We start from the raw sequence: 71,844 nt of genomic DNA, 5'->3' as shown, positions 1-71,844 counted from the left end.
GTGTGTGTGTGTGTGTGTGTTTCTGCATGATCCCTGCACACTCAGTTAAGGTGGCTTTTTACAGGGAAGCAGTTCTGCTTCAAGAAAAATGAATAAGACACCAGAAATGCACTTCTAGGAAACTCAATTGTTTTAAGTCCCCTGTTCAGACTGATACACTCTGTGTGGAACCGTCAGTTTTCTGTCCGGATATTGTGACATAAGAGAACTTTTAGGACATGACTTACCATTTTAAAATAAAAGCAAATCTTACACACTCTGTTTCTGTAGTGCTTTTGTACCTAGTCAAGCTTAGGAGGCATTAAACCATTTTACAATTCCACTCATGATTCAAGTTTGAGTTTTTACTTATTTAGCTTACTTGCATACATACATTACATCTGCTGAGTCAGTGTTTTTCCTCCAATTGATTCTAAATTGCTGTTTTTTTTTAGCAATAATGAGCAGAACAATGTGAAAAGGCTCTCTTCTAATGGTTTATGGCAGCATAGCTAGCCAGCACTCATGATTATGTGATGTAAATAAAGATTGTTTTCACACTTGGAGATCTGGATGGTGTTCGAATATGTTTAAGCCAAAAGTCCAGCAAATTTGGTAAGTGTGAACACTGCGTACTGCCAGCCAATTGTCAGCGTCTGCTTTTGATCCAGTGTTCTTCTATCCTTCTCATAAGTGTTCTCGCTGTGCTTGCCATCACCGTCCTCAGCCATGGTTCCAGAAATCTGGGCACTTGTACAACAGAAAGATGAATAATTAAACTATGCTTTGGTGGATGAGGACAATATATTAATGGAGGGCTAATTTATATTTCCTGTAGTAATTGGACTTCTATCTTGCTATAACTACAAAACAATGTTTAAAAGAAAGCCTCAGAGAGTTACTGGGTTTCAAGTCACAACATATTCATACTTTTATGAATATGTTTTATGAATATGTTTACAAGAGCAGATTATAAATTAATGAAAAGTATTGATATTTATATTTATATAAGAATGCATCAATCCATGCATTTTCTCAACTAATTATCCAATTCAGGTCCACAGCAGGGCTGGAGCCAATCATAGCTTACTTTGGGGTAGATGCAAGGTGCACCCCGGTCCAGTTACACGTCTATCACAGGGCCAGTACAATGCAATTATTTATAAAATAATTTTTTGTGCTTTTATTGACATTTCACATGTTTTCGCAGCTTTTTCGGACAAGGTTTGAGTAATCAAATGAAAGTTAATGTTCTTCCACAGGGTAGTTAAAATGAGAAAACTGAGAGGGCCAATTTCCTCGGTAAATACTGTAAAAGATTATCTACTAGGCGCTCTTTAAAACTTCACTGCTTCTGTATTTACTTCACTCTCCCTTTGAAGGGCAGAGCTTCTAAAAAAGATCACTGGGGTCAGATTGGTTACGAGCACACAACAGCAGCACTACAATTTCTTCGTATTATTATTCGGACTACATTATTAAATAGATTCATGGTTCTGTAGGAAATTACAGCCCACAAAAAAAAAGACTGAAGCTGAAAATAAATAAATAAACACACAAAATATAATGTGACTTTTGTAAAAAGCTGCCTTCCCTGTATAACACCAAAATACTTTAATCATTCATCCCATTTTATTCGAAGTGGCTTGTTTTGTTTTTGAGGTTTTGCCTACAAAACTGCTTCAGCATCTGCTTTTTTCCTCTCCTTCCTGCATCTCACAATTTTTCCTGATTTCGGGCCTTTGACCTAAGTCGAGGCAGATAACGTCAGCTGTTTTCACTGGCAGTAAACCTCTGCAGGGATTTAAGAGCATGGATACCTCAGTAACCGGCTATGCTATGTGGTTTCCTATTGATCCAAAGCGTTCATTAGTTGCTGTCCCAAAATTATTAGTTGAGTCACAGAGGATGCACACATTCATCTCTGCCAGGGAAGCTTGAAGGCTCAATTAAAGTACAGAGGGCATATTGCAAATTATGTAAAAACAAAAACAACTGAAATATGATTAAAGATGTGGAGGAAATTTCCTGTTTACATGCACCCTGTGTTAAGTAATCCCAGAGGATGGTCTCCCACATCGCATGAAATAGCAGTAAAAAAAGAGCAACTGTTATTTCTCGCTGCTGTATAACGTTATCCCCACAGATTAAACCTGTACTGGTGAGAAGCAAGCGAGTTTAATTATCTGGATTTTATCTGTGGAATAGTGAGTCAAGTCTTGGGTTGTGAGATGTATATATATATATATATATATATATATATATATATATATATATATATATATATATATATAGACTGAGTGTGAGGTTTCTCGCGTGTGTTTGCACTCATAGCCATGGGGCCAAAATACCATTTATCAGACATATTGGGGCTCTCTCTAACTAGTAGTGGTGGGAAGGATATCAGTCAGCTGCTTCTTTGGCTGCACCACATAAGTAGTAAATCAGCGGGTTTGTCAGATGCTCGGTTGTGTTTTAAAACCTTCTTTTTTTCTCTCCCCATATTAACTTTAGTCCTCGTAGCATAATTCCAAATCTTTACAAATCCAGTGGATTAATTACCCTGCCAACTGTGTGTTTATAATCAGGTTTGGTTCAGTCCTTCTTCTCTCGGGAAATAATGTTGCAGTTAGTATATCAATATGTAAAAAAAAAAAAAAAAAAAGTAAATCTAATTGACAGACCAGCAGATGATTGATTAAATAATAAAATACACTCTGCATCTCGTGCTCATTACCTTTGAATTCAACCATCCTGCAATGTAATGTTCTGCTTTGTGCCCCTCTGTGCAGCAAACCTCAGGTGTGGCTAAACACAGCAGTGATTTAGCACTTCTCTGGCAGCCAGGTGTTCATTTCACTAACAATGGCGCTGCAACGTCATTGTACTATGGGCCAGCTCCATCCTCTCATCACGAATGAAAGAGCAGGGCCCAGTCACTGCCTCGCTTCCCAGTCTGACTTGTAAATGGTCTTTTTATTTAAGGCATCCCCTTTGTTTTGCTAATCAAAGATGCCACTTGTTTAAAAAGCGGGTGAATGAAATGAAGAATGGGATGATGGATAGGAGCGATGGATGGGAGAGAGGAAAGGTTAAGGTACACGGTGAAAGGCCTTCTGTTTAATTCATGGATTCAGGTCTGTTTAGAAGTTTTAAACAGCTGGGGTTTTTGATATGTTTTCTCTTTTTTCCCCCCTACCCAGTATCAGCCCGCTGTGACAATCGTGTAATGACTAACAAAGACAATGGAAAGGCTTGAGCTCAGTGATTTATTTGGGAACATGCACTAAAGATAAAGAAAACAACCAATATCGGCTACTCCATAAGATTAATGCCACTGAGAAAGTAAACACAGCACCTGCTTCCTCTAATACACACAACAGATGAGATGGAGAGGGTGACAATGTGTCTCTCAAGAATAATTTTCCATGTGGTTTATTGCTGATTTTGCATCTGCTTTTTTCCCTGTGTGTTGGATTTAAGGAAACAAATAATCCACAAGCTCTTTGTGGTTATATAATATACTTTATTTATACCAAAGCTGAAAAAGTTCCTTAACTCCTATATTAAAAAAGGCATGCAGGGCTGAGGAATATTGCCATAGAAATATCATGCATCTGTGTGAAATTGCAAGGAGATCAAAGTGATATATGCATGACAGAAATCTGCTACTAAAGCCAGATTTCAGGAAAATAACATACCCAGTGGGGGACTTCTGCTAAAAAGCAGCTTTGATGAATTGCATGACAGTAAATGAATATTCCTGAGAAGACCGGCTGCTCATTGAGTAGTCCAGAGCAGCCTTCTGTTTGTTAAAAACCTCCACCTCCATGCTCCCCTTTATGCCAATGACACCTCAAGGTGATGATAAGAACCCTGTAACTGCAAGAAAGATATAATTATACGGGCACTCAGGTTTCATTCATGGGCACTGTGTACATTGTCCAAAGTTAGATTATGCTAAACTTAAGTGAAAAGATTCTCCAAAGGTGCTTCAAAGTTGTTCAGGTAATATAATTGCTGTCAAAGAGGCGATAAACTGTTGAATGATGTGTTGTGCCAGCAGCTTTCTGTTTCCATAATGGGCATTAACTTTGAAGAATATATGAGTCAGGGGACAAAGTTAAACCTCTAATCACATGTTGACCAAATAATAGTGTGCCTATATAGCCCATTAACACAGCCAGGTAGTGTGACTGATGACAAAGCATCACATTTAGAAGCAAAAATTGAGTTTTGTTTGTTTATTTTTGTAATATTCCTCTGGCTTACAACAAAATGTGTATCAGCAAAATCAGCGAAAATAACTAAGTGAGCAGCTGTTGAGCTTTTCCTCTCAAGAACAGAAGTCTATAATCAATTACTCTTATAAGAGTAATTGATTTTTTTTTTTCATTTTATTTAAATGTTTAATATTTTCAGATTGATTTTTAATTTCAGTCATTAATAATTGGGGATTTGCTAATTTTTATTATTCTGAGCATGGGTTCGATTAGAAGTTTGCAAGCTGAGAGCACTAATCTCTCTCAGGATCACGGAGAGCCATATGTTCCCGTATGTGTCGCTTTGCATTCGTTTTGCTGTAATGCACATTTTGTACACTAGGGTGCAGTCACAGGTAGTGTGAATGTGTGCAAGGGTTAATACATGAGATAAATAATTTTATTGACCAAGATGCGAACAGTTATGATAGCAACAGTGGTTAAGTCTGTGTAATGAATTAATTTATAAGAACCAGCAAAGTGATGTCTAATGGTAGGGAAAGGAATGAAAACAGCGACACGCAACAAGGACTAAAACATTGTGCAGAGTTGCCCATCTGATCACCTTTGAAATGCTCGCTTTGAAGACAGAGACCAGGCCTGCAGCAACTCGCAGTCTGTTGCAATTTTGAAGTGACTTTGGTGCCTCAAGAAGATGGAGTTAGTCCTGCTATCAGTTTGTCACTGAATGGCAATAACGTGCAAGCCATTTGTGAATAACTGTAATAAATCAGTGAACATCGCAAATCTATTTCTGTCTTTTGCAAATCTGTTGTAATCTACATTTGCAGAAATTCCACTTAACAAATTGTGTTCGGAGTCCAGCCAGAACACAGTAAAAAAGAGAAATTCCTCAAAAAATAGTAATTTTTTTGCTGCAGCACAGTAGTTTAAGAAATAGCATGGCACATGGCAGCCTTGCTTTTATATAGGAATGCAACCAGAAATTTGATTCCCCTATTGCAAAGACAGACGTCAAAGACGACTCCCCATTTCCACCTTAGACTCCCCAGCCAGAGCTCTATTCAAGCCTTAGTCTTCATCTTCACCACCACCATCATCATCATCACCATCTAGACATGTTCAACTCTTAAAAGTGATCTCTCCTTATATAACTACAGTAAGCTATGGTACCAGCAGCTGCCAATATTTTATTTCAAGCCAAGAGGAAAACAAAGGTTTAAATAGATACTACTACATGCAACTTAAGCAAATCAAAGCGTGAGAATCACACAGTGGACCAGTGTGTCTATTGCATGCTTTGCCATGAAACCAGGGTGGACTACAATATGTCTGCAAGTGGCTGCACTCAGTCCAAGCTGGACTGCAATTGTTGGGAGAAGGATTGCACCCCTGCACCAGGCAATTTGTGCAATTACCTTGTCACTGAAAGTCATCATCCAAAAGTTGAAGGAACACTCAGTTCCAGGCAACAAAAAACTTTAAAACAATCACTGGGTAACCCCTTATTTTTCAAAGTTGCAGAGTAGTTGCCTCCTATTTTCACTCTTGTGACTAAGCCTTACAACATACATCATACGTTAGTCAAAATGACCAAGTGACATACTGGTAAGCCATTACAACCACTAAATCACAAATGAACATGTTAGAGCTTGATTTTTGATTGGTTGGTTGAATATTACTTTTACAAAGAGCTAAGTTTCTTCTTCTTTTTATATTAGGCTCATCAAAATGACTGTGGCCTCTCCATGTTCTCACAATAAATATGGGCATTTTTTGAAAATGTCTGGCTTTTACTCCATATTTGGTTTAAAGCTGTACATTCCAGTTTTTTACTTTATGTCTGCTAAAATAGACCAACAAATTATGTTCTTTGGCTAGAAGTCAATCAAGCTGTACACTCTAGAAATGGCTTAATAACTGTGCACTTTTTATGTGTGGAAAAGTCAACACTAGTGCCTTGTCTGACTATACAGCATGAAATGTGTGAAGATTTAATTATAAGTGGATTGCTGGTGATAATCTTTGGAAAGCTTCTTTGGGAAAAATTCAATTTCTTTCCCTCCATTTGAAATGTTTGCGTTCCTCTTCGACAGCTACAAGAAATCAGTAGGCTGTGGAATTAGTGGTAACACCTTTCTTACTTTAGCCTGTGACACAATGGTTTGAAATCCTTTTAGATGATTCTGCAGTGTGGACTTTTCAGGAGAGGAGGAGAACTTGACCTTTAACTGTTATGGAGCAGCACACATTACCATATAATTCAGAACAATCTCTCTTAGCATTTAAAACTGTGGTCCTTCAACAGACGGGTAGAGAGGTGTGGTCTTGAATGTGTCCAAACCAGTCAGCTCCAGCATAAACAGATGTTTTTCACAGCCTAGATTGTGACTTTATGCATGAACACAGAAGCTGTTTCAGTCAAGATCTGCATTTATTAACAAAACAAATGCTCATCAGAAAATATAGGTTCAGGTGTTTTTGCTCTCCAACTTCAGATGCTGGGCAGGGCAATGAGCCAGCTATTATTCACAAACACCCCCTCCAATAGGAAAAAGGTCCATCTGGCCCAGTGCACCATTTCGAAAGCTCGTGGCCAACATGCTGTATTTTCTAATGAATCAAAGACACCATTCCAGTTAAAGTTTGTGCACAAGTGAATTAGCTTGTGTTTTCCTTTTTTTCCTCAACAAAAATCATATTCATTCATTTTAATTTCACTCCATGTTTTCCCTCGGTCATCCACACCTCACTCTCAGCTGATATATGAGCACTGAGTTTACCAACTGTCGCATTCCCAGTTTTTCCCAGTTAATCGTCCCTATAAAAAGACAGTCAATGATAATAAAATGGCTCACAAAATACAACTCCTGTGCATGGCCTGCTTAATTTGTGTGCACATTCTGATTAATTTGTGTCCACGTAATGATTTTTTTCTGGGTATTAGATAAACGTATATACATGGATGCATCATGGGGGACCAGCTGCATCCATGTATTTTGCACCAAATGCCATGGTGCAAAATACCAGTGAAAACCTCACAAATTTATTTAAAACCTGTGACAATATTAATCCAAACACAAACACCATTAATTTATTCATTTATGTATGCTTAATTTAGTAAAGATGTGCTTCAAAATGTTTCTTTTTTATAGTTTTTTTTTTCTTACTGATATCGTTCACTAGAAACACTCATCCCTCTCTGCTCCATTGCAGCACAGCTGGAACTTTTGCCTGCTGTTTTATTTTTACAGCCTACTAACAGTATGTCCTTACACTTTATCCAACACTTGCAGAGGATACATGCTTTCATATTTTTCCATTTATTGCTCGGGTCTGTTAATATCAGTTTTGGCTGGTAACAAACGCTGTAACATTAGCAGCATAAGCAGACGAGCTGGTATCTGCTGCAAAGTTCACCTCATGAGATCCTTTCTAGGTATCTTTAGTTTATAATTAGAAGTATCTTTCTCTTATAGCCTGCTGGGTGAAAGCTCGAAAATTGGTGCTCTTGTAGTAGGTGCGTGCTCAGACTTTTGCAGACAGCCTTTCTTGCTCCTCCTGATGAGGACATTTGCGCAACTTAGACTGTCTCCCTCGCTTACTTACAAATGCATAAAGTGGAGTTAACTACACCTTCCTCATGTCGTCAAAGCGATTCCGGTGTTTTTAGCAAAACAAATTAACCCATGAACTGACCTTATTTTACATAGTCAAATGCTTCAAGTCTCCTAAACAAAAACACACGATCAACCCGACTGAAATCTTTCATTTGAGCTACTGACAAGTGTCACATCCAGACAGCTCTTTTGACAAAGCCACTGATGTCACAAAATCACAATATGCAATACATAAGTTTTCCATACTTGTGTGTACAGGAATTCGATGTGAAAATGAGCTGAAATGTACTCAAATTTTAAATAGTTCTTTTCCTTTTTTTCTTTTTTTTTGAAACAGCATGAGAAGAGCAGCTTTCTTTACAGCACAATGTCATCGTCCCAGAGTCTAAAAAGTCTTTGAAAACTCTGTACAGGTTGTCTCCCAGCTCAATCTTCTTTAGAGATCTGCAGGAAGTCCTTAGGTTTTTGAAACACAGTCACAGATGAGCTGCAGAAAGAAGACAGGGGGGCGAGAGAACCCCATAAGAGAGCTGCCACACTCAACTTAGACAGACCCTTCAGTATCGTATCTACTGTATAGTTAGCAGTTTCTTTTAGAACTGCTCAGGCAGCATAATTATTTCCACTACATTAGCTCTTGATGATCCTGTTCTTTAGCAGATAATCTGTCATTTTAGCTCCATAAAACAGTTTCGCTCTGTCGCTGACATTCATTTGTAATGTATTGGAAGCCTCCAAGCAGAGGCCAAGTCACACACTCACACATTCCTCCAGTTAAAAGAGACTGAGTGTGCTACAATCCGGACTTAATCGCCAAGAAAACCAATTTCTGAAACAGGATTGTTTTCAGTGAACTCATTTAGAATAAATGTCAGTGATACAAACACATGGAGGACAAACAGGCCTTATCTTCTCTCACGAAAGCTACTTTGGGCTTGTTTATTCGAGAGCCCCGAGTAATATTTTTACCTTTTCTTTTATCTGTTCCCAAAGTAATATTTTTATCTTTTCTTCGATAGCCAAAATGCATCAAACCATGTCTAAAAGAGAGGGTAACTGAGGACCCAAAAGAAGCTCTATAATGAGTTTATAAACAGCAGTTAAAGGGGGAAAGGTTAAATCTCTCCCAGAAACAAGCAGCAGAGAAGAAATGAGAAATTGGGGGGGAATTGTATCCTGTTTAAAAACCAGAATATCAAAGCATAATAATTGCTCACTTTACTCACTCAGCATGTTCCCATCTATCATGACAATGTAATGCTAAAACAGATAGGAGCTCACATCCACCAAAGTGACTATTGATCGGCAATCAATAGGCTTTGTTTCTGGGTGACTGTAATGTCTGGTAGCCTACAGCCTGCTGCTGTATCAATAGAGAGTCCACAGCCAAGCCTTTCTGATCAGCCTTCCAAATTAGAAAGTGTGAATAAATTAATTAAATGTCTGAATTCATTGTGAAATATTACAATATTCTTGAGGTGTCCAACAAATGTTGCTTTAGGTGTTGTAATCTTTCTTGACAGAGGAACAGAAAGCTCTAAATTCATTACGCTGATTTTTTTTACTACATAATATGCTTCACACTAGAGGGAGACAAAGACCCTTCACAAATGACAGGCACTCAGCTACTTGCATGATTAATGATTTATGGTCACATTGTATGATGGTTGTTTAGATGAAAAAAAGTCTTTGAATCCACTGACATCCACTTTATATGTTTAAAATGCCATGTGTTTCATCCGTGGACTTTTAAGTTTCAAGATCCCTCTCCACTATTAGCGATGCTTTATGTGATTTTAAAGGAAATTACCTCCAAATTAAGAGTGTTTGTTGCCACAGCTTGTCCTGCCTTCTTAAACCTATGCAACTTGAAATGCTTACTGGAGCACTGAGGCAGTCGGGGCATGGCAGTTTAATTGAAACATATTTTAGTAGAATGTGGGCCGTATTACTGGGTTGTATCCTCAGGGAGGCACATTGTAACAAAAGAGCAGGCGAAGGTAGAGACACGGTGAGGCGAGGAGAGAGGGAGACAGAGTGAGGAGGGGTGGTGCGAGGAGGAGGCAGAATTGCACGTTCACAATGTATCTCAAATCCATAATGGCACATTGTTACAGAGTTTATGGGATCAATAACCAATTTATGTGAACTTGATGGATGGATAAAGGCCACACTGGTTACGTTACCTGTTTCCCATTCGGACAGTATAGCTGACCTTGGTTTGTGTTCACTTATATTCTGGGATAATCTGCCAAGGCTTTTTACTTCCACCTGGAGCAGATGTTATGTGACCGGTGGCGTCTTTATACTTTGCCTATAACAAGCACTCCAGATTTTCTCTAGTGCAAAACTTAATGTGTCTCAACTATCACTTGGTAATATCTTTTCCAGGCAATCTGCCTTGCTTCAGGCATGCCTGGGTTGCTATAACAACAGCTGCTGCTATATCTGTCACTGCTGTGGGTCACGGCTAGCTAAAAGAGCAACATACATCACATCCCTCTTAAGTGCTGGTTTTCATCTATTTCTCCCTGCCAGTACCTTCGCCTTTTGCTGTCTTTTTGTCTTCATCAGCCCCTCTGACTTTGCATATCTGAAGGAGCTCTCTTCCCACGGAATAAAACCCCTCTGTACGTATGTGTTTAAGCTCTGTGAAGACAGACAATTAAAATACACCGAGTTTACTTAAAGTCGAAACTAATCGAAAGGCGTTTGAGTATCGTATCTAACTATACAGTAGATACGATACTGAAGGGTCTGTCTAAGTTGAGTGTGGCAGCTCTCTTATGGGGTTCTCTCGCCCCCCTGTCTTCTTTCTGCAGCTCATCTGTGACTGTGTTTCAAAAACCTAGCTGCTTTTCTGCTGAGTTAATAAGAGCTGTGAATGCCAGTGGGGCTTATTGTGGTTGATTTAAAGTCAACTTCTTTCTTTTCATCACCATTGCAGTCACAGATAATAAGGAGAACATGAGTTAAGAGTTGCTGAGGGTCAATATTGCATTTTCTTCTCAGTGTCCTGGTAGAGTTAAAGTAACAGAGGACTCATTATACAGTTTGCATGGCACCGAAAGACGGATGTAGCCACATGAACTCCTGCTTTACAGCCTCCTTTTTACATTGCAACCCCAACACTACTTTTATAGGAGTCAGAAGTTAACAAATTTAGGCGAGCAGTGGGAGTGCTACGTTATCAGCTAATACTAGCTAGCTTGGCAAACAGGCCATTCTATATAAAGATACCTGTGAATTAGTGCTGAGTAACATACTTCTTTCAGCTGCTTTCTTTAGAGGTCACCATAGCGGATCATCTTCCCCCAATTTCACTCTATCCCTTCTTCTGTCACACTAACCATGCTCTCTGAGGTTTTCCTCTTTTTCTCCTGCCTGGCAGCTCAATCTTCTATATCCTTTGTCCAATATATCCACTATCCCTCTTCTCAACATGTCCAAACCATTTCAGCCTTGCCTCTATAAGTTTGTCTCCAAACCACTCAACTCGAGCTGTCCCTCCAGTATACGAATTTCTAATCCTGTCCATTCTGGTCACTCCCAGTGAAAAATTTTCACTCTGCCACGTTCAGGTTGACAGGAGGAGGCAGAGGTAGCAGGAATCACTACCATCTTATAAACCTTTCCTTTAACTCTTTTAGATAAGAATGAGAGTCACATTGGTGGTTTAGCTTCTTATTGTTACCTAATGGCAAGGAACCTTGGTGTGATTTTTTTTGACTGTGCTTTAAAATTAGATAAACAGATTAACTCTGTTAAGATGAGTTTTGTTTTTAAACTAAGGCTCCTCAAGTCAAGGCCTGCTTCCTGTAACATAACTTTGAGAGATCAGTTCACTCTTTTATTACCTCTCACTTAGACTGTTGCAGTCATTTCTATTTTGGCTCTGTTAGTCGTTACTTTGTCGCCTGCTTGCTTTTTGGCGAGAAAGAAATGGTGTGATCACAGTACTTTTTTAGGCTCCTTACCCTGGCTTCCAGTGCATTTCTGGATCCAGGTTAAAATTTTATTACTTGGTTTTAAGAGTCTCAGTAGTTTGCTGCCACCATAGTTAACTGAACTTTTGTAACCTTACACTCCTGCCAGAGCACTGGAGTTTAGAACCAAATGAAGCTTATGCACGAGTTCCCTTTCCTTGGGCCAATCAGCTGCCACTTCAGAGCCCCAGCCAAGACTCACTCTTCATCTTCACCACCACCATTGTCTAGGTCAGGGGTCGGCAACCCGCGGCTCCGGAGCCGCATGCGGCTCTTTAGTCTTTATTTTGCGGCTCCGGGTGGTTTGGGAAAATACATTAGAAGTAATTAGCTAAAGTGTATTTTATTTGTGTTTAGTTCTTTTTTTTTTAACATGTAGTTCTAAATTGGAAGATTATTGTGATTTTGAAATATAAAAATAAAATTATATCTTATTATTTTTTCATCGCTCAAAATAAGCGTCACACTCGCGGAAGCCAGTGTACCCGCTGAAACGCTATGCATTTATCGAGACTTTCGACCCCAGGTAGGCCAATTATGGATCTTCGGATCCACATTATGTCGGCAGCTGTTGTCCACCGTGAACTAAGTTAAAAACAAACACAGCTCACGCCCCACAGATGACAGCTTACAGTCCTGCGTAAAGATGAAAGCCCCGATTTGCAGACGCTGTGCGCAGAGGTTCGGGACCATATTGTAAACATATCACGACAGACCCGACGATGTTTGCATGAACATGCTTTTCAGCATCTCTTTATTGATCGCGTTTCACACACGGTTGCTGTACGCAGCCCGACACATACCAACACAACAGCAGAGAGAGCACAGACTTTAAGGCGGCAAGGCGTGATTGCGGGTGCCGCTCAGGTGCGTCCGACTCCCATACAGCGGCACTGCAGACCACGCCCCGCCACACACATTAACCAGGTAAAATACATATTTAGGCAGAATTTTGCAAATATCTTTTTTTTTTTGTTAGCAGTATAGTGCTTTTTTTCCAATTACTTTTTAGAAGTCAGGTCAAGCGTCCAAAAGCCCAAAGGCGATATAAGGGTGGCGGCTCACAACAATTTTTGTTTGCTACATGGATCATTTTAGTTCAGCTGGGCGTCTTTCCTTTTGTTGTATTTCTTTAAGAGTTCAAAACATAAATAAAATGTAATTTTCTCGGTAGAACTTCATGGATTTCATAAGCAACACACCTTAGTTGCTCTATGGATTCTTTTAAAAAGCAGTTAAAACTTTTCTGTTCAAACAAGCCTTTTGTTGATCTACGTATTTTATATTCTTTACATTATTTACATTTAATCTTTTACATTGTGTATAATGTCTATTGATTGTATTGTTTATTTTAATATTTGTGTACAGCGCTTTGTGACTGCCTGTCTGTGAAAAGCGCTTAATAAATAAACTTTACTTACTTACTTTAGTTGTTCACACAAAGCATAAAGGTAAAAAAAAAAAAAAAACACAATATATACAGTGTTATCTTCATTTTAGATTTCAAAAAGTATTTGCGGCTCCCAGTGTTTTCTTTTGCGTGGAAACCGGGTCCAAGTGTGAAAGGTTGCAGACCCCTGGCCTAGACTCTGGGGGTTCCTGTCCTATATCCTATCTCCGTTGGTATTTTGTTCAGCCACAATGGTTCATCGGAGTCTAATCGCCAAATGCATTAATTTCACCATTCCATGCATCATTTTCACGCAAGAGTCTCTCAATCATTTTAAAACAGATTTAAATAATACTTATTCTCAGGTGCTTTCCATTCTAGTTGAACAAACACAGTATTATTTAGGGTTGTTGTTTGTTTAGTGTTTTTGTTTTTTATGTGCTTTAGAAATAAACTTTGACTTATCTCTAGCTGCTATCTTTCTGTCACAAATAACCCCTAACACGTGTCTCCACCCACTCTACCACTCTTCCTTTTTCTTGTGCTCCGTTTGTTCTTTGAATGGTTGACCCCAGGTATTTAAACTCATCTACCCTCACTGCGGCTGCACTACGCACCTTCAGCTTTCCAGCCTTCTCCCTCTCATTTACACACATATATTCTGTCTTGCTTGAACTGGCTATCTTTCCTCTTCTCTCCAGAGCACACCTCCACCTCTATAGGCTCTCTTGCACCTGCACCAGATCAGGTTTGCCAGAGGTGGCCCACACATGGGCCAGTTGCAGACACACTGGTGGTCCTATGCTGGCCCATGTAATAATCAAGCCATGTAAAAACAACATGTGCCGGAACATAATAGTGCAAAAGTAACATGACTGGACTGAGTCTTATATAGCGCTTCTTTATTCTCTACATTTGCCTAATCACACATTTTCTCTAAACTGAGTGGTTCCTAATTACATTCATAGTCTTGACATGGAAACTGGGGGAGCCAGGGATCGAACCACTAACCTTCCAATCAGTAGGTGATCTGCTCTAATGCCTGAGCTACAGCCACTCAGTGGTAAACATGAGTAAACCCTCACTAGGTTTTGGATAAAGTGGCCACTCACAAACCTGTTAATTTGAAACGTTGGCCATAGCAGTATAGTATTGCAACATCGTATTTGGGTCTTCTAACTAAAATAGGAAAATAGGAACATAAATAGTGCCATCATTGCCAGACCTGGCAGTCAGAAGTGTCAGCTTGATGCCGGATCCGGGCCAGACCTGTTTTCTGTACTTACTACAGCCCTGCACATCCCCCTTATTCTGGAAATTGGGTACCAGTCAAAGTAGTCCGGCCCCTGAATATGAATAACTTTAAATGTCACAGTATTAGTAAAGGTTTTCAGTCAGCAACAACAGAAAAGCTTTAACACAGATTGTGGAATCCATTGTATTTGATATTTAAAAGCAGCTCACTGAAACATGGCATATTTTATATGTGTAACAGACAAAACCAACATGGTGGAATGAATCACAAAGTATATAAAGTTCTACAGTGCTGTATTATAGAAAGAGGCACACATTTAGTCTCAATAGCAATGCTACTGTAGAACAGCAACAGTCAAAGCATTGAGTACAAACTTCAGATTAACTGTATGAAGCAAGACTTGACCTATAGAATATACTTCAAGACCAGAGCTCAGTGTGGCTATGAGATTTTTACAGAGGAGAGTATAAGAAATTTATCAGTTCAGACCAGCTAAAAGTGTGTGATTTGAAACAGTATTTTATGCATATTTACACTCCATTTTTGTATTACACTTCATTTTGTTACAGCAAAAAAAAAAAAAAAAAAAGACAAATGCAGGCCCCATACAATATAAAAGCTGCACATTTTAGTTTCCTTAAAAAGACTTTTGGCCAATACAAATAAAACTGTGACCCAAAAATCTCAGCATGGTATAAAATTGTAAGAAAACTTAAAAAAAAGAACTGAAAAAGTAGTATATATTCAGTATACAAGATGTACATAACAGACTAGGACATTTTCTGGGATCATATCTGTTTATAGGTCATATAAATCACAGACGCACTACTAACTACCAAGAAATTCTTTAGTTAGTCCGCTCACTGCTCTGTCCAAATGAAGAATGGCTTGTAATTCTCTGATAAAAAGTGCAGTACAATGACATTTGTGTTCTTTAACCTGATGTAACTGTGAAAGCACTTGATTTTTAGAGACGCCTTGCACAAAGGTTAAAAAAAAACACTGGAGAGGAAAGGCAGGAGAAAAACTGAGCACTTGGACATTTTTGACTGGCTCCTCACAAGACACAGTCGATACACAGGGGCAGTCAGTTGGCAGGATTCCCATCGCTGCCTGGGAGTAATCATATCTTCATAGTGACACAGATAGGGTTGATGAAACCGATGTCCCACTGTTATTGGTCAATACCTAAGGAGAACAGAAAACATGCTTATCCTTATCCAGTTTTACAACACCACACATTACTGTGCAAAAGCTTTGAGCTTCCCCTCATTTCTTTATATTTTTTTCCTCCAAGGTGCCAGACTTTCCTTGGTAAAGAAGGCTCGGCAGCGCCTGCACTTTTTCCATGTCCTGAACCAGAAGCTGCTGCTGTCCTTCTACCGCTCCTCAGTGGACAGCGTGCCCTCTTCCTGGTGTTTGGAACGCAGGGGCTACTAAGAACAGGAAGGCTGCACAGAGGGTAATTAACACCACTCAAAAATAATTGGCTGCCCTCCGCCACCTCTGGAGGTCAGGTCTTTTGCACTACTTCCAAGCACTTTGTTCTCTTCTATCATTTTGTATATTGTACATTCCTCTTGATTGTATAAATTTCTCCTGTTTGTAATTTATTCCTGCTGTCTTACTTATAATATTATTCCTTCTCAGTTGGCGTGGAGCACCCATAATTTTGTTGTACATGTACAATGACAATAAAGGGGTATTCTATTCTATTCTATTTTTAATTCGGTCCTTGAACATCAACATTTTCAGAGGAATGTTTTCTTAAGCCACTTAACAATGACATTTGAATCATTCATAAAAAAGACCCCTAGTTCAAGGGATGGACCAGTCTGTGTTTTGTCTACATATAACATGACACGAAGAAATCCAGCAAAGACCTGACACAGGAAGTGAGATCAGAATTCAGTTGATCCATCTACTGTTCACTGAAACCTCATCAGAAGAGGTCTCAGTGGAAGGGTTGTTGTCAAGGATGGGGAGAAAAGGCTGAGGTCTGCCAAATTACAAAAGAACTGTACTGAACTGGCAACAAGGCAATGTCAGTAGGCATGGAGGAGGTCAAGAGAAACAATGAGTGATTGCAGCTAAAGCACAGTGGAGGCTCTGTCATTGTTTGGGGAGGCATTTTAGCAAGCGGTATCTTGTCAAACTTGATGGTATTACAAATGCAAAAAAATACCATCAGAGTTTGATCCAACATGCAATACTATCAAGAAATTGTCATGAAAATGATACCAGACATGCTACTAAAAAAAGCATACGTGAATAGGAAAACACACAATGACACACTTTTAGTCATGAATTCGCCTCCCCAGAGCCTGGACCTCCAAGTTATTAAAGTGTGTGTGTGTGTGTGTGTGTGTGTGTGTGTGTGTGTGTGTGTGTGTGTGTGTGTGAGGGGGGGGGGGGGGGGGGGGGGGATCATCTTGACAACAAACAGAACAAAAGGCACCCAATGTCCAAAGAACAGCTTTGAAAGTCCTTCAAGAAGCCTGGAGAACTATTCCTAAAGTTGCTTAAATAAATGACAAGAAAGCTTGTTTAAGAGTTCAGGCTGTTAAAGAGTAAAGATCAAGTTGGTCAAGTAAAGGTAAAGTAAATACCTGCATCCATTTTCCAATTTCCTTGCAAAATGCAAATAAATGGTTCAAGACTTTTGCACAGTACTGTGACACCTACATCCTAAACATGCAACTGTGCATAACATTCAATGTGCTAGAAATCAATATATCTAAAATGAACATGCTTACATTCCCCACACTTTCAGATACTTCATTCAACACTGCTTGCATTAATTATGTGCAATCGTTCCTAATGGAAAATCATTGAAAGTGGGACAGATTGGACACTGAATGGTGACTGAATAAAAATGGAGGATTCGTGATTAAGTGAGGCCGTTTTTTTTGTTGTTTTTTTTAAATGTCAGAAATGAAAGCCCCTTTGAAGGGGATGAGAAAGAAGGGCACAAGGGGTGTTGAAGCAGCAGACTCCTCCACAGAGCTGCACAATTATGAGTGATAAAGGTACAAACACATGAATTGAAAGACAAGGGATGATTTCAGTGATTAGAATTGGGATGAGAGAATCACATATAAAATACCGTGTCATTGAAAACCACTGTTATTCTGTAACAGGAGCGGCTGGATTGTCTTTCTGCTCAGAGGGAATGGCTAGGTAGTTTGTCCTGTGGGCAGATTGGCAGAAAAACAGAGGTGTGTCTAAGACCTGGTGCTATGGGCCTCTCTAGCACCACACACCACAGCTACTTAGTGCTCATGACAGTGCAACAATTCTGAATTTCCGTTTTGTTTATTGAAGCGTGAAAATGTGACTCTAATTCACAGAAATTAAGGAATGAGTTTTACCAGATAAAAAATATCTAATCCGAGCAGTGCCCTAGGGACTGCGTGGAAGGCACATCAAGATGTGCAAGATGTGACATCCTAATTCAGCATTTTACAGCCAACCATCAGAATGTTTAAAAAAACAAAACACAGTACTTGCACTGAATATGCTCCCAATTCAAAAGAGCTGCACTGAAAGTGTGTAGATGAAGAACACTTTATACAAGTGAAACGAGTTTTGTGACTGTAAGCACATTTCAGAAATAGCCTAATTTAACTCTTTGACAGATCACATCGTTGCCTCCTATCTTCTCCTTTAGGGACATGACTAATACGTTCTCAACCACTAATGCATCACAAAAGGTAATCTCAAAATGTCCTACTTGTGCTACATATGGCATTCTTTGAGTGGGTAGACCTTCTGTGTTGTCATAAGGGTCACTAATGGCTAATGGCCAAAGCCTATGCAGTCTTTCAGCTACAGGTAGTGACAAGCAGAGATGGGCAGTAACGCGTTACTTGTAACGCGTTACTGTAATCTGATTACTTTTTTCAAGTAACGAGTAAAGGAAGGGATTACTATTGCAAAATCGGTAATTAGATTACCGTTACTTTCCCGTAGGAACGCTGCGTTACTGCGTTACTAAAACCGTGATTTTTTTTTTGCGAGAATGTCTCATGACAGTGACGTAAGCAAGTGCGACGTTGGTGACAGCAGCTGTGTGCAGATCAACAATGGATAATATATCGAGTGCGGGAGAGAGTATGAGCGTGCAGCGTTTAAAGTGTGGAAGTACTGACCTTACTTTGAGTTTGATTCCATAAAAAGTGACAAAAACATTAGTGTCCATCGTGCGTGGGAAGAAAACTTCTTTTTACAGCGAAAAAAACCCCTAAACTTCCAAGCAAGCACCGAGTAGCTACGACGTGATGGGAAACTCACAGAGACACTCGCGCAGATTCTTCAACTGACCGCAGCACACCTACACCAGGGTAACCCTCCGCCTACCCTGCTCCTGCTTTACAGGTGAAAATAGAGCAAAAGGACCGCTGAGTCTTTGACTTTATTTATTTTCTGCTGTGTTTTACTTGCATCTGTTTGAAAGAGTGAGTGAAAACACAAAAAATATTTTATTTTATGTGCTGGAATGTGTAGAAAATAGGTTTAAATGTTAAACTAATTTATTCAAGTCAGAGAATGTTGCATATAATTAAATGTTTTGCTTGATGCATAAAGTTAAAAGATTAAAACTGATAAAACAAGTTAAAAAAAGAGACTTTTCCATTTGATTACATTTTGTATGATGGATTATGTAGAAAAAGTAGAATTGGGCTGAAAGATCTATCACTTTATCACCTCTTCAGGTTGTAAATCGTGTTTTTAAAAAGTAACTAAGTAACTAAGTAACTAAGTAATTAATTACTTTTGAAAATAAGTAATCAGTAAAGTAACGGGATTACTTTTTGGGGGGAGTAATCAGTAATTAGTTACTGATTACTTTTTTCAAGTAACTTGACCAACACTGGTGACAAGGCTACAGTATTACAGCTGAGAAAACTCAGATCTAATAGTTTTTTGAGATTTCTGAGCTTTTTGACTGTTGCGGTTGACTTTAAATTAAAAAGCTTCTTTCTTTTGCTTTACAACTTTTCGTTTTTGGGGGTGTGGCACTGTTACTTGATAATGAGAAGGTCCTTTCTGTGTCTATGTGTTTCCTCCCATAACAACTGGTTATTTTAAATTGCCCAGTGTGCGAATGGTTGTATGTCTTTCTTTGGTTCAGCGTGTCCCATTTCCTCTCGCCCTACGACACCTGGGCCGGAAGGAAATGGATGGATGGAACTTTTGGTTTCTCCTATATTTCCGATGGTTCACCAGAATCAGTGGAGCCACTTGTATTTAATTCATGGGGGCAATTCATTTTCCAAACAAAATTAAAAAAGTAAAATTGTTTAAATTGGAAATTAAAAGTGTGATTGAGACACAAAAGGTCCCCAATTCACAACTAGGAGAAAACACAATGCACACCGCGAAAGAAGAAGAAAATTCAAGCTGCTGAGGACATCGAAATGCATAAATCTTAGAATATCAACAGATAAGAAAACTCAGAAAGCCTTTGAATCAGGTTGCCTTGATATTTTGAATTTTTGGAGCATTTTATTTTTTGATAATTGGACTATTAATTTATCTGTCAATTTGTCTACTGTTCATAAAATTGAACCTAAATGCTTCAGGAAAACACAGATTGTAATACCTACTTTGTAAAACTCAGCGACCAAGAAGTGTCAGTGATTTACTGCTATTTAAATTAAACCATATTAAAAAACAATACTGATTACAAAATAGCCCCAAAGTCCGTCTATCTGTCTGTGTGTCTGTCTATCTGACAACACTGAAACATTGGCCTCACTGGCCAATAATGCTGTAATTTTTAATTTTGTGCTTGATTACATTTGTCACTACACAAATATGAGATAGTACATGACTGTTTTCTAAAGTTTGAAAACTGTGAGAAAAGTTCTGCATTTTAATTCTGCCACTTCCAATAACTCTTAATTACCTGTTAGTGCTAATAGTAAAATAGAAAGCCAATGAATAACCGAATATTTTTAGAGAAGTTTAGTTTCAAATTTAGTTGAAAATATAGTTCTTTGAAATATATTAGCTCACAGAAACACTTCACTATTTATTATGTTGTAATATGTCTAAACCCTGGATATTGGGTCTTGTGAATATTCAGCAATGTTGTGCATATTGTGCAGTACGTGGACTTAATCTGTCACTGAAGGAAGCAGATATGTAGTGTAGCAGATTCAATAAGTGTTTGCAAAATAAAAATAACCGGATCAGCACATGCATGATTGCTCTCTTCAGGACATAAGGTCCCTGTACAAAAGTTGTAACTGTGGGTTGTGAAGGTTAGCTGGCACCACTAAAATCCAGTGGGAGCTGACTATAAAGGTGCATTTGGGTCTTTGACATTACTGACAAGGCGATGCAAAATGCCCGTCACTGATGGAGCTGAAAATCCATCACGGATGTTAAAAGGTTGTTTAGAAAAAAAGAGCAGTCAGCAGTTTAGGTAAAAGACAGATTAGTGTTGCAGGAGGGTTACAAACTGATGGACTGAATTACTTCTCTGTCTGTGTGTTTGCCCCCCTGCCTCATTCCTTCACTCTCAGTCCCTTTCTTCCCCGATTGACTCTTAAATCTCATTTCCCTACCCACCATATTTTTTAGATTTTAAATTACAATTATGTAACCAGAAGTCCTAAGCAAATACACACTTACAGCTATTTGTGCACTTCCTTGGTGACTTCAGACTTTCAAATTAATGTAAACCCACTGCTGAGTTTTGACTCATAACGCATAAATATCTGAAAATGTGACGTCATGGTTGTGTTCAGGACACACGCTGTTTAAATTCGCTGTTCAGTCACATCCCTGCTAACATTTATCTGTCTGTGCATCTGTACATGAGACTCACGCTGTGTCCTGGGCCTGCTCATCAAACTTGGAGATCTTCCTGTAGCAGTAGACCATTTCTACCAACAGCCAGAAGGTCAAGAACACCAGCAACACATACATCATGATCTCAGAGTAGATTGCAGTGGTGTCGTCACTGGCTGCAGAGTTAAAACAGTGGCAAAGCACATGTATTATTCATTATGCATGCTTCCTTGGAATACCGCGAGCAGAAAAAAGCAGAAGAGACCTGATCTTGTACAACACTGCTGATCCACAATCATTTGTCATACATAATTTTTTAATGCATTGTCTTATGTCTTTCACTGAAGAACAAATCCAATTAAACAAATAATAAATATGGTTATGCAGCTACAACAATAAAGCAAACAAAGGTGTTTTATTCAGGAGCATCCTGACTGTAGATACTCTTAAAAAGTGATGCAGAAACTACTTCATGTTGCATTCATAATATTATGGCCATACCTGTAATATAATGAAAAAGACCCTACAGAGTTAAAGGTGCCCAGTGGAGATTTTGCAAGGCTGCTTTTATACCAAACATTTCCTAACAGTGTTCACTGTTTTGTTGCAGAGCTTATCTTGTTGTTACATATGTGTATGCAAACATCTCTATCGAACATTCGACCTAAATCTGCATATAAAAACACTAAATCTCCACAGGGTATCTTTAAGTATGAAAATAGGATGAATATGCAATGTCACAGAGGTTCTCAGAGCGTGAAACATACTCTAACTTTAGAATCTGTCATAAAAATAATTGCATGCTGTTTTTGACACCAGAACGGCTTTTGTTCCTTGTAAACAATCCTCTTCTGCTCATTAGCCATTCTGAGATGCTTCTGGAATAAGTAATAGCACATAAATCATCCAGTCCTATTCTAAATATTACATACTTAATATACACTGAGATTAGCTGCAACATTAAAACCATTCACAATGCCTGCTGGGATTAAATTCTGCGAGTCTTGTATACAACTATGACGCTCTTCACCAGCATAGACATTATAGAACATATGGCTACACAATAAAACTAATTAAGAACGAGCCCAAGGCACTGCCTCCAAACTCCCTCCAAATTAACCATGCAGGTGAAGAACGAGAACAAGCCCCACCTATGGAGGCACCATCCTGCAGGTACTAAGGAATCTGCTGCTTATTTATTATCGTGAGACAAAGGCACCCCCAGAGCAGGCATACAAAGTACTCGACAGGTGGTTTTAATGTCACTGCGGTTCAACAGATAGTTTATTTTACTGATAATTCAATATCCAGTCAGTGAAATCAAACAAATATCTTGTTTGATATCTTGTCAACATCCTATTGAAAATGCTTTCTCATTTATTGCTTTCTGTCCATTGTTTACAATGGAAGACCATTAGAACAGCATCCCATTAACAACCCATTAAGAGCAAGAAGAGGGATTACAAGCAAGCGGAAGCTGTTTCAAAGTGCACATGGGCACCTTCGGCTGTTAAAGAAAGTTTTCCTTTTATTGTCCTTCATTTGTTTTCATAACGAGTGACTGTGAACCACTGTGTCACTTAGTGTATAACAAATTCCAGAAAGCCTGCTGACCAGACAGCTGACAGCTTTTTCTGATTTGATTCAGCAGCCCCAGCAAAAGGAGAATATTAGTGAAATATAATCCCTTTGATGGGAAAGCATGGATATGTCAGCCACGAAGTAATCCATTCTACCACTATGGATGCCATTACTGCAACATTAATGTAACCATGGTCTAGTGTACAGTGCACTAGCTGCAGGCTTTTTGAAATCTGAAACAACTGTTCTGTGAAATATGGAGGACAGGCTGTGAATATAATAAAAACAATCTACCGGTAACTGTACTCTATTCTTCAGTCTTCTTTTTATGGGTGCAAACTCTTTAAATCAAACTAGCCTATCGCCTGATAGCTCACAATATGTTATGTGCAAGCATATATAGAAAATGTAAGGTTAGAGAAATGGGGAGAGTTGAGTAATTTCAAATATACGTAGGGTATATTCGATTAAGGTGGAACATGACACATTCAGCAAGCCAAGCATTCAGGAAGCAGAATACATTACCCCTTATTATAGATAGCAAAGTAGCTGGTTTGAATTAACACCTTCACTGACAACAGAAGAAAGCTTTGATGGACAATAAAGGCAGACAAAACAACACACAGTTATTCCTTTTAAACCAGTGCAGTCACAAGAAAGGGGGAAAGAAGGAAAGCGGTGCAGTTAGTGGCAGACTGCGTTCACACACACAATATTAGATGTACTATTTTTTTATCTACTGTTGGTGATTTGTGCAACATAAATAAACATAAAACACAGACTAGTCTTTCTCTCATCTCAGTGTTAAATGTGCAGGTCTACAGTGGAATCGTCACTTAAGGTGTACTGCATTTGCAAACTCTTTTCATTAAGTGAGTTTGGAGAATACTCGTTAACAAAAACAAATCTGCCCTGTTAATATTAGAGCATGTGGGGAAAATGGAACATACACAAACTAATGCTGGGAAGATATTTGAGAGAGAGATTTTTCATCATATCAGTCATTACTAGCTTTTTAGTTTCCATTTATATTTGACTTATTTCGTGTTACTGATGTGGAAAAAAGAGCTAAAGTTGAGCACAGGACACAGGTGGATAGCGTGCAAGAATTTTACATTTAGGCATACCTTTCTCCTTCACAGTCAGGTTGATGGTCTTGTTTACTTCGAAGACTGGAGTGTATAGTTCAAAGTCAAACAAACGACGAATTTCACAGGTATACAAACCACTGTCATTATGGGTGACATTACGGATTTCAATGGAGACCTCTTGTAAGTCCTTGCTTCCGTTCCAGTTTAGACGGTCCTTAAATGGATTATCGTCCACATTGGAATTGTTAGTGTTATATTCGTATATCTAGGAGAAAGGAAAAGTGTGCAGGCATTAATTAAATGCACATACAGTGTGAGCAAAATCCCAATGTGCTAGATCATTTACAATAACGTAGAAACAACTTACAAGATATGAAATATTTTTGCCTTTTGTTGGACTTGGGGTGTAAAGCCATTTTACAAATGTCTTTACGGTGACCTCCTCCCTCTTCAAACAGGAGATGCAGGTCAACTTCATGGCTTTTCCCACAATTGCTTCTGTGTCTGACTGGACATCGACACATACCGGCATGCACAGGTGGACTTGAGAAGCATGGAAAGGTTACATATATTTAGTTTACCGCAATGTAATTGTAAAAAAAAAAAAAGAGAGAGAGAAAAAGAGTAGAAAAAAAGAAAGCACACCCTCTTTGGTTTCACACATAAGAATATAATTAAAAATAATCTCATCCTTAGCAGGTCTTTAAATTCAACAAATACAACCAAGATAAACTAGAAAACATGACATCCTACACTGTGTCATTATTTCCTTACAAAAACTAATCCAAAATGCAGAAGCTACGTGTGAAAAACAACATACACTCTTACTGCCTCCATATGAGTTAAAAGGCCAGGTGCTGCAAATCAAACATACTCGATTAATTGATCATCTGGAGCATTCAGGCGTGAGTTAACACAAAGCCAAGGAAGAAAGACATCGGCAATGGAGAAGCAACTGTTACTGTCCATCAATCTGGGCAGGGTTATTAGGTCTTTTCTTAACAGTCTGAAGTCAATCATTAAATGTTAAGATTATTTTAAGACTACAATGGCACAGAGTTTCTTTCCCACTGTCAGGTGCATGCTCAAAGGGGGGTTGTCTGATTGTTGGGGATTTCTCTGTATTATTGTAAGGTCTTTACCTTACAATATAAAGCACCCCGAGGCAGCTGAAGTTATGATTTGCTGCTATATAAATAAAAGTGAACTGAAAGGAAAGTGAATTAATTGGTTCTATAAGCTACCGACTGCTTCTTTTAGCTTAGTTTTTGGCAAATCAATAACAGTCTAACATGTACTGCTGTACATGTTAGGTTCTATTTACCTAATTTTAAGACCTGGTAAAGACTAGATACACTTTTGCTATATTCTGTTATCTAAAACCTTAGAATTGGGTTCATTTTCAGAGGGTTCACCTTCTTTTTACCATGACCATATTTTTTTATACATGAATGATGTGACAAGCTGAACCCACTAAACATTAAGAATGTGCTTTCCAAAGGTTTAAAATAAAACAAATACTTATGTATTCGATTTTGCAAAAATGTACTTTCTTAAAACTGACCAACACAATGGAAAGAGGAAACAAAATATATAGTGTATTTGTTTTTAGGTGTCAAATGTCCCTTTAAAGATGCACTTATTACTGATCAAATTCCAAGCATTCTGTAGAATCTGCCGCGATGCATCATTTTTTAGTTATTCATAAACACATGCTAGAACAGTTTTAATGCTTTGTAATAACTTAATGACCCACTGATGTGTGGTGGTCATCGGGTCTCACACTGAACCCAATGTTGAACCAGATGCAAAGTCAGTGAGCATTAAAAAGATAAACTGGTTTATAAAGCTCTGTGGGCCATTGGAGACACTTAAGTCACAATATTGATAGCAAATTCAAGCCCTAATGATGGCCTCTGCCCATTCGTATTTACTAGCAGTGGGAGGAATAAATGGATAGAGGGAGTGCAGAAACTGTGGGTAGTGTAGGAAGAGGGAAATAATACAAAAGGGAGGAGCTAATTGAAATATAAATGCATTAGTGGTAGAAGAATATTGGGAGAGGCGTAGGAAGTGAGTAAACATATGCAAGAAAAAAAATTCAGTGGATTATAATCACAAAGACACATTACTTGTGTTTATGTGACTGGGCCCAGTGCTCTTATATAACCCAAAGCCCGCTGGGCTGACAGTGACAAACATTGATTCTATCCTCTCTCTCTTTTTTTTAAAGCTGAGGGCTCACACAAACACATGGAAACAGAGCAGAGAAATAGAGAGGAAGGCATGAAGGGGACAGAGGAAATGGGGAAAGTGAAGAAACTTAACCCCAGTGGCCTCTCTTCAATGATTCTATTCATTTCCCTTAAATGCTGACAACATTAAGCAGTGAAGGGCTCTGCAGACCAATGGGACTGCTCTGAAACTGGGTTTTGAGTTCACAGCTTCCTGTGTGGTTCGCAAGCCACTGCCAAGGCCCCTGATTACTCATTGTTGTATAAAAACGTACGATAGAAAATGATAAGTCCACAGTCAAACAGGATATTTTGACATCTTGCAGAATTATACTTACCAAGATAAATCAAAAGTACCAAAGTTTGCCGATGAAGCTTATATTGCGTTACCATATTCAGCTCTTTGTGGAGCTGCTGGAGGACAGTATCGCTTTAACTTGGTCTTTTTCTCAAGTAGTCTTCACACGAGGTCTGGTGTGAGACAGAGGAGTTGTTGAAAAGACTTCAGGACCACGGACAGCGCCTCTTCTCGGCCGATAAGAGCGCAGGTAACTTTCCTCTTCGTGTCTGAAAATCCACGCCAAGAACTCTTAGAAAAGACGCGTTTCTGATTTACACATTCAAAAAGGGTTCTTCTTGGATTTTAATCGTTATTTTGAGGCGCTCATCTAATAACCGAAGCGTTCATATAGCCCTTAATGCGCAATTCTCATTTACACAGTAAGAACTAAGTTCATCATTTCCTCGACTCGGGGAAATAAACAAGTCCGTGATGTGAGACGACTACATGAGTGATCCCACAGTTTCTTCGCGCATAACTGCTGTCACTGAGTACGGACCCATCCAGAAACACCGCGGAAATCTTTCTAGAAACGGGCGGATAGCATCTGGAACCTGTGGATTCTCAAAAGCCGACGTACTCACTTATTGTTGCGAGATCTGAAGTCCTGATTACACACATGCAGAAAAAAGCATCGAGGCCAGTTCTCTCATTTCACCCCTCAAAGAATAAGCCTACTGACTGTCAGAAATCTGTTTCCTCCATTAGAGATGACTGATGACATTTCCCAGCCGCGGCTCAATGTCTTTGTTTTTCAGCAGTCACTTAGCGCTGGCAGGGGCAGAGGGTTTGATACGCATGCGTGAGTCACTCCCTCCTACGCTACAGTGTGCAGGACCACATTATTGTCACTTGGGTAGGCCTAACCAACTCAGCCGGTAAGCTTGTTTGCATTTGCTTAAATATTGACTAAACAAAGCTCAGCGTGCAGAAACACCGCGTGCACACGTAGAAACCAAAAAATGCAAATCAATCCTAAGAATGAACATTATATGAAGGAATAAGATGACACAAGGCTGTCTTTGTCATGTGTTACATGAGCTTGTTTAGAAGCTGGAAGTAGAGTTTCTTCTTAAGACATTTCATTAGTTACACATCAGTACCTGCATTTCCTGCCCCCGCCCAACCAGTGAAGAAGTCTCACAAAGATTTTTATATGTCCTGATACTGTGTCATTGTTTTTTTGTTTTTTGTCTTTTAAAGTGAAAGATCTTGGATCAAAACAATGCTGATTTCTTGGTCAGTGTTCCAGAGTGAAAGATTTTGTTCCAAAGTGTACAGAAGCACCTAACAAACAGCTTACCCAACGTCAAGGTGATAAATGTGTACCTATTATATAAATATAAGTCTATGTAGGTCTGTCACCACATCAAACTTTATTTTCATGGCTTTTTATTCTAAAGAAAATGTAGTGATTTTCAAGACTGACAATGCTAAAAAATGAAGTTTAAAACCGAGTCAGTAGGATGCAGTGATTCACTCGATTCAGGCAGGGAAAAAACAGTCCATCACACCACCTGCACCAGAGAGAGTACGCAAGTACCTGCTTAAAAATTGCACTTTTTTCTATCAATAAAAACCAGCAGGGATTTGACGCAACTGTAAAAACTAAAAGAGGTGACAAGGAGACAAGGATAAATATGTTTTCCCGCTCTGCAGACCTGAATAACATCTAATATTAATACCAACAGACTTGCCTGATGGATGTATAAAGTGCTTTCTGTTGGGCAACCTATTGCAAACTTTAATATACTGCACATGTATTATCTTAAGCATAAAAGTGCCAACAGCTGGTTAATACTTACCAAAAAAACCTCTTACAAATCGCATTACTAATCCAGCCATTGTAATTAGAATTAGAAAAAGATTTATACATCTTGTTTATTCTTTATTTCTTTCAGGGACTATGTAAAAAAATACATTAACATATTTGCATAAAGGGAAAACATTTTTGTACCAGATTTAGATTAGTAGCTAATTTCCATCTGCAGTCCCTGGGCAGTAAAAAAAAAACCTGTAAGATACAATTAAAAATCAATCAGCAAAGATGCACACAAACACACTCAGTTACTCACATATATGGACACACACACACACACACACACACCATAACAAATGGTAAACAAGTATCAAAATTGGCAGTCACTGAAATCACCAGACATGCTTCCTCTGTGCTTTGGTACACACGAAGGAAACCAAATCCTCTGAAGCACTGACCGAGACAACGGGGTTGCTATGACGTTAAAAGAAAAGCACTGAGATAAATCTATGATACAGCACAGTCTGAAAGAGCCATAATAATCTGTGACATCACAGTATTTAATTTTGCAGCCACTGCATCTGGAACAATAAGAAGATTACCGCCAAAGGAAAATAGAAATCAAGGGCTTGAGAATGTTAACGTCATTATAATGTTGTACTTTATTCTTTTTTAGATTTATGTTAACAGCCACGCTATTAAATAACTACACCTTTAGTCGAACTCTGAAACAGTCAGGGAGTGAATCAGCCGCTGTGGGGCTGTGATTCTCACTGGTAAAGATTTTAATGTAGAAAGCAGAGAGGCAGCTGAGTGTACTCCTGTGTTGCTGTCAGCATTAACAGTAGGCTGGCTCATTGAGGAGCAGACTTAATATGGCAGGCCCGGTTGAACCATATCCTGCAGACAGGGAAACCATAGCAACAGTAATGCACTGCCATGGCGACTACAGGAGGTTCGCTTAGACAGCCTCAGAGTCAGGATGACAATAGAAAGCCTAAAAGGGAACTCTCTTTTATTTAATTATTTTCTTACAAAAAACATTTGAAAGATGGGGGCAAATAAGGCAAGTGAGTATGTTTAGGCAGGGGCTTGATGTGGAATCAACAAAAAGATTTAAGGAAATTCTCCCACATTGTTCCCTACAATGGCACAGAGTTAGGAGGAAATAATTGCAGCGTTAATAGCCCTAATTGAAACGCCAGGTCTGTAAAAGTCACTTTGTTTCGCTGCTCTGAAAACCTTCTGATAATTTGCCCACGACTTGTTTAACAATTCAAAGCATGCCTGATTGTTTTTTCCTCTTTTTGCTGGGGCCTTCTGAGAGCTTTCATCATTTAAAGGCTGAGCTTCAGGTGTGAGGTGCTAAGCTTATAAGAGTAGTTACAGAATTTGAAAAAAGCAGGTGGAGTTGTGCAGAGTGAGTAAGTGGTCGGGAGTCAAGTGCGGAGGAGGTCTGTCCAGAGACTGAGCAAAAGCAGAAGAAAAATGTCCAGCAGTAGCCCAGGTAACCGTGTGCAGCCACATGAGGTATGACAGACTGACAGAGAGGAGAAATCTTGATTATAACAATGGATTTTGCAATCAGAAGGGTTTTGCAGAAAAATGTCAGCCATAGAGAGGAAACATGTTTTCATAATGAAAGAATACATAATGAGTCTTTTTTTCTCTATGTTCAGACCAAAGACGAGGCAGTACCAGCTCCAAATCAATAACTCAAAAAGACAGTCATGTACGTGCACTGACATCATTAACCAACAGCCTGCACAAGGGAATGAACGTGCAAATGAGTGGGTTTGAGAGTACATGTGCATGCTCATGTTTGTACGATAATTATGCCTCTTTGTGCATGTGTGTGCGTGCAGGCATCCTCGACGATTCACTGTACAGAGCAGATTTCTAGGGATTTGGAAGGATTTCAAGATTATACCGTGATTACAGCAGACAGCCATGGATCACACATGCCAGAAATTCTGATGTATATCTAATGTGCTCCTTGCTAGAAAAGCCTCTTAATACTGCAGTTTGAAATCACTCATGTGTCATTTCTATTCATTCTCAGTGTGTGACTATATCTGTATATTTCACATGCTATCACTGTGTTGAAAATTACCTTTAGTTTAGTTTATTCTGACAATTATTCTGGCCAGTGAAACGAAGAAAGGTGTAACAATCCTCACAGTACACTCAGTATGAAGTAATCTAAACACTTAGCATTTGGTTTTTAAACAGACATGCAAAGTTATGTACTTCTCTTCATCTACACAATGTATTCCACACATTTACTCCTGACACTGTAAGCCTGTGATATTTTACATCATTCCTCACTGCTGGCTTGCTAAACATTAGGCTTCCTCTCAGGTCATGATGATTTGGTCTTATTTGGAACAAGTTTTGAATGTTGTTTGTTTGCTGCTTTATACATTATTTGTGGACGTTTGAAGTCAACCTATTTCAATTTGAATTTTATGGTTCTTTTGAAGTGGGCGCATGTATGATCCTTGTTGTTCTTTTTTGCAGAATGTATTGGATTTTCTAGAAAAATACAAAACTAAAAGGAAAAAAATCCAAGTTGCATAAATTTGTGTGCATTTTGGTAGTTTTTTACCAAATCGTTGTGGGAAGATGGGATAAAATAACAATTTTGAGATCAGACACATTACTCTATGCATATGGGCACACAGATACTTACACAATCATCACACAAAGCCATTCATCCTAAAAATAACCCATGTTTTCATCTAACCAACTAGAGCAAGCCTAATGTAGTAAATAACCACAAAGATTTACACACTCAGAGCTGCCCAGTAAGTTGTTTTATGTTGCCATGTCCCACTGCGAGGTACTCTGGACACAAATGCAAAATCAGTGGCACCAGAGCCAATCTAATTGATAAGGCATGAAATGTCATTGAGTCACTGAACTACACCTCACATGTGTACACACACATACACAGAGCCACGGGGCAATGCCAGATTCAACCAGGGGGACTTGGCACAGACCTCTAAGCTAACACTGATAGTAAGTGAAGACTTGTTCCATCTGACCTTCTGATTTGGCTCACAGCCCCCTGTAGGAATACTGACTTTCTATTATAAGACCCAGAACGCTATGCGTCAAATAAATCATTGAACCAGAAGAAGACAGCAGTTGTGCAACATAGACTTCTCTTTTTGGAGCAAAATCAAATCGGTGCCTTTCGAATTGTGCAGCTACGTTTAGTTCCACTCGATTAATCTGCTGGTTACAGAGAAATCTCACTAGAACGACAGCTCGGGGCATAAAGTTCAGAACCTGTAAGTGTGCAAGAGAGAGAAGAGTTATTGTAGTTTAATATTACATATTCATGAAAAACACGCGGGTTGTCACCTCGACACGGCGGAGAAGCTGCTGTGATCAGGAAGTAGAACAGAAGCACCGGTGTCACCTTGTGTTCAATCAGCTGAGCTTTATTGTCTTAACTAGAATATGATAATGAGCACAATCTGTCTTAGAGACCAGTATTAACTCCTGACTAAGAAATTCTTTGGACAAGCTGACAGACTGTGTCATGCCACTCCTTGCAGCTGCAAATTACTTTTGTCTGGATCCACACATAGTTGAAAGGAGCTACGATGAATTGTTTTTACGAAGTGCACCAAAATGAAGACAGAGGTCACTTGTATCGTTACTCGAATAAAACAACAATATTGTACAGAAATAGCCACTCGAGGTCTAACATGAAGGAGCACAAAAAAGGAAAAAACCTTGATCATTTGTCCACATTCAGATTGTTGTGCACTCAAATGTCATCAGTATCTGTTTAGCTTGTTGTATTTTCTATTGCAGGCTGCCTTTTTAGCTCTTGCTCTCCTGGAACATTAAGATCTTGAGTGCCTGGCGTCTGGCAGCCCAATAATGTGTCAGCGTTGTTGCTTTGGACAGTGTTACTCTTCTGGTCAGAAATATGACTCTCCAGTTTATAGCTATCAAGACCTCTGCTCTCTTCGGCTTGCTGGCTGTGACTGTGGCTAGCTGAAATACTGTCCCGCCGCTGGCCATCGTTGGGGCTCAAACCATCTGTACTACCATAATTCTCACTTTCTCCCTGCTGTGTAGTGCTGCTGTCTGTTTGTGTGCAGCCTCTTGTCCCATCTTTCGACTTGCTGTCATGCTGCTGGCATCGTGTGATCTGGCCTAATGTGATTTGGAGCTCATTGAGGCGCTGTAATACATAGCGTCTCTTCAGTTCCAGCAGGATTGTTCCATTACGACTCAGGCTTGGCATGTCTGTTGGAGTTGCCCTCTGCAGAAGAATAGATCACAGAGCATGTATTGTAAATGATGTGCCGTAAAGATATGACTGAGTTCATGCACATAGTCTCAAGCAATAAAGCAAATTCAGACACAGATCACGTTCATGCATACTGATTTACGCATTTCTCTTTTAAGTCAAGGCTGAACATCATCATGAATATCGTAGATTAAAACGAGTTATCACCATTCAATCACTGCAATGTGCCATTTATATGTATGAAATGCAGTAATAGCAGATACTGGCAAAATCAAACGAGATCATTTCACAACGCTGAAGTGAAACTTGGATGAAATCAAAACACAAAGACATCATTTAAAAGCCCTTCACAACAATTAAATTAACACAGAGATTCATGTTTTGGATTATGTAATTATATGTGCAATGTATAATGTTCCAGCTAATTACTGCAGAATGGTTTCCAGCGCTGTTCTCTCTTTCCTTTAGCCATGTGCTCACATCAGCTCTCTTCTGTAGTTGCGTGCTCAGCAGCAAGAACGACTCATTCATGCGATCAATTTCTTCCTCTATACATGACATCTGGAAGAGAAATAATGGTTGACGGTTCACTTAAATTAAAATTCTGTTTCATTTTTCATATTTTTACCTGCACTGGTGTCCCCTTTGGTGGTAAACCTAAAACAAACAAAAAAAAGAATAAAAATGTGTGTCTGGAATCTGTAGAATGGAAAATACAACAAAAAAACACCAAACAATATGTGAATATATGAAGCACAAAAACCACCCAATGCACTTCAGCCCTCAATATCATGGTTTTATGGAAACCTTGAACTCTATGCACCAGGACACTGAAACAAAAGTCTTTTAGGTGCTTAACAGCAAAAACAAAACAGAAAATCTCTCCAAGACTTCATATGATACTTTAATGATGTTTTATGTTTTAAGTGGCAAAAATGAAATGAACAACATCTGCATGAAATCACAGATGGGCTTGTTCATCAACTTTTAGGGCTGGAATATTATTATGGGCATTGTTTCACAAGACCGCTTGCTGATGTCACTGAGGCTTCATGGTCAAAAGCAGAAGTTTAAATCATCAAATCAGTCCATGCATAAGAAAACAGTACAAGACTGCAACAAATGTCCACAGAATTTCAGCTGATCAACACATGATGATGTTTTGTTCGCAGCTCCTTATACATTTTCCTATACTGACAACAAATGCCACAACTGTTTTTTTAAATAAATTAATTTTGCAACCTTTAGCATATGAACTATTTTATTTATGAAGCTGGTGAAGGTCTATTTTCCCTTTACTTTTAGATAGTAGCTTTGCAAAGACCCCTTAATGTGATATTTATTGTTTTACAGCAATAAATGCACCGTGAAAATCCTGTGAGTATTTTATGTAATAGTAATTCTTTTTGAATTACTATTACAATCAACAGTTGTCTTACCTTTGTCTGTGGTCTGAGCTGGAGTATGTTTGAGTTCAGAAATGAGCTGCTCCAGCTGGAAATATTTGTATTTCTCGAGTCTGAATTGGCAAAAAGGGAGAAATATTACATATTGTAATATAAATATTTTGCTGAAATGACAAACTTCATTTATTCTGCTGTAATCGTTATCTGTCTCACCAACCTGCTAGCTAATAGGTGCTCAGTGAAGCGGGCTTCAGTGGGAACTCTAATGTTGAGAAATTCCTCAACTAATGTGTTATTCCGCCCCTTCAAAGCATCGAAATTGGACTGTTAAAAGAAGGCATGAAATGTTATCTGCCTCCATTTTTATACTATGAGAATGATGAGTGAGGTTTAAAGAGCACTTACACACCTCTGCTGTGCTCCATTTGAAAGAAACATTGAACAACTGAAGGCTTAGAACTGAAATGGCCTCATGGAGTGCTTGCATAAAGCTTTGGGCTTTGGATCCTGGATTAAAAAATACATATACAAATCTATATATCAGTGTTTTTAAAGAAGATTACATACTTTGTGCTTTCAAAGTTAATTGCCAGGGATATTACTCTGTACTATATGACAGTTGCCAAATGAGGACACGAGACTGTCCTTCAGAACTGTCTTCTATTGGTTTTTCTCTGATTACCAGATGCTATGTGGGCCATTGACTGCAGGATGACAGAGATGAAATGTCCCACGTGCTGAAGCTTTGCCTCTGACAGATACAGGATTTGATTGGTCGCATCAAAATAAAAGTCCCTGGAGCAGTGTGACAGTAGACCCCCATTAGAGGAAGATGGAGCGAATGGAATCGACTTGGCCAGCAGGAGAAGAGCACTGGGGAACATGGGGCAGTTTTCAAGCAATTGCATCACCTGACAACCAAACAAAAAAATGGCAGAGTCCTGTGGGGAGAGGTTGTCCAGTGCAGTCGGGATGAGCTGCCCATCATAATTCCCCTTTGTAGAATTATCTGCAACTCCTAAAAAGGAAAAAAAAAAGAGATAATTTTAGAACTTGGTATATGTTACATTGATCAAATATTACGTGTGTTTTAGAGATCTCGTTATAATGTTTCTGTACCATTGCTAAAATATTGTTTTGACTCATCCATGGTGAGATTTTGTAAAGATTGTTGGATCTCCTGCAGGGTCTTGAATAGAGGTGATATCATGATAAGCTTGGACAGGTCATGATCACTTAAAGAAGGAGCTGTGCTCTGTATATGGTCTAGGACACAGAGAAATAACATTAGCAGAACACACTATAAACTGACCAGGCATAGGATTATGGACACCTGGTATCTGGATCAGATGTTAGTAACACATCTGTTATGTCCTGTAAGTTGTTTGTCCAACACAACCCAAAGATGCTTGATGCCGCTGTTGACTTGCCTCCCATAGTGCATCCTGCTGCCAGGTGTTCCCCTGGTAAGTGATGCACATATACGCGGCCATCATGTTAAAGAAAATATGATTAATCAGACCAGGCCACCTTCTTCCATTGATCGTGGTCCAGTTCTGATACTCGCGTGCCCATCGTTGGAGCTTTCAGTAGTGACAGAGGCATGGGTACCCTGACTGGTCTGCAACTGTGCAGCCCCACACAAAACAAACTGCGACGCCTGTGTAGTCTGACACCCTTCTGTCAGCATAAACTATCTTGACAATCTGAGCTACAGTAGCTAATCTCTTTTGTGATAACATGGGCCAGCCTTCCCTCCCCTTGTGCATCAGCGAGCCTTGGCTGCCCATGACCTTGTCACTGGTTCACCACAGTTCCTTCCTTCCCCCACAAGATCTGCAGTTTTGGAGATGCTCCAGAGAACGCATTCGTCTAGCCATCACAATCTGACACTTGACAGACTTGCTCAAATCCTTTTGCCTGCCCATTTTCCTGCTTCAAACACATCAACAAAATGTTCATTTGCTCCCATATCCCACCCACTAACAGGTGACATGATAAAGAGAAATAATCGCTTCACCTCTTGGTGTTCATAATATTATGCCTGATCAGTGTAATATTCTGATATTATTGTACATGCATACAAAGTAGTGATTTATTCCTTACCGGGCTCGTGTGGAAGAGCTCCTGCTTTGGTCACATTCACTGAGGAAAACTGTGGATCATTGAGTGAGGAATTTACTCTCTACTTTATATCATAAATACACAATACAGAGAGAATGCCACTGCAGTACCTGCATCAAACACATGTTAGTGTCATTGGGTTGCATGTATCCAGCTTGCGCCTCACACTCTCTGGTATCGTGATGACCTGTGTGACAGTACAGGGGACCAGACAAATCCTGGTTCTGCCAAGCGTCTCCTGTCAGCCTGCATAAGAGAGTTTCCACTGACCTGACCAGAGCTCCCAGCAATGACATGCAGGCCTCAACTTGAATGATGGAGATGTTCAGTTACATACAAAAAAAAAATTAAATTGTGACATAAATTTCCATTTCTCTTAATGCACAACAAGAAACAGCCAGCATGCTTCTGTGTGATGGTCCACAAAACACAACACAAACCACATATTATCATCTTTACACTTTGGTGTTTTATGCTAAGCTAAAGTAATTGTCTGTAACTTTACAGCTATGATGCGTGCATGTGGTTCTCAACAAGAAATGAAGAATTCACATTTCCCAGACTGACTAAATATCCCTTTAATGATCTATCTTATTATTAGAGACGGTCATTCATCTTCAGTAGAAGACATTACTCTCATCCTCATGATCATCATCATTTATTTTTACCTTGTGTATGTCTCTCCCCCACACTGCTGCCTGATGGTTCATCCTTCATTGTTTTATGAACTAATATCTCTTTAAGGAGGCTCATTTTTTTATGATCCATATTCTCCAAGGCATTCTGAAAGAAGGATAAAGAATTTTTATTCTGTTTCCTTGAGGGGAACAAGATTGCATTATTATGTATGTGTTATGTATGGACAAGCAAGTCCATAAGTTGTTCTTATTAATGGTTCATAACTGACCTATAAAGTGTGGTAAGTGATTTACTCATCATTAATAAACAAAACAAAACAACAACAAAAAACATTAACTGAAACTTTAAATAAATGACTTCAACTGTTTATGAGAAGGAGCACTTCTTGGATTCAAACCGCTTCTCTTTGAGGTGCTGGTTTGATGGTAAACAAATAATAAAAAGTAGTTGGGGTATCAGTGAGAGCAGCAATGCAATGAGGCACCATTAATCAGTGTAAGGGGGTCTTACATGCTAGAGGATAAAATGGGACACAGCCAGACTCCCAGCAAACATGGTTGCCTAGAGCATGGGTATGAAGTGTAAGGGCCAGAATATAAAATTAGTTTGACATTCCAGGTGTAAAGGATCCTATAACAGTAGTCATTGTAAACATTGCTCAAATGTACTGCAGATGTTAATTTGATTTCACCTCTTAAAAGGAGTTTGCTATTAATCATTTTATTAATAAAAAAACGTATTTGCCATCTGCAGGCTGTAGTGTCCCAGCTGCAAAGTTGTTTTTTTTATTTTATTTTATTAATGGTAGAACGAAAAGACTATTTAACTACTCTCTGAACTGTGTGAGGAGACAACCACACAGATATGGAGAGAACATGGAAAATATGGAAACTCCAGATGTCATGAGTCGCTGTGTGGCAGGCAGGACCCAAAATGCAGGCACTCAGGCATGAGGTTTAAACACAAAAAACTCAGCTTTATTTGCTGGCAGGGGAAAGTCATTAAAAAAGCAAACTAAACTGGAAACTCATAAACAAAACTCACAGTGAGACAAAGGGAGATCCACACAGCATGAGGGACGACACGACAGTGACCAAGAGAAACACAGGGTTTAAATACACTGGGAAGTAACGAGGGGAATGAGACACAGAAGGAGAGCACAGCTGGGAGAAATCAGAACTGACGAGACAAGGAAGCGTAAACTGAACACACTGAGATAAGACAGAGACTTTCAAAGTAAAACAGGAAACACATAACACAGACTGAACAAAAGACACAGACTCACATGCAGGCACTACAACAGAGGGAACAGAGACGTGGGACCAGGGCAGACACAGACGCTGACTGGACACGGGGATATAGCGGACAGGGGAGACAGCAACTAAGGATTACACAGAGTCAAACCATAAGACATGACTCTAACAAAGAAACCAAAGCATAGAAATGATAAATAATATATAAACTCAAAACCCTGGCTCAACGACCCAGGCATCCTAACACCGGATGGTGGATTTAAACCCAGTACTTTCTCCCTGTGAGCCAACAGTGCTAACCACTACATCGCCCCTTTGTCCTGTTTCTAAGCGCTTCCTATCGAACATTCACTGTTCGATGAATGAATTGGCAATGACTTGGGGTCAGTTATTTGTCCAAGGATGCTTTGGCATGCAGACTGAAGCAACCAGAGACCAATCCACCAGTAAAGCAATACATCAATCAACCGATCAATATATGACCTGCCCTACCCTCAGGGCGACAGGCATCCCCACCTGATGGATGTCTTTTAGGTTTTGTACTAAACATGAACTGTGGTGGCAAGATAATTTATCCAACAGCTTTACTGGATTATTCCATGCATTATTTATTACAATATTAAAACTCACCTTGAATGATTCAGTGTGTTGACAGATGTTTCTATAAAACTCCTGTATGTCTTTGCGGTGCCGGGCCAGCTGTGAGGCTATATGGAGGTTCTGATCCTCCAGCTTGTCGTAAAGAGTCTTCACATTAAACTCCTCCAAATCACAGCACCCTGGCACTCCTCCTAAACAAGGCCAGTAAATGTCAACAATGGGAAAGATTGAAATGGCTTGAAAAAATAACAGAAGGGCCTCATCATGACATCTTTAAGATCTGAGGAGATGATCTTGTGAAGCATGAACGCACATTGAAATTATAAGCTCAGTTTGGCTCCATAGTAATTTAGTGGAGTCGGTCTAGCTTTCTTTAGTGGTAACAGCACAAGCCATTACAGTATGATATAAGCCATTATTTTCTTTATCGTCAATCAGATGTGGAATAGGCTGTTAACTGCTAGCTGGTCATGCGTGATGGTTTCATAATGGCTAGGCCAATTGGCATTTAAACGCCCATGAATAATGTAATAAGCGTCAACTGAGAAACATTACCGTCACCTCCACTATCAGAGATTAGAAAGAAACAAGGCAAATGTAGTGAAAAGTCGACGAAAGGGAGCTGCCAAAGTTTGTTTTAGTGAAAGTTTTCTGGAAAACTTTTAGTCTTTGGTTATTGGCCAAGTCGTCCAAGAGGTACAGAAAATTTCTTTAGTGAATTTGATAAAACATAGTTGCAGTAAGTCATAAAAGTAAACTTTAAATGCATTTCAGACTTAAGTTTCATATACTGTGATACCATATTTAATTGAATACAAATTAGAGCATGTTTAGGCCAAAAAATTACTCTCCATCACAGTTACACATTTATTGCAATTGCTTGAAAACCCATAGATAGATAAAAAAACAAAAAGCACTGGCACAGTATTAAACAAGGGGCTTACCTCCTTTTGAAATAGCAGGCTCCTCAGCTTCTGCTCCTTCTCCAACACCTCTACTACCAAGGAAATCACCTTGGTTTGGGACCACTAAGCTGAAAAACAAAGACTCGAATTTTGTTTATTTTCACTTGTTTAAAAGTGTTTTATGTATTTTTTAGAACACAACGTCAGCACTGCTGTCACACCAGTATACCTTTCTCTGCTGCATGCACACTCCACCGGACAGAAAGGCTCCCCGAGGCTGCGCCACTTTGGCTTTATCCTCCACTGGGAGACAAGCTTTGCTTTGCTAGGTCGCAAAACTAGTACTGTAGTGGTCAGAATTATGACCACAACCAAGAGCAGACTAAGGATCCCTGCACACAGTCAGCATTGTGTCATGGTGAAAGCTAATTCATTACAATAATACCCCTGTAAACAGTTAGTCAGCAATACAAATACCCACCAGCAATCACTCCCCAGTCGGGCAGAAGGTTTAGTTTGTGTTTCTTGACAATCCCGTGCTTGACCAATTGTGCTGGGGTCATGGGTTGAAACACAGCAGCCCTGGGGCCACACTCTGTCCCCTCCTCACTGACTACCACTACCAGACTCCACTGTGGGACAACACTGTCAACAAACACGTACTTCCCCGTTTCAGAAAAAACATGGGCAAACCTGGCAATGGAAAGATGACGAAGAGGAATACAAATTAGAACATGAGATGACGATACTGTGTGACCACAGTTATGTGAGGATATGTTACCTTGAGGAGTTAAAGTTTGTTTGCTTCATGAGTATCTGTAGATGTCTAAAGGCACCAAAGTCCCAGCTGGGGTTGCTGTTAAACAGGTGGTCTTTTTGATAAACTGGAAAGTGGCTGAGATGGCGGTCTAAGAGAATTCAAAGTTAGAAGTAAGAGGACAGTGGTTTAAAAAAAAAGAAAAAAAATCACACACTGTGATAAAACCATGGTAAAAGTAAAAACAGCTGTACCTGTGTGGTTGATGGTGAGATGAAAAATGAGCATGTCACCAGAGGAAAGACAGGCAATGGGGTTGGGGATTCGAGGTAAGACAGCCAGATCTGCTGTGTCTCTTCTATTTCTGGGTCTTGTTTTTAGGACTTCTATTGGCTCAGTGAAGAGATAGCATTGTGTCACAGATTGCACAGTTTTGTCAACCAATTAAAGCCAAAATGTTTACAGTTAATTGGTGGTAGATACAGAAAACAAACGGATTGCATGGCAAAAGAAAATATATCAATCAACATGTCAGCTCTAATCACCTGACAGAAACTGATTGATGACATCTTTTTGTGTGGGAATCCAACCAAACACTCCTTCAGAGTCAAACTGGACCAAGTGTGTTTTCCCAATATTCTTTAAATGGATATCTGGTCCTAAAATATTTGTTATTCTCTGAAAATAAAAGGAAATAACACAAACTACAACACTAGAAAAGCGCATGTTATTTTGTATCTATTATGTTGGAGAGAAAACATAATGTAAGGAACAATTGTGCCATACTGTGTTTCTATTTTAACTATAGTTTTTCCAGTTGCTGATATTTGTCAGTTTTTATTTATATGTAGTGTTAAGTATGTGTTCCAATACACATTCACAGTAATGCCATGCTACACCTTGGTCACAATAATAAAAAAAATATCCTTAACTTGAGAAAAAGATATTTTTGTTGTTAGACAAATAACATGCACACTTACAGTACTGTGCAAAAGTCTTGAGACACCTTATTTCTTTATGTTTTATTAGGAAAATAGGTGCAGAGATTCAATTAAATTTTCAATTCAACTCAATTTTATATGCATGGCACCAAATCATAACATCAGTCACCTCAGTGGTAAGAAAGTTAAAGACCCTACAATAACAGTGTGAAAAACCTCAACAATCAAACAACACCCTATGAGCAATCATTCAGGAAGGAAAAACTCCCTTTTAACAGGAGGAAACCTCCAGTTCAGGCAGGAGCATCCATCTGCTGCGATTGGTTGGGGGTGAAACATGTACAAACATTAATGGAAATACAGTATAAAGCTGCTTTTGGCTGCACCCTTGTTGCAAGTGGGGTAGCTCTGCAAATTGCTTGATTTGGCACAGTTTTATGCTTTTCCTGACCCAACCACAAAGCCAGCTACCTTACACTTGCCACTACACTACACTACATTACAGTAGATGGAACTTATATATACATTATTTAAGGCAAAAACGCAGTTTGTAGAATTCTAATGAACTTAAGTTAATGTTTGGCATGGCCACCTTTATTATTTTAGAACCTGAACTCTCTTCGGCAAGATTTCCTCTTATTAAGAGTTGTTCTCCAGGCTTCTTGAAGGACATTCAAAGCATGTCTTTGAATGTCTTTTGTTCTTTTCTCTGTCAAAATTGTCCCACACTGCCTCAGTAATGTTGAGGTCCAAGCTCTGGGAAGGAACGACACTGTGCCATTGTGTGGTTTTCCATCCGCTTTACCTGTTATGCTTTTACTGCATTGGCAGTGTGTTTGGGATCATTGTCATGCTGAAAAGTGAAGCCGCTGCCAAACACACACTTTCCAGGTGGTACTGCATGGTGGATCAAAATGTGACAGTACTTTTCTGCATGGTTCCATCAATTTTGACAAGATTCCAAGAGCACAGGCTGTAATGCAGTCCCAAACTATGACACAGCCTCCAACATATGGGACCTGCTTTATACAGTTTGACAAATATTTGACGACAGCTCCAGTTCTTGTACAGTTTGGCATGTGCTTTTTCTTGCCGTTCCCTTCTTTGACTATGGTTTCTTGACAGACACCCTTCTGCTGAGACCATGTCTCATGAGACTTCGGTGAACAGCACATGGATCAACTGAAGTGCCACATGCATTTCTCGGGTCCTGTGTCAGAACTTTGTTGGATTTTTTCCTATTTCTAAAGGAAATGACTTGAAGATACTTCATATATGCTACAGAAAGTTGTTAGGCTTAGCCCTTCTTTGTTGGTCATCCACTTGGTTCAGTTTCCTCATTTTTAAGGACACAGTGCATACCCTGCTGTCATATGTCATGTTTTCAGCCAATAACTCCTTGGGAATTGGCATGTGGGTGCAAAAATTACTGTTTTATGCCTGTTAAACTGTTATCGTTGGGATCTTTCATAGTTTCAACCAAAGAAATAGGAAAACAATATATGTGATTTTGTGACAGCCTGCGAATAACAAAGTGCCTAAAGATACAAATAAAAAGGCAATGTTAAAATAAAACCCTGGAAAAACAGAAAACCTGGAGAACTCAAGCCAACTTTTAAAAATCACAAATCTGGCAAAATATAAAGAAACGAGGGGTGGCTCAAGACTTTTGCACAACACTGTATATATGATGAAACTCACAGAAAATGAAAAAACCTCTTGCTGGAATAACTTGGAATAACGAAATACTTTTTCTTTGATGGTGAGCAGACTTCACTATTTATCACTGTCACTTCATCATATGCAATGATATCACAAAATCTGCAGTTGCAACATTTTTTCACATCATGCTGAAACCTTGTCAAATGCTGTGCCAAGCTTTCTGCCTACTAATTGATGTAGCTAAACCCTACAGTGTGAGGAGTCGCTTGGCTGCGTCAGTACAGTTCTAATGTTGTATTTGTACTTGTTTTTCAAGTATCCCTCCTCTCATTCCCGCACACATTTAGAGTAACTGATCACTAATTATAAGAGAAATAATTGAATTGGATAGCTGGATATCCTTGCAAGGTGTAGCTGATCAACAGTTGTCAGTGGCCCATGTTAACCTTCCATCACCTTTGCCCAGACCATGCTATGGCTTTCTTTGATGCTGAGCAGCAGGTGTCCATCTGGTGAAAGCTGAGCAGAGAGCTGAGGCAGTCTGGAAAGGCAGGATGTATTGCAAAGCTCCTCAGCAGACACGTATCGCTCACACTGGCAGCTGGGGTGCAGATAAGGCAAGAGACAGAAAGGCAACATATCAGGCTGTATACCAGCTAGAATCCTAATTCACTTCTTTATTAGATGTAGCTTTAGTAGTTTTTACAGAGCAACAGTAAATCGGACTCGGCTTACATGATTTGGTAAAGGAAAAAGGTGATAAGGTGACTCACATGCCCATCTCCGCATCCAGAGTTCCTCCATGTGGTCCACAGGTGATACTGCAGGAGTGGAGGGACGGTGACACACACTCTCTGGATGCTGCCAAGCGCACCTCTCCTGTGGCACATCGTCTGTTCACCTGAAACAAACAAAAACTCAGACTTCCGAAAGGGCACGCAAGGTTTTTGCAATATGTTGCATCATGTGTGACTGAACCTTCATTTACACCATAGTATAGTCTTCTATAGTCTTCTAGGCAAAACGTATTGCAAAGGGAGTGAGTCAAACTTCAAATCTTGACTGGATTTTTTTTTTTTTTTTGGTTTAAAAAGTGGAAAGCTTTTCATGTGATTCATGAAAAGCTCTTTTTAACGTTAGACACATGAATGGTGTTTTGCAGGTGAGTCTACAGAGTTGCGCAGGAACAAAAAGAAAATTAGAAAATTTCACACTGTCAATATGTCTTTGAAGGTTCTCAGTCATCCAGGTCATCGTAGTCTAAGGAGCTTGGAAAGAAAAGCGTCTGGACTTCTTTGAGTTGCTTGAAGACGTTTCACCTCTCATCTGAGAACATTCAGAACTGAAGAAGAAGCTTCTCGGATGAGAGGTGAAACGTCTTCAAGCAACTCAAAGAAGTCCAGACGCTTTTCTTTCCAAGCTCCTTAGACTTCACACTGTCAAGTTGAAGTGTAAGTTTTTTGAGTCAACAAACGCATTATTGAGGAAAAAAATGCATAGATTAAACCAAATACCTTAATGGTTTTAACTGACCTCAGGCTGACAGTCCAATTCACTATCGGCAGTAGATATTTTAAAATCCAGCTCGTTATAGAAGATAAAGCCAGTTCTGCACAAACATGAACCATCTGAATACTGGAAAGCACGGTTCTTGCCAATGCAGGTACAGGAAAAAGAACCTGAGAAAGCAAGCGACACACGGCATGGCAGTTTGTGGTCCTGATTTCCAACTCCTCGCAACAAAGTTTACTATAAAAACTTTTAAAATCAGTCTGTTATTTACTGCTCTAACCAGCTTGTGAGGTGGAGGAGCTACCACAGGGGAAGCAGGCCTTCTGGGCAGGCAGGTGGTTGAAGGTGTTTTCCAGACACAGGCGACAGTCATCCATTTTCTCAGCACGAGTGAGGTTGCCGAATGAGCCAGGTGGGCAGGATATCGGCTGAGTGGATCCCAAAGGGCAAACATAGCCAAGAGGGCAAGGGTTTTTCTTGTAGTTGTCTGCACCTGTTGCATTAAATGTGTATGAAATGAGAAATACTGTACAATTGAGATCATTTAGGATGATGAAAAATTCCTGCCAAAATGTATATAAAGTACCTGGGGGGCAGAAGTATCCTGGTGGACAAGGAAGGCATTGCAGAATGGAGGCTAGAGATGGACGATAGGTGCCCCCCTCACACACAATACAGCAGCTGTTTTTGGACCCTCTGAGCCCACTAGTGTTGGCAGGCATAGAGCCGCCTTCGCAGGACTTCATGGAAGAGCTGTTGGCTGGGCAATAGTATGGAAATGGACAGCTGTGGAGCATGGTAACAGGGTTATTTATAAAGCTTTAAACCACATGAAGTAGAATCAGTCAAAACCTATCAAGCTTTCATCATTTAAAGCCTCTCATTTTTTATATCACACAGAGTGGACACTTGCCTTTGTGCCAGATTTAGCTTGTTAGAGCTGTCGTGTACTCACAGTTGTTTGGGGCTGTTGTAGGAATGAGATCCTTCAGGGCAAAAATAACCTTCTGGACAGGCTTCAGGCTCAGCAGTTTGGGGTCCACAGTACGATCCAGCTCTGCATGGCCTCTCTGAAACCGCACCTAGATTATGATCAAACACTTGTTACAACACTCACTGCTATGTTTGGAAAGGAAGGAATTTAAAATGGTTCAGACATCGCATCCAGAGGCTAAAATGAGCTTTCACATAAAACTATTCTGAGAAACCCACCAACAGGACACTGATAGGAAGCCCGACAGGGTATCCCTTCAACGTTGGGTTTTCCTGTATCCTGGGGGTGTGGGCAGAAGGTTCCCCCTGCACAGAGTTCACACTGGCTGGGTGCAGCAGCTCCCGGAAGCTGCCTCATGGTGCCTGCGGGGCAGAGGATGGGAGGCCCAGTCCCACTACACCAGAAGCCAGGTGGGCAGGGATGTTTGGAGTAGTCTGTCAGCCCTACAACAACAACCATTTTCTAAAAACAACAAATCACTATATAGTGTGACAGATATATGAACCACAAAGCTTGCTAAAATTATTAAAGTTTTTTTAATAAGCCTTCCCACAAAGGCAGCAAAGGCAGCAAAAGAAAGGACCGTAACAACCTGCTGCACATTATCCACTAGCTAAGGCAACAATATGATTTAGTGTCAACCATAAACTTTTGTGAGAGGACCAGAAACAAGGTTGTTGTTTTTTTATTTGAAAATTCAGTGCACGTGGCCTCATGTGAAGAGTTAAAATTCAATGCCTTCCCTCACATCATATTTCTTTCATTCATAGTTTAGGCACAACTATGATAATGTGCACCATATACTGTATACGGACATTAATGCAGTCTTGAAAGGAGCTGGCTTTGAATTGCCCTTGCAGATGTGCATTAAAACCCAACAGAGAAAAAAAGATTACAGATGTATTTTAAAATGTATTACAGTGCACCATACTGTAGGCACGGGGTATAATCAGAACTGAATAACAGAATGGAATAATGTGTAGCTTTTACAGGGAAGGAAAAGGAATCTGTTACATTTATAGATTAAATTTGAGTTCATCTTTTAAAACATGAGGATATGGCGTATCAGACCTGTGCTGTTACAGTGTGAACCAGGTGGGCATGGCAGGCAGTCACCCTTGCTGTGTGCTCCAGGAGAAGCTCGATAAGTGTAGAGAGGGCATGGCCTGGCACCAGTCCCTCCAACAAAGTCGCCACCAGGCAGACCATTACAGTAATGACCAGCAGGACACAGATGAGCAACTGGGTCTCCTGCAAGCAAACATCACAAAAAGTTGTTTAGGAGGAAAACAGGTTTCTGATACTTGGTATATACACGAACAATTTTTATGCTACAAGAAGAGATCAGCCTCTCCTATTCTCTTTCATCAGATCAGAAAATTTAAGTATCTTGATTAAAATTTTGTATTTTTACCCTTAATACTTGATTAAAATGGCTACAAAACTTCACTCAGTTCATACCAGATTTGCACCAATACTGGGGTGGGCAAGGTAAGCAATCCTGTAGGCTGGCACCTCCTGGGGAGCTTCTGATGGTATTTGCAGGACACAACCGAGCCTGTTTTGTGCCTTCGGGGCAATAGAAACCTAGAATAAAGGAAACATTTGGTATTTAACAATTTATTTAGCTAAACTACAGAGAATAAAAGCATTAACATTGATTTGTTGGTAGTTTCTTCTACATTGTTAGTTTTTAAAATTATATATCTTTCTCTCTATATATGCATATTGCACCTGGTGGACACGGTCCAGCACACTGCACACCCCACTGGCACTGGGTTAAGTTAAACACTGGTCCCTGAGGGGTGAAATCTGTGCTTCCAGAAACGCAGATATACCCTGCAGCACAAACACCTTGGATCTTACCACCCCTAAGGAAACATACAGTTAGTTAGTCAGTACATAAAACCACAAGATTCACTCCATGCAGCCAGAAATATATGCCTATGCACACATAATTAATTTAGAAGAATCTGAAACGTATGCTCCATTTAACAAATACAAAGATAATAACATCATCTCTTCTTGTTTAATGTTTACTCTGAGTTGATTATGATCATGCACATGAAGGCAGTCATTTAGTTTTGGCAGTGAACCGTGGCTACTGATCATGACATACTTGTGCATTCTGATGTGATAACAGTGAGTGTTTGTCTTTGAGCACTGTAACTGATGATTACAGTGTTCAAAGAGTTGATCATGACAGGAAGGGCAGTGGAGATACAATGTATGTTAAATGTTAAACGCATCATCCGCTGTAATTTGTGATGCTTTGCAAAATCTTAATTACTTGGAAGTAATTAAAAATGGCTAAGAGAACAATTTATGAATAATTTATAAGTTATTAAAATTAAATCTGTAAATTTATGTTACTAGGTCTCATTCTTTGAAAATCTTAAGAACCAGCAATTTTATATGAGCTATGCATTGGTCATATAGAGTTAATATAATGCATGATGTTTAGCCTGCATGCCAACATTTTTGACATAATGACAATTAACATAATGGACGCTATTATAAAGCAATATAGGATTTCTAGGAGAGATGATCGATGAACAAGTTTTAAGAAAGAAATGTCCAACTCCGATCTGAAAATCCAAATCACAGCACTACATAAGATCCATTTAAAACCGCAATAACCTTTCTGAATTATTGAAAGAGATAAAGTTGCTGTCGTGCTCCATGTTTTAATAAACTCAGTTAAAATTATCAGTAAAGCTGATATTGCTGGGTATCTTAATGAACATTTTCTATCAGCTAGTTCTGTTTTTAATGAAAATGTGGTCTCAGAGTTCTAATTTGAATCCCATGTCTTTTTCATCTATTACCTCCATATCAAAAGAACCCATTTGTCTTTAGATCAATTTCTTCAAAAGGTTTGAAATCCATTCATCCAAAAAAGTCATCTGGACCTGCCAATCTGATTCCCCGTCATCTAAAGCTAACAGCTGATGCAACTGCTGAGCCTGTTCCTCATATTATTATTTCTCCAGATTTTAGGGTGATTTAGTGTCCAGACTAATATTGCTCTAAAATCTGTAAAGCAGCCTATGTTCTCCCCTTCTAAAAAGTTTCATTTTAAAGAATTATAGCTAAACTTTCCACTCTTGTTAAAACTCTGGTATTTGCAATAAGCTCTTTGATGGCTTTAGATCAGTTCATAGTACCATAATATGTGTGGGTTACAAATTATGTTGTTAATGCATTTTTCTGCCTTGTTTGTTGATCTATCCAAGGCATTATATTCTCTTAGTCAGACTCGGTTCTCTGGGCCAAATCTTATTTAGAAGCTGAACTGGGGCAAAATGGAAAGGTACTGAAGGCATATACAACTTTTAGAGCAACATATGGTACCATCCAGATTTTGCTTTTTGTTTTTGGAACTGGGGTTTAGGGTATCTGGTTCGATAGTGTATGTATGCTGTTATGTTCCTTTATTTATTTATCAATAAATATTTTTAATTTGTAAATTTATAATTTTGTATTGGTGTGTCTTCTTGGCGTGGTCTCCCTTAAAAAGAGATTTTATTCTCAAGGGACTTACTGTTAAATAAAGCATAAATAAATAAAATAAATAAATATGTCTGTATACACAAGGTGTGCATGGGCCTAGCTGTATGTTTATCTAAGTCAGTGCACTGTTTCTGAATATTTGAGGGTGCAAGACGTGCATGGGACTGTGTACCTGCAGAACTTTCCTGGAGGGCAGGGTGAACACTCTCTCTCTTCCTGTAAACCTCCCAGATCTGAAAGGGTGTATGTCCCATTAGGACAGGGCTGAGGTACCATTGTTCCTAGAAGAAAAACAAAAGGTGGGATAAAACAAAAGCCTTTATTGGTCATCTCATCTTGATTTTGAAATAAACCAAGTGGATTAACATTCTTGTCAAAAGAAAGACATGAGACTAATATTGGTCTCATGTCAATGAATATGTCAGTGAGCTATAAATAAAAGTTTAAATCTTTTATTGTCCAGAGCTTCTTTTCAGCATACCTGCAGGGCAGAATGAATGTGGTGGGCAGGGTAGTGGATCTCCCACTATGGCCTCCTCACAGTAGAAACCAGGTCTGCAGGGAATGCAGCTGTCTGATCCCTGGTTAGGCTGGTACTCTCCTGTGGGACAAGGCAAGGCCATGGAAGAACCTTGCAGACAGTGGTGGCCCTTAGTTGGAATGAAAAAGGTGAAGGAACATCAGAGAAGTGGCACCCAATTTAGCAGAAAATTGATATTAAACTACGTGGCACAACCATTTACAGTGGGGCAAAAAAGTATTTAGTCAGCCACCGATTGTGCAAGTTCCCCCACTTAAAATGATGACAGAGGTCAGTAATTTGCACCAGAGGTACACTTCAACTGTGAGAGACAGAATGTGAAAAAAAAATCCATGAATTCACATGGTAGGATTTGTAAAGAATTTATTCGTAAATTAGGGTGGAAAATAAGTATTTGGTCACCTCAAACAAGGAAAATCTCTGGCTCTCACAGACCTGTAACGTCTTCTGTAAGAAGCTTTTCTGTCCCCCACTCGTTACCTGTATGAATGGCACCTGTTTGAACTCATCATCTGTATAAAAGACACCTGTCCACAGCCTCAAACAGTCAGACTCCAAACTCCGCCATGGCCAAGACCAAAGAGCTTTCGAAGGACACCAGGAAAAGTATTGTAGACCTGCACCAGACTGGGAAGAGTGAATCTACAATAGGCAAGCAGCTTGGTGTGAAAAAATCAACTGTGGGAGCAATCATCAGAAAATGGAAGACATACAAGACCACTGATAATCTCCCTCGATCTGGGGCTCCACGCAAGATCTCATCCCGTGGGGTCAAAATGATCATGAGAACGGTGAGCAAAGATCCCAGAACCACACGGGGGGACCTGGTGAATGACCTGCAGAGAGCTGGGACCAAAGTAACAAAGGTCACCATCAGTAACACACTACAACGGCAGGGAATCAAATCCCGCAGTGCCAGACGTGTTCCGCTGCTGAAGCCAGTGCATGTCCAGGCCCGTCTGAAGTTTGCCAGAGAGCACATGGATGATACAGCAGAGGATTGGGAGAATGTCATGTGGTCAGATGAAACCAAAGTAGAACTTTTTGGTATAAAGTCAACTCGTCGTGTTTGGAGGAAGAAGAATACTGAGTTGCATCCCAAGAACACCATACCTACTGTGAAGCATGGGGGTGGAAACATCATGCTATGGGGCTGTTTTTCTGCCAAGGGGACAGGGTGACTGATCCGTGTTAAGGACAGAATGAATGGGGCATGTATCGTGAGATTTTGAGCCAAAACCTCCTTCCATCAGTGAGAACCTTGAAGATGAAACGAGGCTGGGTCTTCCAACATGACAATGATCCAAAACACACCGCCCGGGCAACAAAGGAGTGGCTCCGTAAGAAGCATTTGAAAGTCCTGGAGTGGCCTAGCCAGTCTCCAGACCTCAACCCCATAGAAAATCTGTGGCGGGAGTTGAAAGTCCGTGTTGCTCGGCGACAGCCCCAAAACATCACTGCTCTCGAGAAGATCTGCATGGAGGAATGGGCCAAAATACCAGCTACTGTGTGTGCAAACCTGGTATAGACCTATAGTAAATGTTTGACCTCTGTTATTGCCAACAAAGGTTATGTTACAAAGTATTGAGTTGTATTTTTGTTATTGACCAAATACTTATTTTCCACCCTGATTTACGAATAAATTCTTTACAAATCCTACCATGTGGATTCATGGATTTTTTTTTTCACATTCTGTCTCTCACAGTTGAAGTGTACCTCTGGTGCAAATTACTGACCTCTGTCATCATTTTAGGTGGGGGACCTTGCACAATCGGTGGCTGACTAAATACTTTTTTGCCCCACTGTATTACACATATGTCTGGAAAATAATAGAGAAGACATGGGGAAGTAATTCAGTTGGAGAGAAGTCTATATGTTCAACCTTACCTTGGGACAGAGGAATGCATATGGGGTAGTTGAAGAGAAGTCAAAAGGGCAGTAGAAACCAGCAGCACAAGGACCACTGGGGCTAGCCAGACCGTCTGTAGAGCAGTAGTGGCCAGCAGGACAGGAAGAACAACTCTCCATGGACACACCTCCTATGATGGGTGCACAATAGATAACAGTCAGAGAATATTGTGAAGGAGATAATGGGAAGCAGACAGCATGAGATCAGAAGTGGATCTCTTTTAAATTCAAATCCAGCAGCATGGAAATGCCTTTTCATGACATGTGCAAACATTACTGAAGTACCCGTGGAGTTGCGAATGCTGCCAAGAGGGCATGGAATTGGAGAGAGGCACCCTGCTGGACAGTAGTGGCCCACAGGGCAAGGGCCATTCCTGGGGAAGTTTTCAGAGCTGTGAGGGGCTGGTTCCATAGCTCCACCATGGCAGAAATAACCCTGCAAACATAAACCTGGATGGAAAAAAAGAAAAGAAAAAGGTGACACTACCAGTTTGATGCCATGTGAGGATGCAGATGTGAGTATTTTGCTAAAAAGCCAAAGTTTTGTTAAATCAAAATTTTAATCTCTGTTCACCTTGTGGTATGGAGGCTCCATATGCGGCACAGTACAGTCCAGAGGGGCAGGGTGTGCAGGCAGAGAGTGTGTGGGCACCTGTCTGATTGTTGAAAGTACCTGAAGGGCAGGGCTGAGGCAGGGCTGTCCCAGCAGGACAGAAATGACCTAAAGAGAAAGCAGTTACTTTATGTTACTGCAGAAATACAAATTTGGACAATACTGTTGCTATACCTAAAAGTTTAAAAATATTTAATTTGTGACTGACTTAACGTTTATTTTTACCATCCTCACCAGAGGGGCAGGCGGAGGGCTCTTTAGTGGCTGACGATGGACACGTGGTTCCTTTGGGGCATAATAAGCAACGGGCTGCTCCCGGGGCAGGACTGTAAGTGCCAGGCTCACAGGGCTCCTCATGTGCTGAGCCAATAGGACAGCTGTGGCCAGCAGGACAGAGGTAGCCATGGGGACCATTGGATGGAGTGGGACTGGAGCTGCCGCCCAAGCACACATACCTGTAGGCACAAACAGAGGAAAACAAACTGCGTATAGATTTTGGCACAAGCTGCCACTAGCAAAACTGTAAGTGAGGGGAAATCATTCAGCCACAATTTCAAATTATGTTTTGTGTGTGTGTGTTTCTTGTTTTGCAGTACGGCAGAGTGCAGCTCATGGCACAAAGTCTGGCTTTATTAATTCACTCAGGTTAAACTGAATGAAACAACAGAAGCCCTTAATAGCTAGCAGCAGCCAAGAAAAACGTATCTGAATTGTTCTGTGTTTTAATTTTCCTCCACAATATGCCTAAATGTTCCAGTCTTCTTATTTACAGTCTAATACCAGAAGAGAAAGAAACCAAACTATTGGCAGACACTGAAGTGATTGGAAGACATTAAAAGGCCTTTAAAAAAAAAGTCACTATCCACTCTGAGAAAGAGTGGATTTGAAATTGAAAAGTAGAAGAGTAATAGTAGTGTTTACCCAGCCTGACACGGGAGCGCTTGTGAAAGCTCTGCTATTGCAGGACTGTCACAAAACAGTCCAGGGGGGCAGGGTGTGCATTCATCAACTCCCTTTAGTCCTTGAGCGATGGAGAAAGAACCAACAGGGCAGGGGAGTGGATAGCCAGTGCCTGCAGGGCAGTACAGGCCAGGTGGACAAAGATGACTTCCAGACGAATTTCCCTGAAAAAAGTAAGAAAAAGTTTTAATTATCTAAATAAAAGAAATTTTTAAAAAAAGTGTATCATATGTGATACATGACTTTTTTACACCTGTACATCATCTGTGTGATTTTTGTTTTTCCATACATACAATCAGACACATGCCGTCCTACTGTGAGCAATAAATTGCACATTGTTGCATTATTTAATTTGTCACTAGATTAAAAAACACTTCAGTTTCCAAAAAAAATGAATTTTATGACAATTTATTGTGGTTTAGGCTTTACAGGGTTAGAGTAGAAGAATGTATTTCACTGCAGAAGGTATCCTGGAAATGTGGCTCTTTTTCTTATAGTGTCTATCACACCTGATGGTACCACTGGAAGACCATTTATGACGTGCCAAAAAAGAGTTTTTTCTTCACAAATAAGACTGTAATACTAAGTTAAAGGTTGAAGGTCCCCTAAAATCATTAGGTAAATTTTACTGGCCAGCATCACAGAGGACAAGCATCACCTGATACTCAGTAGAGTTTGGACTGGTTGATCCAGCAGGACAGTAGTATCCTGCTTCACAGAGACCTGTCGGCTGGGATTGCCCAGACTGAGAGCAAAACATTCCTGCAGGCAACATAAATAAAATAAAGTCATCATAACAATAATTAGAAATAAAATAAGCTGTCATACTGGTTATGGTGAAGCAAAATGTTTTTATGTACCAGCAGGGCAGGAGAGACAGGTTTCAGGACTGGATGCTCCGAGGTGGTTCTGCACAGTCCCAGGTGGGCAAGGGAACTCCAGTCCTAGAGTCAGACCTGCAGGGCAGTAGTGACCAATAGGACACAGCACAGGCTGGACAGTAGCTTCACCTGAGCCACATTAAGAAAAAGAATAAGTACACACATTATAGTTTCTTTTTCTTCTTCTTCTTCATTTTGCTGCTAACATATTTCCTCTATTCCTCCTTTGCACAACCCAAACCAACTCTCAGCCTTGCCTCTCTAACCTTGTCTCCAAACTACTGCACCTGAGCTGACTCTCTGATGTACTCATTTCTAATCCTGTCCTCCCTCCCAGTAAAATCTTAGCATCTCTAGCTCTGCCACCTCTGCCTCCTGACTTTTTGTCAGTGCCACCATCTCCACATCATACATCATGGCAGGTTTCACTACCATCTTGTAAATCTTCCCTTTTACTCTTGCCTCTGTCACAAATCCCCTGACATGCATTTCCACCCACTCGACCCTGTCTCTTCTCTCCTTCACTTCTCTCGGGCACAGAGATGCAATTAACAAAGAAATTTAGCAACTTTGGAAAGTCCGTGTTGTGTAGTTTTAAATGTCTTAAGACATCAATAATTAAAACAATTTTGTGATACTGTGAAACAATGTCTCAGTTAGTTTGGCTGAGACAAAGAGACTTTGGATAAGCTCCTCATAATTATAAAGCTTGCTCTGATTATTATAATCATCCAAGAAGGACTTTAAAGAATCACCAGTGAACACAAGTGAATTTGATCTTGCAAATATTTTGGTAGCAAAGTATGGTAATGGATTCCTCTCTGGATTACTGCTGATCCCTGCAGGTAAATCCATGTTTCCCACCTTGACAGTAGTATCCAGGGGTACAGATGGTGCAGTTGTATTGATGCGTGTTGCCCGTTTGAGAGCTAAATGTTCCTGCAGGACAAGGCACCGGTGCTGGTGTTCCACTGGGGCAGAAGAAACCAGCTGGACACACAGCCTGATCTGCTTTGCTGGAGCCCCAGTCACAATAAAAGCCCACCCAGCAATCACCTAGAAGACAAGAGAGTAAAAGAAAAACAAACTTCTATACAGAAATTTACAAGTTACAATGTGTTGTTCAAAGATTTATGCACATAAAAGTTAAATTATTACAGCTGACATTTTGGGGGGCCTTTTTACAGCTTTATTTGAAAGGATAGAGTGAAGAGTGACAGGAAAATAGAGGGAGACAGAAAGGGGAAGACATGCAGCATATGGTCACCTGCTCATCCCAGTTAGCTAAACCGGCGCCCTGACAGTGCCATTCTGGGATTTTCCTACAGCATGATATGTGCTACCATAGAATATTAATATTTTAATAAAGATTAAATAGAGTTCAAATGAATAGATTGAAGTAGCAGAGATATTGCTGATCTTTCTCTCTGACTCTAACAGACCACTAGAGGTACTGCAAAGGAAAAAGGCTGTGATCCACAGTTGAAGTGAATAGTCCCAGTAACATGTGAATATGTGCTGTTGTCTCAGTTTAAGTACAGTGCCACTGGGGGTGTGGTTCCCCTATAGGAACATGTAAAGTGTCATTACAGGATATTAAACAGATCCTTTGCACATCAAAGTAGCCATCTGGCCATTTAGAAGATTTAGCTGTACAGACAGAGACTCTTAGTAAGATCACTTCATTGCTTGTGACGATAAGAATAGAAGAATAGAATAGAATCATCTTTAATTGTCCCACAAGGGGAAATTTGGTTGTAACAGCAAGAAGAAAAACACATATACAAACAAACAGGATACAGAAACATACACAATTTTCTTACATATTTACATCAAGGACAATAGTTATCAACTAATTTAGTCAAAACACTCTCACTGTATCTAATTCTATTATCCAATAAATCTACCTGCTCTGAGACCTTGCTGGCAGAAAATCCCAGGTGGACAGAGAGATCCAGTTCTGTTGTCAGTGGGGTTTGGCACTTTGGCACCCGTCAGACAAAGAAACCCAGCAGCACACGATCCTGAAGGCTCAACCAGACCTTCAGAGCCACAAAACTGCCCTGCCGGGCATACTAAGCACTGACCTGCAAACACAGACAATGACAGATTTCACTTCACTTCTAACAGCAAAACAAGCTCAAGATCAATCAGCACAGCTCTGAGGGTGCTGCATGTGGCTAAAGGTATCAATGTGTGAAGTAAACTATATTAGAGGGCACTAGAATAACACAGCAGAAAGACCGAAGTAACAAAATGCATGTAAACATTCACTCAATGACTCAATATAGTCTTTGATTTTTGTTTTTAAACTATGAAAGGAAGAACAGCAATACTATTGTGCATCAACACAACTCAGACCTGTTTTTGTATTTTTCATATGATAAATAAGCTAAAACTAGAATATCCTATTTGTTTCTGTATATTTTTGTATCTAATATATAATAATTCCTTTCATATTAATTTCTTTAACAAATGCATTTCCAGATATGCAAATTATCAAAAGAACCTCAGGTCTGAATAATAGTTGATTAAATTACCATAAATCATGTGTCTGAATCAAGCATTCATTGCCATATTTAGACTTCAATCTAAATTAAATAAATACAACAACTAGCCATGAATGCAACATAACTGCACTTGTCTCTATTTCCTATAAAAGTTCTGTTATTTTACCTGCACTAGTGAGACCCTGCAAGGGGCTGTAGCTGCCTTTGGGGCACGGGAGTGGCTGATTGTGTGGACTCTCCTCCTTTGGACAGAAATAACCAGCTGGGCAGGGCAGAGGGCTGGAGACTCCGGCAGAGCTCCCTCTGGTGGGGCTGGGATTCAGAGGCTGGCAGTGGAACCCAGGGGGACAGGGATTACACTCGTTCTGCCCTGGCAAATCCTGGAACCAGCCTGGCAAAGACATTCAGACAGTGAGGATATCGTCAGAAATGTCAGTTTTGTGTATTAACATTTTGATTACCAAGAGGGCATGGTTTGCAGTCATGTTTGCTTTTTCCTCCAGTCTTATTTTGGTAAAAACCAGGCGGGCAAGGTGAGGGGGCACTGCTGCCCTCTGCACAGTAGTGGCCTGCCGGACAAACACCTCCCGATACACTTGACATTGGAGTAGCAGACTGGGATCCCTCTAAGCAGTAAAAACCTAGCAGTAGAAACATTTAAATGTGTTCAAGTCAAGCAGGATAATAAATCATTTGACATAACATAATAATGAGCATCACTTTTTACCTGGCGAGCAGGGTCCAGACACTTCAGAAAGGCCAGGCTGTGAACAGTAAAAGCCAGGTGTGCAGCCTCGACACAAAGAATGATCAACAATGCCGATCTGCTCACTGAAAGCAGAGGTGGAATTTGAATTGATCATAGGTCATCTTGACTGTAAATGGATTTGATTACATATGAAATAATTCAAATAATACTAAAAGGCACACAATGGGCACTATTTAGCCACCAATATTGGACTATTTGTGTTGTTTTACATCTTCAGATCATTCGATGTTAATTGAGGTACTGAAAGATGTCCACCTGAATGTTCCTTTTGGGCATGGTTGTGGTACAGATGTGCCTGCAGGGCAAAAGAACCCAGGCGGGCAAGGGAATCCTGTCACATTGTCTAACGGTGAAGGTTCACTGGCTCCCTCGGCACAAACAAACCCTGCAGCACATTGCCCAGTGGGGGTAGTCCTCCCTTCAAGCAAATAGAAATTAACAGAGTAGAAAAGTACATATATTTTTCCAACAATACATCAATACATTTAAACAGCAGTTGTCTGCAAGAAAGATCTGTTGAACGAAACAAACATGGCCAGAGAAATGTACCTGTTCCTCTGCAGTACATCCCGGGGTCACACTGTAAACACTGCCATTCCTCAACCAGTCCTGATATGTTTCCATAGGTCCCGGATGGACAGGGATGCTGATATGCTGATCCACTGGGGCAATAAAACCCTCTCTCACATGGAAGTGGAAGAGTCGTTCCTGACAAGCACATTTCAAATAGGAACATTTGCAATCATTTCTTAGAAAACTCGCCCCAGTTAAAAGGTTACATCTGGGCTCCAGCAGCTAAATGCTTTGTCGTTCCATCAGCTTTACCTTGCTCTTTACAATAGAAACCAGCAGGACACGTCTCGCAGCCGGCTTGACCTCGTCTGAACTGGTAGGTGCCAGGAAGGCAGGCTGTCTGTCTGGCGCTACCCTGAGGAAACCATCAGAATCATTTTATTAGATGTTATATGCGGAGAACAACATGTATCATCAGTTGTAATCGTAGTGCAACAATATCAGTGGACAGAGTCACAGCACAGGGACTCGGATGAAACACCAACCTGCTATATTAATGCACTAGTCATGAAAAAATAACAGAGCTGAGGAGGGGGGGTTATGTAAAGACATCACATGCAATATTCATTGATGACTGACAGTAGCTTGAAGCCTGACACTACACGGCTGACCTTCTCACAGTAATGACCAACTGAGCAGGCATGTTGCTGTGGTCTTTCAGAGATCTGTCCCTCAGGACAGTAGTAGCCTTCTGCACAGGGGCCACTTGGCTCAGCCATTCCTTGCTGGTGACAGTATTGACCTGGAGGACACAGCTGGCAAGCCTCAACAGTGGATCCACCAAGGGAACCTGGTGGATAATGTGCACATTGTAGTTAAACTGTTTATCTAGGAGTGATGGTGACGCATTCGTGCGCGTAAGGGTGTGATAAATTAAGAAATCTGAATTTTAATGAAATGAGCAACATAAATTGATTAAGAAGACAAAACTGTTGTTTTGCACACCCACGTGCACAGGGCATTTGCTCACTCAAAAGAAAAAGACTTTAAAAAAAATCACCATATCACTTTGTAATTAAAGCCTTAAATAGATTACAATGTTATTTCAATGCAAAGTGCATCCCAAGTCCCTCATCAGTTTCTAATTCATAACTGTACAAAGGAGCTACAGCATATAATAATAGGATTCTAGTTGTCTGCCGCAAGACAAGAATACAATTACACGATTAAGCCACTTTGTGACTGCAATTATTCATAGGCGCCCAAGGGGGAAAAAATGCTTCAGTGGAAGTTTTCATATTTTTCCACATGACTGAGCTGCAAAGGTATACACCAGTTCAAACAAGGACGTCAGTGGGAAAACTGATGATGTTCGGAGCAAAGGGGATTAGGTTTTGTTTTTCTCAGTTTTACTATTTTGATTGCGTACTCATTCATCATCAATTCATGGCCTGGGTACAAGCCAGGGATTACTGATTTGTCCTCAGTTGCTTCTCCTTTTTGATGGAAGAGAAATCACAATGCACAAGCTTCTCTTTTGTTAATGAAATCAATAAATGTACTCAAAGAACAATGTATTTGTTATATTACTCACAGATTACAGCTACATAACAAAAGTGCAACAGCTCACTTTTTACAGTTCCCAGAGGGCAGGGCAGAGGAAGCTGGATTCCAAGGGGGCAATAGTGTCCTGTGGGACAAGGGTTGGCGTGGGGTTCAGAAGAGCCTCTAGGGCAGTAATATCCAGCTGCACAGGGTCCTGCTGGAGCCTCTAGGCCAGTCTGGTTGCAGTAAGAACCAGCCTCACAGGAGTGAGGGTAAGCAGAGCCCATAAGACAATAGAAACCTGAAAAAAAATCAGCCAGACATTGTCCCTGAAATGATAACACTTCAACAAGAGAAAGTTTCCAATTAACTAAGTGATCCCTCCAGGGACAGAGGGTTTTCTCACTCTCAAACTTTTATTCTCTGCTTCTTCTGTTTCACACAACTACCCTCACAGCTTTTCCTTTACGTTTGAAGGAATGTTATTACTTGCAAATCTGTTCTTTTAGGCTCGTATATCAACAGTGTTACTTTTATGTGCCTCACCACCCAGCCATCTGCAGCTCTTTATCGCCCATTCGCTCTACTGTATTGTAAAGTCACCTTGTTATGTAAAGTGACGGGAGATGGAAATGAAGTCTATTTAAATAAAATCGAATGCCCTTGCCATTGGTTTAAGGTGGGGAATTTGAACCTTTCAGAGTGAGATTTATTTGGGGGGTGTAGAATAAGGAGGGGATGTTTTTCTCATTATCATTTAATATTTTAATATGTCATTATTAGTTCATTAGAAGTATATAACCAGCTTTGCATTAAGCATAAATTGAAGTTTTTGATCTTATATTATTCTTTGCATTACAGTGATGGTGATAACTTTAATTTGATCTTTCTTACAGGTATCAGAATAATAACATGATTTTCCATTGCAGATGTAACCATGATCATTCCACACACATTGCAGTTTGTTGCTCATTTTAGAGTTGTGCTCAAGGTAATTAAAGGTTAAAAGCTACAGCCAGCGCGAGTCTGGCTGATCTATGGAGGGCAAAGGCTTTGAGCTTGGAAGGCCGCACGCGCTTACACAGCACTTATAAGATGTCATTCTTGGTGATTTTGTGCTTAGTCATGTTTTAATATGTTTTAAGTAGAAGTAGCTGATCCAGCAATATTCATTTAATATTATATACTTGATTTAGAGCAATACACACTGATGGTCTTAATAAATGAAAGAGTCCTTGTAGCTGCCATGTTGTGTCTCAGCAGGGTACAGACGGTTCCAGGAGAAGGGGGGCAGTTAGCGTCTGCCCTCGGGAAGGAGACAATGTTATTCTTTGTGTTAAATAAAATTGTCAACATTGATTGTATTACACCTGTCACTACGCATGAGGGGGCGTTCTAATACCCTGATTTCATAAAACTATGGAAATGTGTTTTTTGAGATGAGATCTGAGACTGTCTGCATACAGTGTCCATCTCCCACGTGTGTGATCATTAAATCATCGTTTGACTCAACCCGACCGGACCAGTGTTGTTATTGTGGGTTTTTCCTCTGGTGTCCATCTCCAATATTTTTGAACCATAACAGGGGTTTTGTGCTGCCACTAATGTTTTTTTTAGTGCGCTTATTTGACAAACTATATTTCTCTCCTTATTTATAGAGCAAGCCATTAAACACTAAAACTAAGCATTCATCATTCAAACCACTTTAATGTGATTTAACATTTCAGCCATAATTTTCTGACCGAATCGCTAAATAAACCGAGACTAAGCGGGAATCAAACCAAATTACATCACACAACCTGCACCAATCAGATGAAGTAAGTTGTGTGTCTTACCATTTTCAAAAAATTAGGCTATCATGTCTGAGCAATGAAGATAACTAAAGTATCACATTAAGTGCATAAGTTCACTGCCAGGATTTACCCACCCCTAGGGCATATATCTCCTCTGTAGGTGGAACACGCATACTGTGGCGTCTTGAGACTCGGCGGTGAATCAGTCACAGTCTGATCTAAATCTTCCCGTGACACTGCTGCTGCTTTGATCCCACTAGCATCTCTCCCTGTAACACAACATGGCAGATAAAGCATGAAAAATAGTTGAGTTATAATCTTTGTCTACCAGACAGGACGCCAAAGAGGAGCCTCATTTTTTTTCTCTACAATGCCTAATAAACCATTTTGTCAGGGGCGGACAATGTAACATTGTATGGCAATGATTAATTGCAGAATACTTAAGGTCAACCATGAAAAGCCACTGTCTTGTGGGATATTTATCACTACTTCTAAAGCTCTGCACTGTGGTAGACCAGTTTGAGCAAAGTGATGTACTGCCCTTATAAACGACGCATATGGTGTCTTTACAAACAGGAGAACACTATATTTTATCAGAATTACCTGAGTTATTAAAGCAGGGCAGGTTTTGCATCCAGGTGGCGTTCGTCCTTATGGTGGAACCCTCTAGTATTTTCAGAAGACAGCTGGACAAAGATGAGTTAGCTCGAGGTGTGGGACTATCTGCACCTCCAGAACAGAAGAACCCCGCAAAACACAGACCTAACACAGAGAGGAATTAGAAAAGACTCTAAAGCAGCTGCTTATGAGACCCCAAAAAGTTGTTATGGGCAGAAATTCAGCAGACATGACTAATGGGAGCTGTGCAACTCCTGAATCTGCACTTAGGGTACTTGAGGTAAAGCTGAATAATAAAATATTGTATTCAATAGACAATTTATAACAGTCTCATGACTGGTCTAATTCTCCACCTGTGGGCTGTGAGGCTCCAGGATTCAGGCAGTATTTCCCTGGGGGACAAGGATGGCATTGGGAGAGAGAGAGTGCGCCGAGCTCGGGAAAGAAGCTGCCAACAGGACAGGGTGTGGGAGACCCACTTCCCTGAGGGCAGAAATGTCCCATGGGACAAACATCTCCATAAGTCTGGGAGACAGGAGAAGGCTCAGTGGATCCCGGGGAACAAAAATGTCCTGTAGTAAACAATGTGGTTAGACAACTCACAGAGGACGCTGAAACATTTACAGTTTAAAACATTGTAGGAAAACTGAGTTATTCAGTGGAAGCCACAGCTTAACATAGCACAGGCATACAGCAAAGATATAGAAAATCCAATCTTTCAGTTGTCTGACAAGAATTCCCAAGGTGATTATGGGCTGTCAGACCTGGGCTGCAGGGTCCAGACGGCTCTGTCAGAGCGCTGCTGTTACAAAAAGAGCCAGAGGGGCAGGGGGAGCAGTCACTTAGGGACGTCCTGCCAGCTGATGGACTGACGTGGCCGATTGGACATGCAGATGGCACGGAGGAACCTTTCAGACAGTAAAAACCTAGACAAGGTAGCATGTCTCATTTAATAATTAACATCAGTTTAAACATCATCTGTTTGTCTCTTTATAAAAAAAATGATATAAAAATAACATATGTGTCATTTTTGCATTACCCGCTGGACAGCTGTTACAAGCCGGATGTCCAGACAAGGACTGAAATGTGCCAGGAGTACAGCCAGTCGGCTCCGCGCTACCACGCGGGCACGCATAGCCAGGTGGGCACTGGTGACCTGCCAAGCACATAATGAAAAATCCAAACTGTCATTGTTTACAATGAAAACAAAATTTGAAAAAAAAAACAAAACAGAAAATGATAGTGCTGCCATGACACATCCTCTTAATTTCTTTTATGTACCAATTATGCATGAAATAAGCACATCTCATGTATTTTCCCAGGCTCAGTGTCCATGGAAACAAAGCAATGAAAAGGACAGTGGCTCTTATCAGTATTACCGCTGTACAACAATCCTGTGGGAGGAAAGGAGAGCAGAAAGCGGGCTCAGCAGCAGGTGCTTTGTCTTGACAGACATGAGCTTGTGGCTATTTATAGGTTCTGCCCCATTTCATGCTCAAATTAGCAAAACATCTTTATAATAAAAGGTAAAAAGGCAACAAAGAATCTCTAGGTGCACGTGTAATATAACAGGAGAAGGATAGTTTATGGGCGGGATAAAAACCGAGCATCTTTTACTATGTAGATTATTACAGAAGCAAGCCTCAAAGTAGAACGTTATAGTTAAAATGACAGACAAAAGAGCTGATTCTAGTTAAATGGCAAATTTAAACGTGTAAAATGAAAACAATCTGGTTATTCTAGTTAAGACAACATATGTTGTCTCAAAAAATGAAGGGATAAGTTGAAAGTGAGCAAAAGAGATAAAGTTGGCCTATACTGTATGTGATCACATGCTACATGAAAGTGCAAAGACCACTGTTAAGCCTGAGTTGACCCGCAGTGATGTGTACTCCACCTGGCTGATGTCCAGACGCTGATCCTGCTGGACAGAACCACCCAGGGGGACAGAGGAGGTCAGCAGAAGTCTGAGCCCATGAAGGGCAGTAAGAGCCTGGGTAACAAGCTTCACAGTCCGCCTCGGACTCAGCCGCAGACCTCGCAGAGAAGGTGCCTGAATGGAGAAAACAAATGATCATGGAAGTACATAGACACAGACAAAGAAAGACAAAAATACAAAAGACACAGCTTGGAATAACTGTCATTTTTCACACTGAAGTAGAAAAAATGACAGTAGTAAAAATGCCAGTAGCAGGCTCCATTAATTCACCTGGTTAAGTAGCTAGCTGCTCATCATGACCGCTTTATTGGACTGCTGTTGAGTTTTATGACCTTCTCTAAAGTTCTGGATAAATAAGCCATTATACTTTACCTCTGAGAGCTTCATGTCATTGTATACCACCTTTGGAGACAGTGTAATAAAAACCAAGCGTATTTGTAAAACGCTATAGCTGATGCTGTTGATGAGCATATTCATCATACAGCTTTATCACAAAACTTTCAGAGTAATCGAAATAATTTTGTCCTTATTTTTTCCAAGGTCTTTCTTGACTGTCTCTTGTTTTCTTTACCTGGAGGACATGGGCTGGGCTTTGCACTCCCTCTAGGACAATAGTAGCCTTCAGGACACACATCTCCATGGAACTGACCCAGGGTTGATTCACCAGGAAGTGGGGATGGAGTTAGGATATCTCCTGTAACTGAGACAATAGACCTTTATTGGATGTCATTACTCATTAGGTAGGTGAATGACCTAAAAGGCCAGAGCCATTTTCTGCAATCACAGAAAGAAAAATAATAAGAGATGTAGTGGGGACTGGTAAATGTTTCGTGAAGACCTTCTCAGCTGTGCTGAGTCAAAGGGCATGAAAATGTTAAATAAAACCTGGAGTGCACCGAAAGAAAATTCTGCACAGAAAGATATTTTTCAAGCTGTGTCAGATGACCTTAACTTTTTTGTTGTTGTTGTTGTTGTATTTCAAATACCATTACTAAAAAAAACTAGTTTTGCATGTTTTATGCATTTATTAACACTATGTAAAGGGCAAGAGGAAGAAAACTGTCACCTGTGGTATTACCCCAAGGCGTGGCAGATCTGGATCCTTCTCTGCAGTAGAAGCCGGGGTTGCAAAGCCCAGATGGGAAGGAGAGACCATCCTTGGCACAGAAGTGGCCTGGCAAACAAGGCTGACATGCTTCCAAGGAAACCGCTCCTGGCAAACCAAGTTCATACATTTATTATAAAATGGAAAACTAAAAATAAAAGTTAAACATTTCAACTCCACATGGTAGTTATCTTAGGAGACACTTAACAGTTTGTAACTTAAGCTACTGTAAGTCTGGGTATAATGTTCCAGTGTCAAAAACACTGAGTAATTAGTCAGTATTACATGTCACCTTCTATGGAGCTGAAAGTGCCTGCAGGGCAGGGAATCATGTAGCTGGTACCCTGTGGGCAATAGGACCCAGCAGAGCAGCGGCCTCCTGTTGGGTGATCCTCTGGTTGGGGAGAAACAGAACCCTGGATACAAAGGTAACTAAGTGCAGAGAGATGATGAGGATAGAGGTGATTGCAAGGGGTATGTGGGATTAAGGAAGTAATAGATAACAGAAGGACAGACAGGACGAGATGGAACATATAAGGAGATTTAATTACAGAAGGGGACGGTATAAAAATATAGGGAACGAAAATTTCTTTCTTAATCTGGCTGACCACTTAATGAAGTGTGCATTTAGTTAGCCTGTGTTTACCCAGCAGAGCAGACCCCAGTAGGAGCAGCCAATCCAGAGGAACTGCAGTATCTCCCTGGAGGGCAGAGCTCACAGTCTGACTTATTGGACAACCCCATCTGCCTGCTGAGGGTGCCAGCTGGGCACGGGAATGCTACACCATCCTGCGTTCCTGTAGATAAATACGTATAATAACTACAGATTGCCCCTGAATACACATCACTGAACAGTTTGTAAAGACCCCTCTTATCTTGATTATGCTCTATAATGGTCATTTACATAATTAAAAAGCCATTTTGTGTTAGTCTTCTATTAGTGTGCGCACAAAACAAGAGCAACACTATATTTAGTATTTGGCACTCATGTCACACATATCTTTATTTTATTATGCAAATGATAACCTTGTACATTTCTCATGAATGTATTACAGCAGTGATACTAATCTTCACCTACCTGATGGGCAGTAATGTCCTTTAGGACACAGCATGGGAGTGTGAGTCCCTGACACATGCCCAGTGTCAACATCCACTAAGCCAACACAGAAAAATCCTGCAGGACACTTAACACAGTCTGGCTGTAAAGAAACAAATGATGCAGAGTTTTCTACACATTACATACAAAATGATAACTACACTAATATCAGCAGATGTTAGAATTGGATGCCAGCCTCACAATAAATAAAAACCCACCTTCTGTTGCTCATATATAGTTAGTTATTAACCTTATTCCAGATTTACTTTTTTAAATATTTTTCAAAACAGCATATCAGCCTATATATGGCTTGTACACGATCACAGTCATGACAGCTGTATAGTATGTGCACTTTGCCTATTAAAAATAAGCAACCATTCATCTTCATGTTTCTCACCTGTCCTGGTAAATTTTGGTAGGTCCCTGGCAAGCAGGGTACCTGTCTATCAGAACCAGGTGGGCATCTGCTTCCAGGTGAGCAGGTTTTTGAATTTTTTTTTCCGCCTGGACAATAAGAGCCAGCTGGGCACATATGAGAAGGGAAAGAGAGCCCTCTGGTGTCACACATGAAACCTAAAAACATAAGCAACACTGTTAAGCAGATACAGATGTAATATGAAGGTATTATTACCCTATAATTACCCTTCACTTACATTCAAAGAATGTAAGTGAAGCTTTATCTTCTTGAAAATGCAACCATTTCCAACCTGGAGGACAATGCAGGCAGTCACTAAGATGACTGTTTCTGGTTTGGTTGCTGTAATGACCTGGTGGACAGGGAACTGGTGCTGATGAGCCCTGGGCACAGTAATGACCTTTAGGACATCTGTCACCTGTGACCCCACCATCCTCCGGTGTGCGTGACCAGGCCCCAGAGACACAGTAATACCCTGCGCCACACTGACCTGATGGAGCACCTTTCCCATGATGTGCACAGAAAAAGCCTGGTTTGAGAAGAAATAATGTTGATATCAACTCGAAGGGAATATTACCACCAACAACACCAGGAAATGAAAATGAATAAAAAGTACTGTATATGGTATCAGTTTTAATGGAGAGAGACAGAATATCAACCAAAAATCCAGAAAAAAACCCTGCATTGCATAAAAGCTATAACATTACGTGCATGATATTGAGTGAAATGGGCATTTCATCCTCAAGCAAAACATGGCTATTTTTGGTAAGAGGTTTCCTCTTTAGGTTTCTTGGCTGCTGTTACCTTGGTGGTATATTTTGTGTCACTGCTGGATGACCCATCCACAAATCATCTTAAATGTTATGGCTGAGAAAAGGAGGTTCCTGTGCAAAATGTTGTGGTACATGTCCCTGCTAAGTTGCCCTGTACCCTTAGAAGAACATGAACCCAAAGCATAATGTTTCTACTTCCATGCTTCACTATGGGGATGATGTTCTTTGTGTCATAGTCAGCATTTCTCTTCCTCCAAACACAGCAGTTTGAGTTGAGGCGAAGAGCTCAATTTCGGTTTCTTCTGACCTCAGCACTTTCTCCCTAAGCCTTCTCTGAAACATTTAGATGCGCACTGGCAAACTTAAGATGGGTCTGTAAATGTGCCTTCTTGAGCAGGAGACACCGTAATATATTACCAGTGTTGTTCTTGGTGATTGTGGTCCCAACTATCTTCTGATCATTAATACACTCCTCTCATGCAGTTTTGGTCTGATCCACCATCTTTCTCATGATCATCCTCACCCCATGAGGCAGGATCTTGCATGGACTCCATCTGACATGCATTTTATATATTTTTTTCATTTCTGAAACAGTTATCACCTCCTCACGAAGCTTCTTGATGATGATCTTGTACATCTTGTCCCTGACCTCCTTTGAAACCCTCTTTGGCTGAGATCAAGAGTTTCTGTTTCTGATTGATTGATCAATCAATTGATTGATTGATTGATTGATTGATTGATTGATTGATTGATTGATTGATTGATTGATTGATTGATTGATCTGTGACAGCCAGAATTCTGGCTGTGTTGTATGGGATCTAATATCTATTTCCCTCAATAACATGCAATTCATATGTGTTTTATACAGTTTTATACAAATACTTTTTTATAATGTATTGTGTCTCTCTCCATTTAAATGAAACTACCATAACAATTATACACTGTTCATCTTATTTTAAGTGAGCAAAATATACAATGTTAAATTACACCCTGGGCCAACTACTTAACCTTTAATACAGTGACATTTAATTGCCATAAATGATGTGTGACCTGGAGGGCAGGGAAGACAGTCCTGGGGTTTTGCCATCTGAGTGTGGGGATTGATAGTTCCAACTGGACAGGGGTACTGGTGTTCGGCCCAGGTCCCAGATGGACAGTAATGACCCACTGGACACTCATAACTCTCTGTCAGAGAGCCATTAATTGTGCCAGGACAATAAAAGCTATGCAGACAAAAACAGGATTGAATAATTTATCTTGTAGCAACAAAACTTGAATGTAATTGTGTATACATGTATATACAGTATAAAAATCACTCATGCACTACTCTATGTACAGTTACAGGTCTTGGTTATTTTTCTGTATCTGTTTACAGTCTCAAGTGACTGTGCAAGGCTGATAAGTGAGTTTACCCCTGAGGACAGGCACTGCAGCTGGCTTGGCCATCTTCTGTGCTGATGGTTCCCAAGGGGCAGTGCTGAGGAGCCACAGAGCCCTCAGAGCAGTAATAACCTGGTTGTGTGAAGACAAGAGTCATGAAATAGATGCACACTGAAGCACAAACTAAGACATGCACAATCCACAGGAGAGAGGCTTTGATTTCCAGTGTGAGTCGAGTAGCTGCTTATGTGTAGCTCTATTATAATGAAAGAGTTTTGCTTACCTTTTCATTAAACTTGCTTATGTGAACTTTAAACCTCCCAATCCATTCGCACTTCCAACAGTGTTAACGCTGCCTGATTAAATCATCCAGACATTTCTTTTTGTTTTGTTTTTTATATTTGTTTTTAATCTGTCCTGGTATATTTTATTTTGACCAGGTTCTGCTGGGTTTTTGAATAGTAAGCTACAGATGCAAGGGGATCTGATCACCTTTTGGGCACGGCCCTCCATGGCTGTCTCTCAAAGGAGGTTCAGGACGCTCTGCACCCCCAGAGCAGAAGAAACCTTGCCAGCATTTTCCTGAAGGTGCCGAGAGCCCCGCAGCATCACAGTAGTAACCTGGGAAACATGGCTGACAGTCCTCCTGAGAGGAATAATGATAAAAACAAAGAGGGAGAGGGATTAGGGAAAGAGAAAGACAGCCGATAAGAAAAAGAAAAACGTGCTTTGTTGCAATATTAATATTGAACTACACATCTACTTGCTATTACAGTGAATGACAGAAATAATCATGTAAGTTACTGTGTAAACAGTTTTTCACAATTGCTAAGATCCATTCCTTAAACCCTTAACGACGTATCTCAAAATTGTAAACAAAAAACCGCAATGAAACAATCAAATCATCCACACAATCATCAAAACAAAAACACTGCTCAGTATTCATTATGCACCAGAGCAAAACACATTGTTCAGGACACGGAGTTCTCATGTCTCATGTTGTTTTTAAGTCTTGCAAACTTTATGCGGCTAATTTATAAATGCATAAAAATGATTCAAATATTAAATAAAAGCCATAATGAACAAAATGTTGAGCTTCCTTTAAGATAACACGGTAAAGAATCAAGACGACAGATTATGGTGGCAGAGAGGATGTGCTAAGATTAGGTTGTTCACTTTGTTCTACATCCAGTAATCACACAATGTATTCTATATGAAGTGTTACATATTGTGCTATTTGTCTTCTACTTTTAATTGCTCATATCAACCTTCAACTTACCTTTGCTTGCTGTATATTCTGAACAGGCTTACATCAGTTTCATCACATCTGTGCTGTAGTTGTCTTTTCAGCTTCAGTGTGAATCACTGTGGACCATCTAGTTTGGTAATGTTTTTAGGTTTTACAAAATGAGATCAAAGTGTGTCTAAAAAAGTGAAAACTGTTCAAATTTTGATTGACTCAATAAACTGGATTTGGATATTGAGAATTTACTTCAGAGAATAGGAGTCAGTGTGGAGGATTGAGTGAACCGATGTATCTCTCAGGTCCTGTCTCGGGGCTTTGCTGGATTTTTCCCTTATTTTTAGGACATGATTTTCATCTGCTTTACTTTTTTAGGTCTGACACTTATTCCTTTGTCCTGCACCTGTTTTTCATGGACACACGGCACACCATGTCAAGATATGCCAGGTTTTCAGCTAATAGCACTTTGGAAATCACCTTGTTGGTTCAAAAACACTATTTTATGCCTGCCATACTGTGTTATCTTTGGCATTTTTCATAGATTTCCTAAAGCAATGGGAACAAATGATGTGTTTCGTGACAGGCTGCTAATAAGAAAGTGCCTAAAGATAGAATTTAAAATGGGCTCTTTGCTAAGGTCACTATTATGTATAAATACTGCACTGTTAAGTGCCTTTTTATGCTTGAATGATTCCAAAGTCTGTGAATTAACAAAAAGAAAAACATTCATCTGAAAATGGTCTGGATGGAAAATGAGTGGGGGGGAAAAGTAGACAATGTCTAAACAAAAACTTTGAAAGGCCTTCAGAAATTTAGGAAAACTAGTGTCATTCCTTCAAAGCAAAACATACAGAAATGAGGGGTGATGTCAGATTTTAATTCTAAACTAAATAAATTAGCAACTTTTCAAAACATCAAGTAAAGAATTATGAGAATATTTCCACTTTTTCATCTTAGTTTTGATAGGAAAGCCAGGACAGCCTTTGAGTGTAATAATTTGAGTATGTTGAGTTAAAGCTACCTCTGAGACTAATTTGGTCTGGTTAGAAAATGTTCCTCGTGGACACGGCAGAGGCTTAACCGTGGCCTGGGGACAGTAACGACCAGCAGGACATGGCCCTCCTTCTTCTGGTGAGAGACACAGCATCAGCAATCAAATGTTGCCACATATAAGTAAGACAACACATAGTATTACCAGAATGTAATTTGCTTTATTGCAGTTCTTGCAGTTCTAAAGAAGCATGTTCACCTGCAGCCACTGAGAAAGGCTGTGGAGAGATGTTTCCATATGAGCAGTAATATCCTTTCTGACACGGCCCAGTGACAGCTGTGCCATTTCTGGAAGAGCAGTAATGGCCGGCGTCACACTGCCTGCACTGCAAGACAGACTCATAGCCGGGGTCAGGACCATAAGTTCCCTCTGGACAGCTTCTCAAGTCAAATCCAGTTCCTTGGGGGCAGTAAAAGCCTGCAGGTCATAAAACAAACAAAGGGAAATTTGGAAATAAAGGATTAAGGATAAAAAAAATATCAAATTTCTTTGTTGTTGTTTTTTTTGGGGGGGGAGGGGGGGATTTAGCAGAATTTCTCTTGATAATTTAATTAAAATAGCTTACAAATGCCACTGTATTATAAGGACATCCAAAACAGCAAATCACAAACCTGCAGGACAAAGGTACAACGAGCCAGACACACAATACCAGCCTGGCAGACAAGGTTCACACTGAGTAGCATGTGTAACAGCCACATATGTCCCTGGTTCACAGGGCACAGGTTGAACAGTTCCCTCAGGGCAGTAGTAACCCTCAGGACAGGGTCCCCCTGTATTTCCATCAGTGGGAGTAGATCTGACAGCTCCCTCTATGCAGTAGTATCTGCATAAGGAAAAGACAGCATGAAAATTCTGGGGATAAAAATGATATTTACATTATTTGCTATATGGATATATATATAACAAAGACGATGATGATGTGATGGTTATTTCTTTAATCATCACAATCTGGTGTACCCTGCACGACAGGACCCACTGGGTTTTGTAAGGCCAGCAGAGTTGCAATAAAAACCCCCAGGACAGGGTTTGCAATCCTCCTGGCTATGCAGTCCTGAGCTGTTTGACCAGCTCCCTTCAGGGCACGCTTCAGGACCTGTGGTGCCTGCAAAGATGGCACAAGCACAAAAACACATCTTGATTCCAAGAAGCAGAATGACTGCCACACTAGAATAAAGACAGCAGTTATTAAACGTAGAAAAAATTTTAATTTAAGACACTGTACTCAAAATTCAGCTACAACTAAATAACTGACATGCACCCACTGTTGGGTCCAGGGTTGAGGAATTTAGGGCAAGATGTAGCTGCAGGCTAAACAAGAAGTTTACCTTACAGCTGCATTTTTAAGATATGTGT

The 71,844-nt window shown here is 40.0% G+C and overlaps 3 protein-coding genes across 5 annotated transcripts; all 3 read right to left on the bottom strand.

Annotated features, from left to right (window-relative positions):
• Positions 1 to 14,622: 14,622 nt before the first annotated feature.
• scn3b (sodium channel, voltage-gated, type III, beta) lies at positions 14,623 to 27,274 on the bottom strand. Of its 3 annotated transcripts, XM_024804814.2 has the most exons (7): positions 27,085 to 27,274; positions 26,499 to 26,727; positions 24,294 to 24,469; positions 23,963 to 24,191; positions 21,292 to 21,430; positions 17,560 to 17,643; positions 14,623 to 15,641 (listed from the first exon to the last, which is right to left on the bottom strand). In XM_024804814.2, the coding sequence occupies exons 2-6, from the start codon at positions 26,551 to 26,553 to the stop codon at positions 17,580 to 17,582; spliced, it is 663 nt and encodes a 220-aa protein (XP_024660582.1). In that variant the 5' UTR covers positions 26,554 to 26,727; positions 27,085 to 27,274; the 3' UTR covers positions 14,623 to 15,641; positions 17,560 to 17,579. The 3 variants fall into 3 exon arrangements, with proteins under 3 accessions (XP_024660582.1, XP_024660581.1, XP_014262842.1); XM_024804813.2 differs by having other exon boundaries at positions 26,499 to 27,274; XM_014407356.3 differs by lacking the exon at positions 17,560 to 17,643 and having other exon boundaries at positions 26,499 to 27,274.
• A 4,507-nt stretch (positions 27,275 to 31,781) lies between these two features.
• LOC101478636 (uncharacterized) lies at positions 31,782 to 40,585 on the bottom strand. The gene is made up of 17 exons (XM_076873197.1): positions 40,471 to 40,585; positions 40,241 to 40,367; positions 39,941 to 40,152; positions 39,689 to 39,851; positions 39,499 to 39,587; positions 38,585 to 38,745; positions 36,731 to 36,845; positions 36,173 to 36,369; positions 36,045 to 36,093; positions 35,058 to 35,204; positions 34,621 to 34,956; positions 34,348 to 34,445; positions 34,156 to 34,262; positions 33,972 to 34,051; positions 33,161 to 33,189; positions 32,962 to 33,093; positions 31,782 to 32,544 (listed from the first exon to the last, which is right to left on the bottom strand). The coding sequence occupies exons 1-17, from the start codon at positions 40,502 to 40,504 to the stop codon at positions 32,062 to 32,064; spliced, it is 2,559 nt and encodes an 852-aa protein (XP_076729312.1). The 5' UTR covers positions 40,505 to 40,585; the 3' UTR covers positions 31,782 to 32,061.
• A 2,505-nt stretch (positions 40,586 to 43,090) lies between these two features.
• On the bottom strand, positions 43,091 to 57,398 carry LOC143421981 (uncharacterized). Its single transcript, XM_076892032.1, has 25 exons — positions 57,276 to 57,398; positions 56,979 to 57,082; positions 56,713 to 56,892; positions 56,418 to 56,642; positions 55,649 to 55,828; positions 54,606 to 54,797; positions 53,721 to 53,870; positions 53,519 to 53,622; positions 52,822 to 53,024; positions 52,135 to 52,355; positions 51,862 to 52,008; positions 51,573 to 51,737; positions 51,267 to 51,418; positions 49,320 to 49,488; positions 49,011 to 49,119; positions 47,060 to 47,196; positions 46,787 to 46,912; positions 46,397 to 46,576; positions 45,544 to 45,768; positions 45,287 to 45,413; positions 44,918 to 45,117; positions 44,612 to 44,824; positions 44,353 to 44,498; positions 43,593 to 43,720; positions 43,091 to 43,420 (listed from the first exon to the last, which is right to left on the bottom strand). Exons 3-25 carry the CDS (start codon positions 56,852 to 56,854, stop codon positions 43,261 to 43,263), a joined length of 3,801 nt encoding a protein of 1,266 aa, XP_076748147.1. The 5' UTR covers positions 56,855 to 56,892; positions 56,979 to 57,082; positions 57,276 to 57,398; the 3' UTR covers positions 43,091 to 43,260.
• Between the last annotated feature and the right edge of the window lie 14,446 nt (positions 57,399 to 71,844).

Source organism: Maylandia zebra, linkage group LG14 (genome assembly GCF_041146795.1).
Source record: "Maylandia zebra isolate NMK-2024a linkage group LG14, Mzebra_GT3a, whole genome shotgun sequence".
Lineage (NCBI taxonomy): Eukaryota > Metazoa > Chordata > Actinopteri > Cichliformes > Cichlidae > Maylandia > Maylandia zebra.
This window is presented reverse-complemented; position numbering and strand designations above follow the sequence as displayed.

What these genes read in the sequence shown, in the direction of transcription:
- scn3b (XM_024804813.2), bottom strand. Translation starts at nt 26,553, where the DNA reads ATGGTAACGCAATATAAGCTTCATCGGCAAACTTTGGTACTTTTGATT. An exon ending in GCAAAAATATTTCATATCTT is followed by an intron (nt 24,192 to 24,293) that starts GTAAGTTGTTTC and finishes CCTTTCTCCTAG; the next exon opens with ATATACGAATATAACACTAA. An exon ending in CCTGACTGTGAAGGAGAAAG is followed by an intron (nt 21,431 to 23,962) that starts GTATGCCTAAAT and finishes TTAACTCTGCAG; the next exon opens with CCAGTGACGACACCACTGCA.
- LOC101478636 (XM_076873197.1), bottom strand. Translation starts at nt 40,504, where the DNA reads ATGCTCATTTTTCATCTCACCATCAACCACACAG. An exon ending in GGGGGAGAGACATACACAAG is followed by an intron (nt 36,370 to 36,730) that starts GTAAAAATAAAT and finishes CCATCATTCAAG; the next exon opens with TTGAGGCCTGCATGTCATTG. An exon ending in GCGCTGGAAACCATTCTGCA is followed by an intron (nt 32,545 to 32,961) that starts GTAATTAGCTGG and finishes ATTCTTCTGCAG; the next exon opens with AGGGCAACTCCAACAGACAT.
- LOC143421981 (XM_076892032.1), bottom strand. Translation starts at nt 56,854, where the DNA reads ATGTCAAGTGTATCGGGAGGTGTTTGTCCGGCAGGCCACTACTGTGCA. An exon ending in CAGCATTCGCAACTCCACGG is followed by an intron (nt 51,419 to 51,572) that starts GTACTTCAGTAA and finishes CACCCATCATAG; the next exon opens with GAGGTGTGTCCATGGAGAGT. An exon ending in AATTGGACTGTCAGCCTGAG is followed by an intron (nt 43,721 to 44,352) that starts GTCAGTTAAAAC and finishes TGTTTGTTTCAG; the next exon opens with GTGAACAGACGATGTGCCAC.